The following is a 71,159-nucleotide window of genomic DNA, read 5'->3' as shown; positions in this document are numbered from 1 at the left end:
TCCTACTTACCACCAAGGAAGAGCTGGTCAGGGCTGTAAAAATCAGGGATGAGAAGGTCGAGTTGAGGCTCCTGAGAGAAGAGAAGGCAACAAAGAGCAGGATTTCAGGAGAGCAGGCTCTGGCCTACTGAGGGACCTGCTTGGAAGAATCCAATGGGATAGAGCCCTGCAGTGCAGAGGGGTACAGAGACCTCTTTGATGGTCAAAGATCTCCTCTTCAAGACCAAGAATGGTCCACCTGGACCTGCAGGAAGTCAAACAAAGCTGGCAAGGGACTGGCATGGCTGAGAAAGGAGCTCCTGCCTCAAACCAAGCGTGAAGACGTAGCACAGGGAAGGTGGAAGCTGTCTGCCCTCCAGCCTCAATGGTTCTGTGATTCTGTGCTGGAGGGAGATATTTGTGTGTGTGTGTGTGTGCTTGTGCTTGTCTGTGTGTGTGGGAACTGGGGGTATGAGGGGAACCTGGGGCCAGCTCCCAGGTAGACAGAGGTTCTAAGACCAGCTCCTGGAGGGATCCATATTGTCTGAGAGTCTATATAGGTATACATTTCCACTAACATAGCCTAACCCACAAACAGCCCAATCCTCATTTACCTTTTCTCCCCAAGTCCCAGTTTCACGGCCTTTGTACCCTCCTTTGGTGTTTCAGAGACGGTTGACATGGTAATTCCTACCTGGGTCAGCAACTAAACTCGTATGTCCTTTTACTGTCTGTAGTGCCCTGCAACACCTCATGCTGTCATCTTGTGAGAGACATCCCCATCAGGGTGAGCCATCTGCACCCAAACATGAAGAGCTGACCAAATGGAGCTTGAGCCCAGGGGGACCTTGGGCAACTCTGGGATTTGACCAACAGAAACGCCTTGAAGTTTTGCAAGGAGGAGTGGCAGTCCTGCCCTGGGGGAAAGAATAACCCCATACAGCAGTGCCAGCCGGGAACTGATGTGCTGAGCAGAGACCCTGAGGAGAAGGGCCTGGGCACCATGAGGGACGCCCAGCGAGCCAGTGGCGCATGCTCACTATGACCAAGGCCAGCTGTAGATGGGGCTGCATTAGGAGGAGCGTGGCCACCCAGACAACTTGAGTTACATCCCCGTCTACTCAGCACTGGTGTGTCCCAACACACCCAGGCGTGTCCCAGTGTGCAGCTACCCAGGGGTAGAACTGGAGAGTATGCAGAGGACGTCTGCCAAGATGGAGTTAAGGGCCTAGTGCACATGCACTTTGTGGACAGGCTGAGGGACCTGGACTTCTTTGGCCTGGTGGCAGGGAGGGTCCGGGTGCTCTAGGAATAGCCTGAAACTGGTACAAGAGGGCACCCAGAGGGAGTCTGAACCAGCCCATGGCCTTGTCTGTCAAGGAACAGCCAGGGAGGATGGGGAGATGTCAGGAAGGGTGGTGAGATATTGGGGTGAAATTGGAAAGAGGATTGGGTGTCAACAGTCTTCAAAGGAAGAGGTGCAGGTGTGGGGCATGGCAGGGCAGCCTGTGCTGTAGACGGCTGAGGACAGTGTCAAGGCTGAAAGCCTCCAACAGAGATGACCTCTTTGTCACCATGACTATGGCTATTGTCTCTGCAACCAAGGTCTACCAGAAGACACCTTAACCTTATTCAGGATGACCTCATTACCTCCTTGCCCCAACCAGGAGGGTCATGCCGTAGTCTTGCACTTGGCATTGCACATCCCCACATCGCACTGCCCCAGGAAAAGCCCTGAGCAACGTGTGAGGGACAGGATCTCCTTACACAGAGGCTTCTTTTCAGGGCTTGTCCGTTTGGCTTAATGTAACACATCCAGGTTTACTCATCATCAGAGTCACCTTCACATCGCCTTTACCTACCTGCTATCACTCCCTCCAGTTTTCTGCTTTAACAAGCCCCTGGGGAGGCTTTGTTGGTAACGATCCTCAGTGGGACCCATTAACACTCCAAGAAACTCTGGAGTTTACATCTGACTTTGACTTCTTGAGAGGTTTCTTCATCTTATTCTCAGTGTCTGAGGTTTGTGGACTCGGCCCCAAACCCACCAGAGGGGTCATTAAAATGTCTTGGGCTGGTCCTCTGCTGCTGAGCTGGGCCAGGCTCCTGGGATGGAGGGAGCTCATAGCAAGCAGGCAGCGCTGCAGAGAGACAGCTCTGCCCAGGAGCAGCTCCTCTGCAAAGCACGGCAGTGCTGAGGGCACTGCCTGCAGGCACCGAGAAGAGACGAGCAAGGCAGCGAGAGGATAAAGGCAACTGGGAGTGGGAGGACTCTGAGAGCTCACTGGGGGAGAAATCTTCACAGCCCTTGACACGGTAAGTCTCTGGCTGCAAGGCAATGCAGCTGCAGTTCCTGCAGGGATCTCCTAAAGCTGTCATAGGCCAAAGCCGTTGGGATGTTGCTCCTGTGTAGAGGAGGAGGACATGGTCCAGATCAGGGATTCTCTGCTGTGCCATCAGAGGGACAGGGCATGACGGCTGCCTTCTCCCGGGGATGGTTGCGGGGGTGTGAGTGTGGGTGTGCATCCAGGGGTGCCCAGGGCTGTCCTTCCGAGCAGGGTCCCTGCACCCCAGGCCACTGTGAGCTGGAGCAGGGACTCTTCCACCTGCCAGGGTCAGCACTCAGCCTGCCCAGGGAGCTCCCCACAATGCTGTGGAGAGAAGCTGTGGGTGGAAGGAGTGACCCACGTCAGGGCAGGGCAGGGTTCTTCTGCTGTCGAGAGGGTGTTGCGTGGGTCAGGTTTGCTCACAGCTCCACATCACTTCAACCCATTTCCCAGGGCACTTTTCCAGAGGCACCTCAAGGCAGGGGCTACCTGGGAGTAAAGGTGCTTTCCAGGGTCTTTGCTTTCAGTTTCCTGCTGTGCTGGTGGTGTTGAAAATGGTGATGGAGCTGTAAGGTTTGCCCCAGAGTAGGAGACTTGTACAGCATTACAGTGCTTCATCTACAGCTCTTCAAAGAACCTTGTCAAGCCCCTTCACCCCCCTCAGCCTGCAGAACGCCCAAACATCACCTTTGTGTCCTCTTCAGTATAGATCTGATCTGCACTGTAGGACCTGCCAACACGGAGATGCCCTGGGCAGTGCCCTGCTGCCAGGAGGTGTCTGCAGGGCAGAGCTGAGCACACAGCGGGTGGGATGGGGTCTGTGAGCGCTGGCAGGGAGGAGAGGTGGGGACAGCTTCCAGCAGGGACAGCTGCTGCAGGCAGATGCCTTCCCCAGAGCAATCCCTTGGTCTCCTCTCCTGCCCAGTAGAGCCTCTGCCATCAAGGGAGTGGGATCTCAGGCTTAGCAGCCTGACCCTCGAGGAGGAGAAACTTGCAAGTGCTGTCTTGGTGTCACTGAGGTGAATAAGGTGTCACCCCTTTCCCAGGTCTCCCCTGCTGTGGAGCAGGGATAACTCCTTGGGAGCCCACAGGCAGAGCTCCGCTCCTCACAACACACTTGGCCAGCATAAACCAGAGCTCCAGGCAGGGAGAGGCAAGAAGTTTCTGAAAAAAAGGAGAGAGGACCTGTGTGTTTTCAGGGGTTGGGTTTTGAAGGGCACAAATGGGAAGAGATTTGCTCAGAGCTGTCCTAAATTGTGAGTGTGCTTTCCTCCTTTGGCAGTAAACAAAGGGATCAGATGTCCAACAGCAGCTCCATGACCAAGTTCCTCCTCCTGGCATTCGCAGACACAAGGGAGCTGCAGCTCTTGCACTTCTGGCTCTTCCTGGGCATCTACCTGGCTGTCCTCCTGGGAAATGGCCTCATCATCACCACCGTAGCCTGCAACCACCACCTCCACACCCCCATGTACTTCTTCCTCCTCAACCTCTCACTCCTCGACATGGGCTGCATCTCTACCACTCTCCCTAAAGCCATGGCCAATTCCCTGTGGGACAGGAGGGACATTTCCTTCTCAGGATGTGCTGCCCAGGTCTTTCTGTTTGTGTTCTTGATGTCAGCAGAATTGTATCTCCTCAGCTTCATGGCCTACGACCGCTATGTTGCCATCTGCAAACCCCTGCACTACGAGACCCTCCTGGGCAGCAGAGCTTGTGTCCACATGGCAGCAGCTGCCTGGGGCAGTGGGTTTCTCAATGCTCTGCTGCACACGGCCAATACCTTTTCACTACCCCTCTGCCAAGGCAATGCCCTGGACCAGTTCTTCTGTGAAATCCCCCAAATCCTCAGGCTCTCCTGCTCAGACTCAGACTACCTCAGGGCAGTTGGGCTTCTCATGTTCAGTGCCTCTTTTAGTTTTGCATGTTTTGTTTTCATTGTGCTTTCCTATGTGCAGATCTTCAGGGTTGTGCTGAGGATCCCCTCTGAGCAGGGACAGCACAAAGCCTTTTCCACCTGCCTCCCTCACCTGGTCGTGGTCTCTCTGTTTATCAGCTCTGGCATGGTTGCCTACATGAAGCCTCCCTCCATCTCCTTTTCATTCCTGAATCTAGTGGTCTCATTTCTGTACTCGGTGGTGCCTCCAGCAGTGAACCCCCTTATCTACAGCATGAGGAACCAGGAGCTCAAGGATGCCCTGAGGAAACTATTTCCATATACTATATTTCAGCATCAGTGACGTAGCTGTCTTTCTCCTATGACTCCCACCATAGTCACAGAAAATAGCTGCATGATCTCTTGTTCATAAGCTTTTTCCTTCCTTCCTTCCTTCCTTCTTTCCTTCCTTCCTTCTTTCCTTTCCTCCTTTTTTTTCTTTGCTTCTTTCCTTCTTTGTTAGACCTGTGGTAATATTATTCCTGATCTCATTTCTTACGCATTTTAGTGTTCTTTTTATGCCTAAATACCTGATACACATGAGAAGCCAGACCCCCTCTGTAATTTATAAAAAAAGAAAGGCAGCAGCTGAAAATCAAGTTTCTCAGCTCCCTTTTCTGATAAATTTTCTGGAGCTGAGGGCGAAGCTCCTCTGACTCTGCAGTCCCAGGATGGGCTTTAGCAAGATGAAGGGCAAGGGATGTAACACTGGAGCGTGATTCATGATACCCTGTTGTACTGGCTTTGGATGGGATGGAGTTAAATTTCTTATGGAGCTATGTTTTGGATTTGTGATTAAAGCCGCGTTGATAACACACCGATGCTTTAGTTACTGCTGAGCAGGGCTTACAAAGCATCATGGACTTTTCTGCTTCTCGGGTTGCCCTGCCAGTGAATAGGAACTGCGTGTACCCCAACCGGCCAAAGGGTTAGTCCATACCAGCTGGGGGAAGGAGAAGGAAGTGGGGGTTACTTGGATTTATAGCGTTTGTCTTCCCTGGAGCCCTGCTTTCCTGGAGATGGCTGAACACCTGCCTGCCAATGGGAAGTAGTGAATGAATTCCTTATTTTGCTTTGGTGATACACACGGCTTTTGCTTTTTCTATATTAAACTGTCTTTATCTCAGCCCTCTGTTGTTGTCAATTGCATCCTTCCGATTCTCTGCCCCATCCCACCCAGCTGGGGAGTGAGTGGGCCCCTGTGTGTTTCTTAGCTGCCTACTCGGCTTAAAGAAGACCTGTTTGAAACACCACATGCCAGATCTAGTGGAGCACCCAAATGCAGAGGCATTGGAAATGCCCCATGGCCCTACCAAGCACCTTTCTTGGCCATAGGTCCATCAGGAAGCGCAAGACGGAAAGGGGCTCATCAGCAGCGATCGCTGTCCATCTGAGTCTGCTTCCCACCCTGAGCAGCATGGCCAGTGCAGGTCACCCCATAGCCCTGGCTGGGGAGGGGCTGGGCTGGAAATTGCCCAATGAATGACAACACCAGTGAACAGCTCAGCTGTGTGAGTGTGCAGGCTTGGGGCACTCAGCAGTGTCCTTGCATGGCCAAGCCTCCTGCGAGAGACTTGAAGGACCAGCAGAGCAGGACCTGGTCTCTGCCATGGTCCCTGGACACCCTGAGGAAGCTGCCCGAGGGCAATCGTCACAGACCAGCCCCTTGCAGCTGCCAGTGCCACCACTGGCAATGCACTCCGGCTCAGGGAGGTGGTTTGTCCCTCCAGAGAGGGACACCGAAAGACTGGTTCAAAAGTTTATTCTTGCATTACAGACTCATGCTTGCACATCTCATGCGTGCGATGAGATGAACTTGAGGGAACAGAAGTGCCATCAGCTGTTCCTCGGGGTGCGCTGAAGACATGTGGGGCAGATGGTTTCCCAAGGCCCCTGCAGTTTGCAAGAAACATCCCCCAGGTAACCACCACGGGAATGTGCTTCTTTGCATCTAGGACCCCGTGTCCATTCCTTGTGCCATGGGGTACCTGAGATGCGTGCAGAGCAGGATGATTCACCGCAGGGCTGAGGTGCCTCCCACCCTCTGGGAATGGCAGCAGGAAGCCAGAGAGACACTACAATTGCTGCAGTGTACTGCCTTTGCATGTGCAGGGGAAGGACTCCTGTCTCTGATCACCCCTGGGTGCATGAGGAGTGCACGAGGCCAGCTCAGATGTGCACACTTCACAGAGCCCTGACATTTCTCTCTGTGACTCCAGAAGCAAACCCCACCATCCCAGTCAGATTTATCTCACCGGCCTTGGACAGGTTGCTATCTGCTGTGTGAAGAACCTGATCTAGGTCCCGGTCAGCTAGGTCTTTTTGGGTGGTCCTATGTAACACCTAGAAAAATATTCATCTCAACCCCAGATCAATTAATGATTTTGATTTTGATAAAAATCAAATATGAAAGTATTTGATAAAAAAAGATTCATCAACATGTGATTCCAAGGCCATTTTATCCTCCATGCTGAACTAGCTGAACAAAAAGACACTTCCATTGCAGAAAATCATCTCCTTGTGAAATATCTCCTCTGGAAAGGCTTTTCTATGCTGTTGGCTATAACGTGGTGTAAGGCTACCCTGGTCAGACTCAGTCATCCATTTTTCAGACAGTGGGAACCAATGATTCTTTATAAATATAGCCGTAAGCAGCAGAGTGACATGACACAGTCCTTTTTTACCTTCCCGTGCATACTTCTCAAATGTGAGATTTCACTCCAGGCTCTTTCTCAAAGTGAACCCAAGTGCAGGAAGCATGAACAAACAGACTTGCTCTTTCTGCAAATGAAAAATATTGGCTGTGTGTGACATATCCTTGTATTCCTAGTATTTGAGCTATCTAGCACTTCAGTTGGGTACCTTCAACAGTGGAAATAACCCCTTCCAGGGAAGAGTTATCTCCAAGGACATGATTTTCTCCAATGGAAGTGTCCATTTGTTTCAGAAAAGTCCTAAGGAGCGACGAGTCTAAGAAATTTGCTGCAACATTTTGCTAATCACAGAGTCGTTCTGTCTTCTTTGCTCTTTGAACTTAGATCTGTTTCATCATGCTAGCCCCATGCCGGAGCTCATGTTCATATCTAGCTCTCTCAGACACTAAGCAGGTGTTCACGTTGGGGTTTGAAGTATGAGAAAGACAGCATACTTGACAGAGGATGAAACAGGCCTGAGAGGCTGGATTGTGACTGAACCCCATGAGAGTAGCTAAGGAAGGATTACACTGAGCTCAGGAGAGCAGCTTGTGAAAGTAGGTGATGGCTGATATTCACTGGGTCACCAAGGAAATGTGATTCTGGGATCACTGGGTCCTGAATTTCTGAAGCTTTAATGCACATACCAGAGCCGTCCACATAACTGGACTAATACTGACAAAGCCGGGGAGAGTGAGACCTACCACAAAGGCTGCCTTCCATCATGCTCGCATGTCCCAGAGAAGAATAACTCCCTTTGGATTAATAAGTCACTTGTTTCTTTCTTCACTCTGCTGCTAGGCTTTAGAGGTGTTATTTCCCAATCTCTGAGAAACTAGCAGTCAAAAGAAGACCAGAAAAGTGCTTTGGGAGTGGAACAGCTAATGCATCATCTCTCTTATGTCGATAGTTTAGGACTCAATTCTCTTTTCATGAAGGTTCAAGTCTAAAAAGCTCAGGCAAGTTGTGACGTAGAAATTTGTCGTTCTTAATGGAGTGCTCTTAAAGTGACATTAAACATGGTGCTCAGCCAAAAACCCCATATAAATGAACAAAAGTGAGAAGGGTGTTGTAGAGGGAGAACCACCCAGAGTAACGATGAAATCTCAATATGAGTATAGTCGTTCTCCCCTTTATTCAAGCTTACAGAGTATATATAGACAGATGCCAAGAACACGCGTCCGCAACAGTTGTATAATTGGCTTACAGCCTCTGTTCACGCGCCAGGGCGGCGAGTGTGATTGGTACAGTGCTCTTGTGCATGCACAGGAGCACTTCTCCTCTTCGTGGATGTAGCTCCTTCTTCTTGTTTACCATTCCACTGTCTCTTATCACAACAGGCTTTCAAGGACAGTTAACGGTTTCCTCCGAGCCTTCCCTCTCATCAGAGACTGGGTTGCTCATGGGAATCAGATCGTGTCCCTTGTTACTAAGCCATTCCTCCACAGAAGGGATGTATTTTCCTGCTTCTTCCTAAAAGACGTTTTTTTCCTCTGCCTCTTGCAAGAGAATCCAGAGATCATCCTCCAAGGAAGGAACATAGCTGAAATCCCCCAGTTCCACAGGGAACAGATGCCCGATGTACTCGGTGCTTTTGTTTCCCTTTCCCCTAGGAAATGAGAGGTGTTGGTGAGTAGTTCTTCTCTGCTTTCTTCAACATTTTTCGTAGTGTTTCAGTGCCTGGAAACACAGCAGAAGCCCTCATACTTCATGTGCATGCTTCTAAAAAAGTCAGATGGGAATTATTCAATCCATCCATCTTAGAAGCACAGTTTGAACAGGGTGAGTTGTCCTAGGGAGTTGCCTAGCGCTCTGCTCTCACTAGAGTATCAAAACAAAATGCCTGACAAGGGGATACCAGGATGCTGCTTTGGCCACCCCACTTTGGCTCTGTATCCAAATTTGTTGGTTTGCTGGGTGTTTGTCATGATATTACCATGGGAATCCCAGCCTGATGTGGTGTTAATTTTGTAGTTTTACAGGTGTTGGTATGTCCAGATCAATTAGGGTTAGGTTAGAGTTAGGGTTAGGGCTGGGGTTAGGTTAGGCTTAGGGTTGGCGTCAGGTTTTTCATTAGGGTTTATTGGCCCTGTGGTGGAAGATATTCGTCGTCTCACTGGTCATGCCACTCGAGTGAACCTTGTTCTTGCCTGCGGATTAGGTCTCTGAGCCTCTGCTCGATCCTGTCCTTGCCCCACAAAGGACAAGGGGGAGGGCTGTGATTAGGGTTCAGTGACACTGAGGCACTGAAGGCCAATCTGAGTCCAGTCCTGGGTTATTGTCATTCACAGATCAATACCATGCATGTGGTCAGTTCATGTAACACCCTCATCTACAAGATTTGAGGTAACCGGGCCTTCATTTCTTCCATCAGAGGTTGGCACTACCTGGGTCCACGAACAAATCGTTGTACCTGGGCCACGGATTGAGGCCAAGGCCTGTTGGTTAAGCTAGCCCAGTGCTCTAAAGTTCCTGAGAGGTTCAGCACGCCATGCCTTATGTAGCAAATAATGCATCAGTTTTCTACAATATCCTCATACGAGGATGTCCTCATCCTGATGGACCAGCTGATGAAGTGTAGACTAGACAAGTGCACGGTGAGGTGGACTGAAGACGGTCTGAACTGTTGGGATCACCCGGTTGTGATTAGTGGCATGAAGTTCAGCTGGATGCCAGTCACTAGCAGCCTACCCCAAGGGTCAACAGTGAGCCCAGTCCTGTTCAACACCTCTGTTAGTGATCTGGATGATGGGGCAGAGAGTACCCTCAGCGAGTTTGCTGATGAAACAGAACTGGGAGGAGTGACCAATATGCCACATGGCTGTTCTGCTCTTTGGAGGGACCTGGACAGTCTGGAGAAGTGGGATACGAGGAATCTCAGGAAGTTCAACAAAGGGAAGTACAAAGTCCTGCTCCTGCCCCATGCACCGGTATATGTTTGGGGCTGAGTGGCTGTGGAGAAGGACCTGGGACACCGAGGTGAACATGAGCCGGCAATGTGCTGCTGTGGCAAAGAATGCTAATGGTGTCCTGGGCTCCATTAGGAGGAGCGTGGCCAGCAGGTGGAGGGAGGTGATCCTTCCCCTCTGCTCAGCACTGGTGGGGCCACACCTGGAGCGCTGTGTCCAGCTCTGGTCTCCCTTGTACAAGAGAGATGTGGCCTGCTGCAGAGAGTCCAGCAAAGGGCCACGAAGATGATGAAGGGACTGGAGCATATCTCAATATGAGAAGGTCCTGAGAGAGCTGGGAGCGTTCAGCCTGGAGAAGAGAAGGCTCAGAGGGATGAAATTTAGTCTGAACATAAGAGAACACTTCTCTTTTGTTTAACAGTGAGGGTGGTTAACACCAGAACAGGTTGTCAAGGGAAGTTGTGGATTCTCCATCCTTGGAGATATTCCGAACCTGACTGGAATCCATCCTGGGCAGCCTGCTCTAGCTGCCCCGTTTCATCAGGGGATTGGACAAGACAATCTACAGAGGTTCCTTTCCAACCTCAAGTATCCTGTGATACTGTGAATATTCAATTCTTCATTCATTAAGGGTCTTCTCAGTGCTTCAGAGGATTGCTCTGGAAAGAAAAACACAAAAAACAACCAACCATCCAACAAAAACCCCAAATCCAACAATGCACAAAACCATAAAAAAACCGCAAATGCTCCTAATCCACCCAATAATCCTACAAAAGCATTAGGTCATGGTATTTTTATTTCTTTTCTTTAGAATTTGAGTTTTTGAGCACCTCTCTAAGCATTTCCCACTCCTTTTGCTTTTGCAATAGTGTTAGTACTTGAAGACACAGTGTCTTGGTGGTGAAGTATCTTTACCTATTTATGCTTTTTTTCTCTGCTTGGTGACTGTGCTTTCAGAGCTCCTGTCTGGTTTTCAGCTTTTGCGGATTTGCCTATGCAGCACGACATCCTGCACTATTGATCTTTGTGTTCACAGCTCAGAGTTCTTTCAGTTGTACATTCTCTTTTTCTTACATCTTTAGCACTTTCTCCTTTTTCTGCATTTACTTCCTGAGAATCCCCCATCTCATCTGCCTCAGGTACAGCATGCACTTCCAAGACCAAGCATTATGTTGATGGAGGTGTTAGTTTCCAGCAGAAGAAAGGAGCTTTTTATTTCCCAATCCAATCCTGCATTTAAAATGTACAAGCACAGTATTCCCTCACAAAGTCTTTCAGAAGAAACCCGTAACACAAGGGTCCTGTTGAGATTTTTCCAGGCGTGAATTCCTGCTGGCCAGGAGGATTCTTAATGTTTTCTCACCCACTTAATCATCCCCAGGAGTCTGCAAGAAGCATTTTTCAAGGCCTCTTTCACCTGCTCGTTCCTTAGGCTGAGTACGAAAGGATTTAAAAGAGGTGTGACAATGCTGGAAAGGACAGAGAGTATTCCGTTGAGGTGCCTGGCGTCCCTCTGGTACAGCCTGGTGTAGATAAAGATGCAGATGCCAAAACCCACGGAAACCACAGTGAAATGAGAAGCACAAGTGGCAAATGCTTTCTGTCTGCCCTGGGCTGATGGGATCCGGACCATGGTTGAAATGATCCAAGAATACGACCTTGCACTCAGTGCCAAGGAGCCCAGGAGCAGGACAAAGGACACCACAAAACTGTTCAGCTCAACAAGCCAGGTGTCGGTGCAAGCGAGGTGCAGGAGAGGTGCGTTGTCGCAGAAGTAGTGGTCAATGACATTGGGACCACAGTAGAGCAGCCTGGCTTTGAGGACCACTGACGGCAAGGACCATGACCAAGCCACCCACCCATGTGCCCAGGACAAGTTGGCTACACACCCTTCCCATCATGATGGTGGGATACCTCAAGGGTTTGCTTATTGGCATGTATCGGTCACAGGACATGATGGCAAAGAGAATGAGCTCTGTTGCAGCCAGGGAGAAGTGAAAGTAGAGATGGCTGAAGCAGCCTGCAAAGGAGATGATTTTCTTCCCTGACAAGGCACTTGCCAGCATTTTTGGCACCACAAAGGAAGCCATGGAGATCTCAATGATGGAGAAGTTACAGGGGAAGTAATGCATGGGAGATTGGAGATTGCAGTCTGTATGGACAAGCACAATGATAAGAGCATTTGCCAGGGCAGTCACCACATAAATAAGCAGGAACACCACAAAGATGATCTCTACCTCACAGCTGTAAGGAAATCCCACTGGGATGAACTCTGTCACAGATGTGATATCCCCCCTCTCCAAGCATTTTCTGTCACCGGGAGAGTAACAGCAACACAATCTCCTTGAAAATTCAATTCATTGACTTCAAAGGAAGATCTTTCCTCACTAGACACATCTCCACTCCTCCCCACTCAGCAGTCACCAACTCTTGTTACAGCTCTTCACTTAAGAAAGAAGAGTGAACAGGCAGGTCTTGGCTGCCCGGCTGCTTCAGTCTCTCTGCTGCCGTCAATCAAACTTTCCAACAAATCACAATGTAAGTTTCATTATTTTCATCCTACGTTTCCTACATCTGTATTTCTGAGTCACACATGCTCAAAGGGGCAAAACATTGCATTTGCAAGGGAAATATTTTTGCTCACACATCACTTTGTTCATGCTTACGTTCAGCAGTGAGGACACCCCAGGTATGTATTCTTGGTGCCTTGCTGAAGGCAGTTGTTCCTGAGTTCCTGCTGATAGTTCAGTGCTGGTGACCAAGAGGCAAACTGTGGAGAGACAGACTGAGAGAGAGAGAGAGAGAGAGGATCCCACGCTCCCAGTTTATATCATAACATCAGAAGAACTCACTCTCTCATTGAGTTACTCATTGCACAGCTCCCAGCACAGCGAATGCAACGTGAGCCACAGGGCTCGGACTATCAGAATAAAAAGGGCTTTATGCTCTTGCTGCTGCTATAACCTTGGCTGTCTTGCAGGATCTGACAAGCTGAGCTCCATGCCACGAGAACTGGCCGCTGTTCCCCATGGTCTGCGGAAGCCCTGACTGCTGATTGCCATGGGAATTAGCTAAGTCTTTGCAAAAAAGCCTACAAAATTAGTAAGTTTGAAACTTCCCAGGGAAGGAGATCCGGAAAGCAATAGTCAGCTGATGGCCGGAAACATTCTTTGTTACTATTATTGGGATTTTAATTTCTCCTTTAGTGAAGAGAGTAGATTTCACAGTGGGACAATGATACTTGACAGACCCTCTGAGAAATGCCATAGGGTATGATAGAATAGCTGGCTCCCTCACAGCAACTTGCGGCCTCAAAGCCTGGAGATTTCTGATGCAGGGGATTCTGGCAAAGAAGTTTTATGTAAAATTTATAAAAGTAGAACACTTCCCATGTGGAACTGATTTTCTTCTGCCTCCACCAAGGCTTGATGGCCTCATGAAGCACCAGACAACAAAAGCCTTTTCCAATGAATCAGATCAGGGATGAGCCTTCAAGGCTCCTATCCCTCAGAGAGCCCAACATGCAGATGGGCTCGCAAACAAGGGGTCAGCCGGACCATTGAGGCCATCTCACAGGTCACCCATGAAGTTGAAACGTGCTGCAATCAAGTGAGCCACGTGAGTGAAGTCTCCCCGGAATAGCAGGCAGTGGTTGGGTTTTCGATATGGCAAGGCCTGGCAAATTGACTGTATTGGGCCACTGCCAATGCAAGCACTACGGACTCACCCTGGTGGGAGCGACTACTGGTTGCCTAGAAACATACCCTATAGACCATGCCAGCACCCGAAGCACCATCTTGGACCTTATAAGGCAAGCTCTGTGGCGAAATGGTAAGCTAGCAAGAATTGAGTGAATGGGACTCATTTCCAGAATAACCTCATAGACTCCTGGGCCAAGAGACACAACATTCGCTGGGTGCGTCACATCTCCTATCAGCCACAAGCCTCCAGAAGGATGGAGTGATACAATGGACGGTTAAAGACTATGGTGAGGGTGTTGGGCACTGGGGCAGGGAAGCACTGAGATACAAATTTCGCAGAAGCCACTTGACTGGTTAACACCAGAGGCTCTGCTAGCCCTCCTGGTGGTGCCCAAACCAAGCCCCCCATACCGTGGGAAGAGATAAGGTCCCCGTAGTACACATGGGGAAGTGGCTGGGGAAGGCAGTGTGGGTTGCTCCTCCCTTGGGAAAAGGCAAGGCCGTTCATGGGATTGTCTTCGCTCAAGCAGTTGGATGCACTTGGTGGGTAATGCAAAAGGATGGGGAAATCTGGTGTGTGCCTCAAAGAGATTTAATCCTTGGGGGAAAATAATCCGTGCTGTGAGCTGTATGTTCGAGGAAGTAATGTAGCAGGAACCACCTGAACCGATGAAGAGTGAGCTTTGATGGGAACTGAGCTAGTGCAACGACAACCCAAACCCAGCTGGTGTTGGCACTCAACAATCCAACATGCAGCTTATCCTGTCCTGAGTGACCACCTTGATAGAGGGGGCCCAGGTCATTACCTGTTCTTATGGACATTTTTGGGAGTGGCAGAGGCCCATGGAATGGGGAAATGACATTTATCTCTCTGACAAGGAACTGATAGTGGTTAATGAGGATGTATAAATCCTTATGTTGGATGTAAAGATGGTTTACATATGCAGTATAAGTTTTAAGTGTTGGTGAGGGGGATTTCAGGAATGAGAAATAGATACAATGGGATGGTCAGGAGATATGAAAACATATCAAGTTACGTGGGACCTGAGCATGATGCAAACGGTATGGAATAAGAGGTATAGATTGTACTGGCTCTGGCTGGGAAGGAGTAAACTTTCCTCACAGCAGCCCATGCAGTGCTGTGCTTTGCACTGGTTGCTAGAACAATGTAGATAATGAGCCAGTGTTTTGTTTATCACTGGGCAGTACTCGCACAGCATGAAGGCTGGCTCGCCTACTCTACCCCTCACCCTCCAAAGGCCAGTAGGCTGGGGGTAGGCAAGAGGTTGGGAGGGGGCACAGCCAAGAGAGCAAACCCAAACTGATCAAAGGGGTATTCCATGTCTTATGATGTCATGATCAGTAATAAAAGATGAGAGAAAGGGGTTGGGCAGGGGCATTCATAAATATGGCATTTTTCTTCCAAACCAATCGCTAGGAGTGCTGAGGCCATGCTTCCCAGGAATTGGCTGGACACATGCCTGACAATGGGAAGGAGAGAATGAATCTTGTTTTCCTTTGCTTCTGCCAGAGGCCTTTGGTTTTCTCATTAAACTATCTTTGTCTCTAGCCACAAGCTTGTCCATCTTATTTTCTCCCCCTGTCTTGCTGCGGAGGGGGAGTGAGAGAGTGACTGCATGGAGGCTTAGCTGCCAGCCAGGTCTGCCCATCACTCCGTGGTATATTTCCATACATACCTGGAGATCTTAGTCTAGCTTTCCTACTACTGCAATAGTGTATGCTGGTGTTTGTGGTCTTTCCCTGTGCTTGAGTGGTATGTGATGGCGGACGGGACATCACCAACCTCCAACAGCTGTTATTTGGATTACTTTATATGGAGAAAACTCCCCAGAGTAGTGGCTTGGAAAATCACACAGCTGGATCTGGATTTCTTCTGGGATTTTCTGTCCACACCAACCTGCAGAGCTTGCGCTTCACAATTTTCCTTTTCACCTACCTCGTGGTCCTCATAGGGAATGGCCTCGTCATGCTCAGGCCGCCACAGCACCATGTACTTCTTCCTGAGGAATTTGTCCTTCCTGGAGATCGGTTCTACATCAATCACTCTGCCAAAAATGCTGGTGGGCTTCCTGAGAGAAGACAGCAGGACCTCCTTCGATGGATGTACTGCCCAGCTGTATCTCCCTGTTCCCTGGAGGCACCAAAAGCCTTCCCCTGGCTGCCGTGGCCTGTGACCCTTACGTAGCCATCTGTGACCCCCTGCACTATAACCTCATCATGAACGGGGGGGTTCTGCGTCACACTGGTAGTGGGGTCACAGCTGGCTGTCATACCAGTACAAGTAGGGCAGACCTATCAGGCATTCACTTTGCCCTTCTGGGCATCCCTTGACCTTCATCACTGCTTCTGTGACACCTCCTCTGCTAGAACTAGTCTCTGCAGACACTTTCTGGAAGCAAGTGGCACTACACACCATCGTCGTGGTATTCGCAGTCCTTCCCTTTGCCTTTCTAGTTATTCCTTACAGTACAATTATCAGGGCTATTCTGAAAATGCCTTCAGTTCTGAGCAGACATAGAGCCTTTTCTACTTGCGCCTCACACCTCGGGGTAGTGACTCTCTTCTTTGGCTTAGTCATGGCTGCGTGGTTTAAACACTAGTCAAGGCACTCTGCAGGCACTGGCAAATAATAGATTCATAGAATCACAGAATGGTTTGAGTTGGAAGGGAAGATCATCGAGTCCACCCGCCCTGTCCCAGGTAGGGACATCTTTCACTAGGTCAGGTTGCTCAATGTCCCATCCAGCCTGACTTTCAACACTTCCAGGGATGGGACATCTACAACTTCTCTGGGCAACCTGTTCCAGTGTCTTGCAAACCTCATTGTACAACATTTCTTCCCTACGTCCGATTTAAACCTACTCTCTTTCAGATTAAAACCATTGCCCCTTGTCCTGACACTACAGACCTTGGTAAAAAGTCTCTCTCCATCTTTCTCATAAGTCCTCTTCATATATATATACATATATATATATATAGGGTTGACTGGACACCTCCAAAGGCCCATTCCTATTTGAATGCTTTCCTGAATGTAGGACAACTTTTGTTCTAAACTGACTTGCTGGTCATTTGGAGAAAGAAGGTCAAGACCGAGTCACTCAGCTTTTCTCAGTGTCTCCCTTAGAATGAGATGAATCATCTTCCAGCTTCTCCCTGTGTCTCTGATGGTGGCAAAGTGGGCCTAGACCATGATCTGAGGTGTTTTATGTCTTGCATGATGTGACAGCAGTTCCACTCTCTGGAGGATCACCTTCACTTTCCAAAATTGCAGCACACTGGAGAGGATCCGGAACAACCTCCAGATGACTGGATGCATCGAAGAAGTCCATAGGCATCCTACAGGTGATGTACCCTTAAACACCTTAGGATGTCTTTAATTGCCTGCTGCTTGTTCATTGTGGTTTAAGCTTTGATAGAGAGTTATCACTGGCCTGGCTTCAGTTCTGTCTCTAATTCCTTTTCAGTCTTGGAGCTTGGCTGTATGACACAGCCTTTGAGGGCGGAAACACAGCAACATAGGCAGACCACAATGAAGAGGACTTACCGGGTCATCCAGACAGATGGATGTTATGGTCCTTATCATGTGTGGTCAGTGCTAGTAAATGCCTCATGTAATGAGGACCTGGTCACGGACAGGCGGGAGGCAAATAGTTTGCTCTGTTTCACACATGCCCCATGTATGCATTTTGATCTGAGCAAATGCCCCGCACTTCCATAAACATAAAGAATTGCCATTTCTAGGGCGTGAATCACCCTGTTTTCAGAGAAACAAGTAAAAACCCAAATGGAAAACCTTTCTTTCACAGACGGGGCCAAGATATTTGGGTGTAAGACTCAGCAGGTGGATCAATGGGAGAGCCTCCCAGGTTGACCTTGCACAGTGAGGGTGGGGGTTTCTGCCTCTGGGTGTCTGAGACTCATGATGGGCTGCAAGAAAGAGCATTTGGGGATTGTGCAAGACTTCTTGGGGAATGTCTAGGAAAGGACCAAAGGCAGCAAGAGAGAGGGATCATGATGGTTTGGGGAGGAACAAGCGTGGGAAAACTGAGGGAAAAGGGGATAAAAGGAGATGGTCACGTGTAAACAGGTGGCCGGTCAGTACACTTGTCTGGCCATGCCCTGCAACTAGTCAGCCCAGTCTGTCTCATGTTCTTATTCAACTCCAATTTCCCACAAGTTTCTGGGGTGTGGATAATCTCTGGGTTTGTGTATGGATGGAGGTCCAATTGCCAGCCACTGGAGTGGGAACCATAAGTCATATGGGCTCATGTTCTTTGGGAGCCCAGAAACTGGAGACATTGGAGACTGTGCATATAATGTTGTGGTGGATGTCAGTGGGTGTAAGCACTAGCAAACATCAAAACAGGGCAGCCGGTGAGTACAAGCAGCAGCCTGGGAGCCCAGCATTTAGAGACCCTAAGTCTGGACTGGACACTGGAGAACCCAGAGGGTCTGCAAGTTGGCTACTGGAAGGAGAAGGTGGCCCAAACCACCTCCTGGGAAAACTGTGCGGTATTAAGGGTCTGGTACTGATAAGGCCACAGGTCTGGACCTGGAGGGGAAGTTGCTCTTGATGGGAGAGAGCAGCAGGAAAGCGTGGAGCTCTGCCTGGGCACAAATCATGAGTCAGCTGAGAGCTGAAGGGTCAGCATGAGAGGGTAGAAAAACATGGGCAACACTGTGGTGGGTGGATGTTTGCTCCAGACCTCCTGATCAGGAAGAGGAAGTAAATGAGGCCTTCTTCAGACAACTGGAAGAAGCCTCATGTTTGCAGGCCCTGGTCCTCATGGGGGGACTTCAACTGTCCCAAGTGCCTCTGCTGAAGAGGCAACATAGCGAGGTGAAAGCCATCCAGGAGGTTTTTGGAGCTCGTTGATGACATCTTCCTGACTAGGGTGACAGAGGAGGCAATGAGGTGAGGTGCCCTGCAGAACTTCATACGTTCAAAATGGAAGAACTGGTACGGGATGTAAAAGGCAGGAGTGAGAAGGTAGAGTTGAGGATCTGGAGAGAAGGGAACAAGGCAGAGAGCCTTGATGTTCAAGGATCTCCTTTTGAAGCTCCAAAATGGTCCACCCAGACGTGCAGGAAGTCAAGGAAAGGTGGCAGGAGGAAGGCATGGATGAGAAAGGAGGTCCTGACAAAAAAACCAGCATGAAGAGGAAGCACAGCGAAGGTGGAAGCTGGCTGCCTTCCAGCCTCAATGGTTCTGTGATTCTGTGCTGGAGAGAGCTATTTGTGTTTGTGTGTTTGTCTGTGTGTGGGGGAACTGGGGAGATGAGGGCGTCCCAGGGCCAGGTCCCAGATAGATGGAGGGTCTAAGATCAACTCCTGGAGGCATCCATATTGTCTGAGTGTCTATATAGGTATACATTTTCCACTAACATAGCCTGACCCACAAACAGCCCAATCCTCTTTTATCCTTTCTCTTCTGACCCAGGTTTTGCTGGCTTTGTGCCCTCCTTTGGTGTTTTGGAGACTGTGTTCATGGCAATTCCTACCTGGGTCTGTAGTGCCCTGCAACACCTCATGCTGTCATCTCGTGAGACTCCACCATCAGGGTGAGGCATCCGCACACAACCCTTAACAGCTGACCAAATGGAGCTTCAATCCAGAAGGACCTTAAGAAACTCAGGGATTTGGCCAACAGAAACCTCTTGAAATTTGTAGGATAATTGGCCAGTCTGGCCTCAGGGTGAATAACAAACCTATACATCAGGGCCAGATGGAACCTGATGTGCTGAGGAGTGACTGTGAGGAGAAGGGCCTGGGAACTACAAGGGACACCATGAGAGCCAGTGGTTTACGCTCACTGTGAACAAGGGCAGTTGCATACAGGGCTGCATTAGGAGGAGCATGGTCACCCAGACCAGGGTCATCATTATCCCCCTTGACACAGCACTGGTAGGGACCCCCACACAGGGGTTTGTCCCAGTTATTGGCTCCCTGTTTTGATGGAGTTGGGAGGAGCTGGAGAGTGCCCAGAGGAGATCTGGCAAGGTAGAGTTTGGGGCCTTAAGCAGACGCCCAGTGTGGAGGGGCTGAGAGACCTGGGCTTCTTTGGCCCTTTTGCCCAGTGGCCGAGAGGCTCAGCACAGTTTGGGAGTAGCCTGAGACTGCTTGAAAGGTGATTTCAGAGATGGTGGAGCTTTCTGAAAATTGGGAAACACCATGAGAAAGAAAAACTGCTACAAAGTGCAGCTTGGGAAGTTGACACTGGAAACGAGGAGAAAGAAATACCACTCCAAGTGTAGTTCCGTGGTGCAGTAGGCCACCCAGAAAGAGTCTGGATTAGTCAAGGCTTTGTATTTCAATGAACAATCTGCGGGGATGGAGAGATATCAGGAAGGGTAGGAAGACGCTCAGGTGAGACCAAGGTTGGTAAGCAGGGTGGATGTCAACAGCCTTCAGGGAAAGAGATGCAGGTGTAGGACACCATAAGACATCCTGTGGTGGAGACAGCTGTGGGCACTGGCAAGGCTGAAAGCCCCAACACAGCCGAGGTCTTTGTCTGCTGGGCTGTGGCTGTTCTCTCTGCTCATGATGCCTGTCAGGAGACATCTTAGCATTATAACACCAGGACTTCATTGCCTCCTCGTCACAACGTGTGAGCCTGAGAAAGATTGTATCATAGTCCTGCTCTAGGCATTGCACATCCTCACATCACACTGCCCCAGGAAGAGCCCTGAGCAATGCGTGAGGGACAAGATCTCTCCTCCCAGGGGCTGGGGGTCAGGGCTTGGCCCATTGACTTACTATAACACATCCAGGGTTACTCAACATCAGAGCCACCTTTTCTTTCCTTTGCCTACCTGTCATGAGTACCTCCAGTTTTCTGTTCTAACCAGCCCCCGGGGAGGCTTTATCAGTAATGTCCCTCTGTGGGACCCATTAATGCTCCAAGAAACTTTGGAGTTTGAATCTGACTTTGACTTCCTGAGAGGTTTCTTCGACTTCCTCTCAGTGTCTGAGGTTCATGGACTCAGCATCAAACCCACCAGAGGGGTCATTAAAATGTCTTGGGCTGGTCCTCTGCTGCTGAGCTGCTGGGACAAGGGGAGCTCACAGCAAGCAGGCAGCGCTGCAGAGATACAGCTCCGCCCAGGAGCAGCTTTTCTTCAAAGCACAGTAGGGCTGAGGGCACTGCCCGCAGGCACCGAGGGGAGAGGAGTGAGGCAGAGAGAGCTTAAAGGCAGTCGGGAGTGGGAGGATGGCTAAGAGCTCTCTGGGAGACAAAGCATCAGAGCCCTTGACAGGGTAAGTCTCTGGGAGCAGGGCAATGCAGATGCAGTTCCTGGAGGCAAGTCCTAAAGCTGGCACAGTCCAGAGCTCATGGGATCTGTAAGGAGGACTCCCTGTCCAGAGGCTCTTGTTAGGTGAGTTTGAATGGCTGTGAAGCCAGGGGTGCAGCCAGGCGTGCCCAGGGCTGTCCTTCAGAACAAGGTCCCTGTGCCCCAGGGGCTGCGTACCAGGGCAGGGACTCTGCCACCTGCCAGGGCCAGCACTCAGCCTGCCCAGGGAGCTCACTGAGGGGAGAAGCTGTGGGTGGAAGGAGCGACCCACTGGAAGGGCAGGACAGGGCAGGGTCCTTCTGCTGTTGAGAAGGTGCTGTATGGGTCAGGGGGGTTCACAGCTCCAGATCACCCCCAGGACATTTCCCAGGGCACTTTTCAGGAAGCACAGCAAGGCAGGGGTACATGGAAACAAAGGCGCTTTCCAGGGTCGGTGCTTTCAATTTCCTGCTGTGCTGGTAGGAGGAAAGGGTAATGGAGCTGTCAGGTTTGCACGGGAGACTGAGACCCCTACAGCATTATAGTGAGTTATGAACAGGTTTTTCAAGGCACCTGATAAAGTAACTTCACACTTTCCTCTGCCTACAGAAAGCATGGACATCACCTTTTTTGTCTCTTCAGGGTTTATCTGATCTTCTCTTTAGGACTTGCCAACACGGAGATGCCCTGGGCAGTGCCCTGTTGCCAGGAGCTGTCTGCAGGGCAGAGCTGAGCGCACAGCGGGTGGGATGGGGTCTGTGAGCGCTGGCAGGGAGGAGACGTGGGGACAGAGAAAGAGCTGCTGGCAGGGAGAGCTCCAGGCAGCAGAGACATGGGCAGGGAGTGGGAGGAAACTGCAGACAAGCCCTGGGGTAGGCTGCCTTCAGCCAGCTCTCTTTTGTCCCTCACTGTAGATGTCTTCTGGGCGTTGTCTGCTGTTCTGACCAATGGTCTGACTCTCCCTGTAGGCCATCCCATCACCAGGACATCTGACTGTCTGCTTTGCCTGTCCTGCTGGGCTTGTGAGCTGGCCGCAGAAAAGCACAGCTCTCCTGTAGGATCCTAGGGAGTGCTGAGCTTTCCCTTGGAGGTCAGTACTCTCCCCTCAGAGTCCTTTGCTTCTCTCTGTGAGGTGTCATGTCCTGCTCTCTCCATCACAACTCCACCTCTGGGCTGGGATAGAAGAGTTTGCAGATCTGCCCTTTGAAACAGGGCTCCCCTGCTCTCATCAGAGTCTGGTTTTGGGGTTTTTTTTAAAGGGTAATTTGTGTGTGAAGTTGTCTTCAAGGCAGCACAAGTGAAAGAACAGAGCAGCTGGGTAACAGACTAACAGACACTGCAGTTCTCCTGACTGCACTAAGCTACAAAGACATGAGCCCTTTTGCCTGTCCTGTCTCAAGACTCCACATTTTCAGACATAAAATAAGTATTTCTACCCCTAAAAAGAAAACTGATCAGATGAGATAGTGGAAAATAGAAAACAAAGACAAAATTCCTATAAGGACATGCTGAGCCTCTCTTCTGCAGCCCACACCCTTCCGAGTCATGAGTGAGGCTATGGATCTTTTCCGTTAAAGGTGGATTACATCTGGCATTGGTTGTGGACATCGGAGCTGTCACAAACCAGCTCCATGTACCCACTGCAGCAGAGAAAAGATGACTCCTCAGCTCCTCACAACACACTCAGCCACTCACAAAACTGAGAAATGAAATGTCTTTCAAATGGGGAGGATTTCTATGAAAATGGAATGGCTTTGCTCAGAGGAGTCTGTCCTAATTTTTCCTTGTCCCTTCCTTTTTTGTACAGGCCCGCATGCCAAGAAACAGCAGATGTCCAACAGCAGCTCCATGACTGAGTTCCTCCTCCTGGCATTCGCAGACACACGGGAGCTGCAGCTCTTGCAGTTCTGGCTCTTCCTGGGCATCTACCTGGCTGCCCTCCTGGGCAATGGCCTCATCATCACCGTCGTAGCCTGCAACCACCACCTCCACACCCCCATGCACTTCTTCCTCCCCAACCTCTCCCTCCTTGACCTGGGCTGCATCTCCACCACTGTGCCCAAATCCATGGCCAATTCCCTGTGGGGCACCAGGGCCATCTCCTATGGGGGATGTGTTGCCCAGGCCTTTCTGTTTGTCTTCTTGATCGCAGCAGAGTATTCTCTCCTCACTGTCATGGCCTATGACCGCTACGTTGCCATCTGCAAACCCCTGCACTACGGGACCCTCCTGGGCAGCAGAGCTTGTGTCCACATGGCAGCAGCTGCCTGGGGCAGTGGGTTTCTCTATGCTCTGCTCCACACAGCCAACACATTTTCACTACCAGTCTGCCAGGGTAATGTCCTGGACCAGTTCTTCTGTGAACTTCCCCAGATCCTCAAGCTCTCCTGCTCAGAATCCTACCTCAGGGAAGCTGGGCTTCTTATATTAAGTTGTTTTTTAGCTTTTGGCTGTTTTGTTTTCATCGTGCTGTCCTATGTGCAGATCTTCAGGGCTGTGCTGAGGATCCCCTCTGAGCAGGGTTGGCACAAAGCTGTTTCCACGTGCCTCCCTCACCTGGTTGTGGTCTCCCTGTTTGTCAGCACAGGCATATTTGCTCACCTGAAGCCCCCCTCCATCTCCTCCCTGTCCCTGAATGTGGTAGTTACAGTTCTGTACTCGGTGGTGCCTCCAGCAGTGAACCCCCTCATCTACAGCGTGAGGAACAAGGAAATCATAGAAGCCCTGTGGAAAGTATTTGAATACGCTCGACTTCAGATTAATATAGTGCCTATTATCCCACTAGGGCTCGCACTGTACCTCAGGAAAAGTGAGGGCTAACTTTTCTTCGTATGTGTCTTTATTTTTAATTTGTGGTTGGGGTTTTTTCTTTTTGCCCTTTTTTTTTTTGTTTTGTTTTGTTTTGTTTTGTACCTGTGATATTATTGTTCTTGGCCTCCTACTTGTTTTTTCTTGACTGTGCTGGGCCCTGGCCAGTATCTACCAAACACTGCTCGATACTATGCAGCACCCACAGGAAGAAGAGACGGGAAATAAACCAACAGACACTGTGGCTAAACCAGGCACTGTATCAGTTGCCCCTATAACTAAAAAGAAACAGTGGAAGCAGAAGTCAGCTCGTTCAGTAAGGGATGAAGAAGCTTCTCCTAAGAGGGAGCAGGAGAAAGAATCAGAAGAGGCAGCCTGTTCTGCAGCAGAGCAGCCACAAGAACAGGAGGAGGAAGAGACTGAGATAATCAGTGAGACAGAAACCACCCACTCCCTATCCCTGAGTGAGCTGCGAGATATCCGAAAAGATTTTAGTCATCAACCAGGTGAGCTAATTCTCAGCTGGTTGCTTCAATGCTGGGATATTGGGGCCATTAGTCAGGAATTAGAGGGTAAGGAAGCCCGGGAGCTGGGATCCCTTGCTAAGGATAAGGCCATTGACAAAGGGATTGGAAAAAAGGCAGGAGTCCTCAGTCTTTGGCGGTGACTCCTGTCAAGTGTGAAGGAGAGGTATCCCTTCAAGGAAGAACTTGCAAATTCTCAAAGGAAATGGACCAACATTCTGGGGGGCATCCAGTAACTGAGGGAATTAGCCATGTTGGAGGTGATCTATAATGACCAGGCATCCAAAGACCCGGATGAAATCCAGTGCACACGGTCCATGTGGCGAAAGTTTGTACGAAATGCAGTGACGTCTTACACCCACACCCTGGCGATAATGAGCTGGATAGACACTGAGGCACCAACTAGAGATGAACTGGCCAGACAACTCCAAGAATACGAAGATAACCTTGCTCCCTCCATGTGTGCCTGTGTCTCGGCTGTGGAGAGACACAGACTGACCCAAAACCTGTTTGAGCAAGCTGAGAAGGGTAGGTTTTCCTCATGCACTCCAACCAAAGCCTCAGCTATTAAGAGTCAGCTTTTTCCTGTTCAAGCGAAAGGGTACTGGTGGTGCACACCACGTGCAACCCTGTGGTTCTTCCTGTGTGACCAGGGGGAGGACATGAGGAAGTGGGATGGTCAACCTACCTGGAGACTAAAAGCTCAGGTGCAGGAACTGCAAGGGAAAACAACAGCCAAAAAGCATCCACCCAGGACAATTACTGCTCCAGTGTCTGTTGGGCAGAGTAGAAGGGCTGACTGTACCTTTGATCCTGAGGAAGGAACTTCGGTTTTTCACTTACAAAAACCAAGTAATGAAGACTCAGACCAGGAGTAGAGGGGCCCTGCCTTCGGTCAGGCGGAGGAAAGGGACAATCGGGTTTACTGGACTGTGTGGATTCGGTGGCCTGGCACATCAGCCCCACGGGAGTAGAAAGCTCTAGTGGACACCGGTGCACAGTGTACTCTAATTCCATCAGATTACAAGGGGGCAGAATCCATCTGTATTTCTGGAGTGACAGGGGGATCCCAAGAACTGTCTGTGTTGGAGGCTGAAGTAAGCCTAACTGGGAATGAGTGGCAAAAGCACCCTATTGTGACTGGTCCAGAGGCTCCATGCATCCTTGGCATAGACTATCTCAGGAGAGGGTACTTCAGAGACCCAAAAGGGTACTGGTGGGCTTTTGGTATAGCTGCTTTGAGTACGGAGGAAATTAAAGAGCTGTCTAGCTTGCCTGGTCTCTCAGAGGATCCTTCTGTGGTGGGGTTGCTGCAAGTTAAAGAACAGCAGGTGCCAATTGCTACCATGACAATATTGCACCAATCGAGACTCCCTGGTTCCCATCCATAAGTTGATCTGTCGACTGGAAAGTCAAGGAGTGATCAGCAAGACACATTCGCCCTTTAGTAATCCCATATGGCCCGTGCAAAAATCTAATGGAGAGTGGCGGTTAACAGTGGACTATCGAGGCCTGAACGAAGTCATACCGCCACTGAGTGCTGCCGTACCAGACGTGCGAGAACTTCAATATGAACTGGAATCAAAGGCTGCCTAATGGTATGCAACAATAGATATCGGCACTGTGTTTTTCTCCATCCCTCTGGCAGCAGAGTGCAGGCCACAATTTGCTTTCACATGGAGGGGTATCCAGTACACCTGGAATCGACTGCCCCAGGGGTGGAAACATAGTCCTACCATTTGTCATGGATTGATACAGAGTGCACTGGAACAAGGTGAAGCTCCCGAACATCTGCAGTATATTGATGACATCATTGTGTGGGGCAACACAGCGGAGGAAGTGTTTGAGAAGGGGAGAAGAATAATCCAGATTCTCCTGAAAGCTGGTTTTGCTATAAAACAAAGTAAGGTCAAAGGGCCTGCACAGGAAATCCAGTTTTTAGGAATAAAATGGCAGGATGGGAGTCGTCATATCCCAATGGATGTGATCAATAAAATAACAGCCATGTCTCCACCAACTAACAAAAAGGAAATACGAGCTTTCTTAGGTGTTGTGGGTTTCTGGAGAATGCATATTCCAGGTTATAGTCTGATTGTAAGCCCTCTCTATTGAGTGACCTGGAAGAAGAATGGCTTTGAATGGGGCCCTGAGCAGCAGCAAGCCTTTGAACAAATTAAACGGGAGATAGTTCGTGCAGTAGCGCTTGGGCCGGTCCGGACAGGACAAGATGTGAAAAATGTGCTTTACACCTCAGCCGGGGATAACGGACCCACCTGAAGCCTCTGGCAGAAAGCGCCTGGAGAGACTCGAGGTCGACCTCTAGGGTTTTGGAGCCGGGGATATAGGGGATCTGAAGCCCGTTACACTCCAACTGAAAAAGAAATATTAGCAGCATATGAAGGAATTCAAGCTGCTTCAGAAGTAGTTGGTACTGAAGCACGGCTCCTTTTGGCCCCTCGATTGCCTGTGCTGGGCTGGATGTTCAAAGGGAAGATCCCCTCTACGCATCACGCAACTGATGCTACATGGAGTAAGTATAACGCAACTGATAACGCAACAGGCTCGGATGGGAAACCCCAACTGCCTGGGAATCCTGGAAGTGATCATGGACTGGCCAGAGGGCCGAAACTTCAGAGTGTCGCCAGAGGAGGTGACTCGTGCTGAAGAGGCCCCTCTGTATAATGAATTATCAGAGACTGAGAAGCAATATGCCCTGTTTACAGATGGATCCTGTTGTATTGTGGGAAAACATCGAAGGTGGAAAGCTGCTGTGTGGAGTCCTACGGGACAAGTTGCAGAAACTGCTGAAGGACAAGGTGAATCAAGTCAGTTTGCAGAGGTGAAAGCCGTTCAGCTGGCTTTAGATATTGCTGAACGAGAAAAACGGCCAGTACTTTATCTCTATACGGATTCATGGATGGTGGCAAATGCCCTGTGGGGGTGGCTACAGCAATGGAAGCAGAGCAACTGGCAGCGCAGAGGTAAACCCATCTGGGCTGCTGAGTTATGGCAAGATGCTGGATGATTGGAATCATACCCTGTGACCCACGCCACTGCCTGGAACGCTATCTTGGGCCTTGAAAAGCAGGTTTTATGGCGACACGGCACCCCTGAAAGAGTTGACTCAGACAACGGGACTCACTTCCGAAACAATCTCATTAACACCTGGGCCAAGGAGCACGGCATTGACTGGGTGTACCACATCCCCTACCATGCACCAGCCTCCGGGAAAATTGAACGATACAACGCACTGGTAAAAACTACACGGAAAGCAATGGGTGCTGGGACATTCAAGCATTGGGATACACATTTAGCAGAAGCCACTTGGCCAGTTAACACTAGAGGCTCTGCCAGTCGACCTGGCCCTGCCCAATCAAAACCCCTGTGCACTGTGGAAGGAGATAAGATCCCCATAGTACATATAAGGAACTTGCTGGGAAAAACAGTCTGGGTTATTCCGTCCTCAGGAAAAGGTAAACCTATTTGTGGGGTTGTTTTTGGTCAAGGACCTGGGTGCACTTGGTGGGTAACGCAGAAGGATGGGGGAGTCCAGTGCGTACCTCAAGGTGATTTAATTCTGGGTGAAACTAATCCGTGATTTGAGTTACATGTTACAGGAATTACTATAGCAGGAATCTCCTGAACCAATGGAGGACAAGCCTTACAAGAAGAAGTGCAAGTGCAGCAGTGACCTGACCTGAGCTGGCTGTGGTGCCCAATTACTCCATACAATACAACATCTCTCCTGTCCTGAGTGACCACCATAACAGATGGAGCCCAAAGTCATGGACTAAATGAACTCAATGGACATTTTGTGAACATTTGTGGATATTTATGGACCCTTTACATACATTTCATAGGGGTGATCCACAGACTAAGGGAATGATATCTGTGTACTATATCAAAGGATGGGAAAGGTGATGGTAGGTAGAGAATGTATTGGATGGTGTGCTACCTGAGTATGATATAAATGGTATGGAATAAGGGGTGGAGAATGTGCTGGTTTTGGCTGGGATGGGGTTAACTTTCTTCATAGCAGCTAGTATGGGGCTGTCTTTTGGATTTGTGCTGAAAACACTGTGATAAAGCAGGGATGTTTCAGTAACTGCTGAGCAGGGCTTACACAGAGTTAAGGCCTTTTCTGCTCCTCACACCACCCCACCAGTGAGTGGGCTGGGGGTGCACAAGAAGTTGGGAGGGGACACAGCCAGGACTGCTGACCCCAACCGACCAAAGGGATATTCCATACCATATGATGTCATGCTCAGTATATAAATTAGCGAAAAGCTGGCCAGGGGACCGCTGCTTGGGATGGGCATCAGTTGGAGAGTGGTGAGCAATTGTTTTCATTTGCATCACTTGCCTTTCTTGTTTGTTGTTATTTTCCTTTTCATTACAATTTTTTTTATTATTATCATTATTATTATTATTTTATTTTATTTCATTTCACTTATTAAACTGTTCTTATCTCAATCCACGAGCTTTCTTGCTTTTAGTTTTCCTATTCTCTCCCCCATCCTGCTGGGGCAGGGGGTGGAGTGAGTGAGCGGCTGTGTGGTGCTTAGTTGCCAGCTGGGCTTAAACCATGACATACTCCCAATTGCCTTTAAGCTCTCTCTGCCTTGCTAATCTCCCCTCAGTGCCTGCAGGCAGTGCCCTCAGCCCTCTGTGCTTGGCAAAGGAGCTGCTCCTTGGCAGAGCTGTCCCTCTTTAGCACTGCCCAGTTGCCAGGAGCTCCCTCTGTCCCAGGAGCCCAGCCCAGCTCAGCAGCAGAGGACCAGACCAAGGCGGCACTTTCTCTGCTCCCTCTGGGCTCCAGGAGAACTTGCTGTGAAACAGGCTCAAGGAATCACTGATGATCCCTCCCTCATCTGGGGAGAGACGCTTCTTTCTAGCAGTGCCATTGCTCCTATTATAAAAAGAGTTGAGCATAAGAATTCCTTATTTTGTCCCATATTTAGGCAGGACACCAGGAAGGTGACAGAGAAGGATCTAATTTCTCCCAGATGGGGGGATGTCTTCACTTGAGTGAATTTAGTCATTTCATTTTGCATTTGTAGTCCTAGGGCTAGAAAGACATACAGCTCTCTCCTGTCCATGCCATGTCTCTGCTCTGAAGCAAAACCTTTGACCGTAGGGGTCTGGGACACGGTACCACGTTTCTTTGTGGCAAGTGTGAGCTTGCCTCATTCCACAGCTGAGATGCTTCAGCCCAAACATGCAGCAATGCCCTCAGCCAGGGGCACGGACTGGATGAGCTGGATGGATCCATTAATGTCGGCAACAGAGCTGTGACACTGATGGAATAAACTGCCAGGGCGCGGTGGCAGAGCTCAGTACAGCTTGTCTTCAAGGACAGCATCCTCCAAGCACAGCAACAGTCCAGGCTGAAGGTCAGTCTAAACTTGAAAAGCAATTCAAGGGCACCATAACTTCAGGAACAGTTAAGGAAGCGACATTGCGGCCACTGCTGAATTTAGTAAGAGCGAGTGTAGGTAGATCTGAGAAGCTCCATGCCCTCTTTGCCTCGGTCTTCCCCAGAAAGGTCTCCCAGAGCTCTGTGACTCAAGGCAGAACTCCAGAGGAGAACAACCAGCGGTGGATGGGGATCAAGTCAGGGGTTCCTTGAGCAAACACAATCCTTTACAGCCTATGGGACAGGGGGTGCAACATCCTAGGGAGCTGAGAGAGAGGGCCAATGTCACAGTGAAGCCACTCTCCATCATCTTTGAAAGGTGATGGAGATTGGGAGAACTCCTGGACGACTGGCAGCACCCAGATGTTCAAGGTTGTTTCAAAATTGGCCAACAGATGAGCAGGGGAAGGAAAGTCTGTGCTCCACAGCATTTCCACTGGGATGCAATTTCTGGGTGTCTGAAAGAGAAAGTGGTTGGATTTACCCAGGGGACATTGTGTCTGGCCATCCTTTTTGCTTTCTGGGATGGACACAGGAAAGCAGCAGTGGTCTTTTACCTGGAAGTCATCAAGGCTTTCAACATCGTCCCCCACAATTTTCTTGTGTCCAAGATAGGATATTATGGTCTGCATGGGTGGATGGGTAAAAAACAGCTGGACACTCAGCCTCGGAGTGACGTGGTTAGTTCATGGTACTCTGGCTGGAGGCATCTAGCTAGTAGCGCCCTGGAGGGGTCTATCCTGTAACTTGCACTGTCTAACGTGTCTTTAATGACCCAGAGAAGACGAGAGAGTGCTTTTTCATAACATTTGTGGATGACATGACATTGAGGAGAGCAGACACTGCACTGGAGGGCAGGGTTGCCATCCCAAGGGACCTACCCAGGCTGGAGGGATGGACCAATAGGCACCTCAGGAGAACCGATGAGTCCTGACCTTGAGGTGGACTAGGCTCACGCAATGATAGAGACTGCGGGAAAGGCTGTGGTGGTCCTTGGTTACATTAGGTAAAACCTGAGCCAGCAGCAAATAAGGCCAACAGCATCCTGGGCTGTATGAGCAGGAGCACAGTCAGTCTGCTCAGCCCATTTTGCACCATATCCAGAATACTTCCCTAGGTTTTGACACCCTACAATGCCAGAGAGACCTTGACAAACTGGAGCCACTTCAGTGGAAGGCCACCAAGCCCAGTGGGAGAACTTGTGCTGTGAGAAGAGGCTTAGAGAGCTGGGCTTGTTCGGACAGGAGTAGAGAAGATCTTGGGGGGAACATGTAACAGCATTGCACGGTTCCCAAGAGGGTCAAGTGATGCTTACGTCCATGGTGGAAGGCACAAGGACAAGAGGCAATGGGCTGAAGCAAGAGATCGTCAGCCTAGATATAGGGAGAAACTTGTCCAGCTTAAGGATAGTCAAGCACTGGAAGCTGTTTCCCAGGGAGTGTGCACCGTGTCTATCCTGGAATGTGATCGAGGCTTGTTTGAATGGAGCCCTGAGTATTCAGGTCTGACCCTGCTTTGAGCAGGTGGTTGGTGAAGACACCTACTGAGGTCCCTTCCAGCCTGAATGCCTTTAATCCAGGAATCGGTATGCCATGTCTCCTGAGATTCCTGGGAGAATCTTAGGGAGACCTAATCTTTCTGTCCAGAGAAGTGTGATTCCTCTTTAGGTGCCTGGGTCTATGTCTCCTGGCCCATGCGATGCTTTAGGCTGTGAAGATAGTGAAACGAACCTTTTGACTAGGTTAGTTTCATTTTCCATGCTAAATGCAGGGCAGATAAAGGGAGCTCAGAGCTTCCAGGCTCTCTGCTGCAGCACTACCACTTCAGAGAGTGGAAATGCAGGTAATGGTGTGCACCATATGAACCACTGGGTACACCACACAGAAATTCTGGCTTCCTTTGTGCCTTTGCACTCACTTGGGATCGGTCCTTTGGTCATCTTTGGCTAAAAAAGAAACATTTCTTGTATTCCACCTCCCCCTCCTCCCAAAAATAGGGAGAAAAGACAGAACAGGGATCATGTAGGGGCCAATCTGTCTAAGAGGTGTAATCTTGAAATGATAACAAAGAGGTAGCAGTGAAAGGAAAACCACTGTTCTAAGAACTTCATGCCAGAGGCTAGCTACTGAGAACTTGTAGCTATTTTGTCAATGTAGAATAATAACTGTTGGGAAGGAAATGAAAGAGTTTTAGTTCGTCATCATCATCAACATCAAGAAAAAGAAGGCGTTCCCTTACAACACTCTCCTGTTACTGCTATTGGTGATAGTACCACTAATTCCAAAACATCCTTGAGAGTTTCTTTACTTCATCTTGGTTCCAAAGCTCAGCCCGGTCAGACCTTGAAAGCACTGCCTCAAAAGTCTCTGCAACCCAAATCTCTCCACCCTTCTGTCATCCACGCTCTTTTAACCCAGGAGACTTCTCCCCATCCCTTCAGCACACTGCCCGGTCTGCTTTTAGCTGTGTGAAGTCAGGGTACTCCCTTGCACAACCTCCCCTACAAAAGTCTTGTCTATGTGCTGATCCCACTTGTATCACCTCATCTGCTCCTTCTGCAGAGCTCCACGGGATGGGCAGTTTTCCTGTTTCTTTCACGCCCATTCACCTTCACAACCTTTTTGTGTTGTATGCATACCAAATACTGTCTGAAGCGACACAGCTTCACCCATTTCCAATTGCAGGCTGTGTTATTTCCCCTCTTGGAGCACACATTCTGAAAAGCTGCTCCATATCTGGAAACACACTTCAATACTGCCAACACAGTTGGGTTAAAAAAGAAAAAAGCCATGCTGGGCTAGTTTTTCAAAGAGACAGTTTCAGAGCGGCAAAGCAGATTCAATTCATTAATTCTGAGGGCCGAGTTACAAAGAGAGAGGAAAAAATGGTGAAGCTGTATTGTCCAAACTCACAAGTTCTCTGTCTTTAAAGAGAACGTCCCACAGCCTCTGTTATGTTTTCATTAGTTGGCCCTATAGTAAGTTGGGTTTATTGGACATCTTGGCTTGAACCTGCTGCATTCACGTTTCTAGCAAGGGGAAAACCTCCAGTTCAGTAGTTAAACATTTTTCTTGCCCATCCCGCCTGGAGATCCAGGGCAGTTGTGTCACATAATAGCCAGTGTCAGGGGGAAGATGGAGGTACTGTGAACTTAATTCATTTGGCCTCAAATGGAAGCTCAAATCCTGAGCTGGCAGGACAACATTGGCTGCAGTTAGACATAACTTTCTTGACATGACTGTGAGTTCAGACCTAGTTGATGGTTTTTCTCGCACATATCAATGAGGAGGGCAGTGTGTCAGGAGACAGGGAGAAGAGTGCACGCTTCAGCTTCCCCAATCCCATGACAGTGCCCAAACCATCCTTCCCTCAGCCTCTGGCATCTCATTTCTTGAGATGCAAACCTCGTGGGTCTTCTGTCGATAAGGCATCCATAATCCTTCAGGTGTTTCTGTGATTTTCCTAAGAATGGCAGTATCTATGGAAAAAAAGAAAAAGTAGCAGTCTGCTTCTGTAGTAGCAACTCTGGGCAATGCCAATTAAATCAGTATTTGCCATATAAAGCATGATAGCCCATCCTGAAGATCACAGCTAAAGCAGTTCAGATGAAGGGTGGTCTTGCAAATGTCACCCTCCTTGTCCCCACGGTGGCATGGATACTGCTGGTTTCCCTCTCCAGAGAGTGGCAGAGGCTGGATCCCCTGCTCAGGACAGAGTCCTTGCCAGGAAGACACAGCTGTGGGTGTAGCTCATCAGGTTCTTACAACATTCCACTGGGCATCAGTTTTGATTTATTTGGTGCTTTACTGTGACTACTCTTTCTGCCCAGAAGATCATCAAAAGACAACCGTTTCCTAAGAGATGGTCATAAAGGCCCTGTTATGGCCATGAAAGCTCACCATGAGCTCTGGAGCGAAGAGGAGGAGGAGGACAAAGAGGTTTGTCCCTGGAATAAGGCCAGAAGAAGAGCCCGTTTTGTTCAAATCATCGATGGTACAACTGTTTCCATCTTGTGTGCATGACTCAGCCTGGCAGACGGGGAATGCCCACTGCTGGGGGTGGCTGTGCTTGGTCATACCCCATGAGCTGATGTTGCTCTCTTCCCCTCCTTCACCCCCACACTTGGATGGACCTCAGGAAACATCCCTGAGCCTGGAGGATGCACAAACCTCCTGAGTGAGGTACCATCATGTGAGAGCTTTGGCATCTCATGTAGCACTACAGGCCTGTATTTCACCAAGAAATTGAGTAGCTTCTATGAATTAGAGTAGGCAATGTGGGGATGTTCATGAAATCACCATTATTATAATCAATGGCGAACTAGTAAACCTGACTGATGAAAAAGAGAGAAACTTTGATCTCCTTAGGGAACATGACTCCATTAAATCAATGAATCCCTGCGTAGGCTGCCCAGAACATAAAAAAATAGGTACAGGTTCAGTCATCCTAAATGTGGGCATCTGCTGTCATTTCAGTCAGCCAAAGGGATTCCCCACCAGCCTCCAAGACAGTGCCCCCAGATGCTGCCCTGTCTCTCAGCACTGCTCCACTAGAGCTTGAAGATAGCTACACATATCTTGGACCACCTCTGGCATTTCAAATGTCACCAGGTGTTTGTGTCTGAACAGCTCACGGCTGCCATCCATCACCATTAATTCCCAGGGGAGCTGAGACAAGGAGCTCACATGCAGGTGCCTGTTTTGTGCACACCTGAAGTGAAGCGAGAGGAATCTCACCTCCTGTGGGTTTGTGGTGTGCATGGGAAGGAGCTGAGTCCCCTTCTAGCCCCAGGACTGCAAACCTGGGATGTGATGCCGCGAATGAGACAGACGAATCCTTTCCCTCAGCAAGAGTAAAGGAGATCCCTGCCCGTCACTGTCTGGGTGTCCTGCCTAATGGTGGGTTGAGGAAAGGTGATTATTAGACCTGACTGTTTTTCTGATATGAGAAGTTACATTGCTGGAATGAAGTGTCTCTCCCCAGCTGAGGAAGGGAACAGCAGTGATTCCTTCAGCCTGTTTCACAGCAGGTTCCCCTGGAGCCCCAGGGACACCTGGAGGGAGCCCAGAGGGGACAGAGAGAGTCACAACTTGGGCTGGTCCTCTGCTGCTGAGCTGGGCTGGGCTCTTGGGATGGAGGGAGGGAGCTGATGGCAAGCAGGCAGCTCTGCAGAGAGACAGTTCTGCCCAAGAGCAGCTCCTCTGTAAAGCACAGCAGGGCTGAAGGCACTGCCTGCAGGCAGCAAGGGGAGAGGAGCGAGGCGGAGAGGGCTTAAAGGCAGTGTGGAGTGGGAGGATGCTGAGAGTTGACTGGAAGAGAAATCTTCACAGCCCTCTACATGGTAAGTCTCTGGACGTAGGGCAAGCAGATGAGTGCACAGAGGGGTCTTCCAATGTTGGTAAATGTCACAGCTTATAGGACCTTTCAGAACTGCTCTCCCGATTTTTCTGGTGTGGAGAAGGATGACATGCTTCCTAGCCAGGCTTCCTTGCTGGACCGTCAGAGGGACAGGGCATGACTGCTGCCTTCTCCCGGGGATGGCTGCAGGGGTTTGAAGCTGGCTGTGCACCCACGGGGCTGTGTGCCGGGGCAGGGACTCTGCCGCCAGCCAGGGTCGGTGCTCAGCCTCCCTGGGGAGCTCCCCACGGCGCTGTGGGGAGAAGTTGAGTGGAAGGAGCAACCCCTGACCGAGCAGGGCAGAGCAGGGTCTTTTTGCTGTCAAGAGGGTGCTGCGTGGGTCAGGGCTGCTCACTGCTCCAGATCACTGCCAGGACATTTCCGAGGGGACTTTTCAAGAGGAAAGTCAAGACTTGGGCTGCCTGCATCAGCGTGTGCATTCCTGAGTCTGAGCTTTCATTTTTATGGTCTTTGGAGAGGAGGGAGTGGTGATGGATCTGTCATGCTTGGAACAAGGCTCTGGGGAGCCGTCCTTCTGCGCTGTGAGATCCTCGCTCCAGCTGACCCAGCTTATGTTTCCAGAGGAGACCTTCCTAAAGGAAGGTCAATGAAGTTGCTGCTTGAGAAAAAACCTTCCTTTCGGAACCTCTGTTTTTAATTTTCTGCTGTTTGATTGGGAAGGGGGAAGTGAAAATGATTGAGACTCCTAAACCATCTCTGTAAGAGATCTATAGGTCTGCAGGGAACCTCAGCAAGTCCCTCCCCTCCCTCACATGTAGACAAACCAACCTGACCGTTCAAGCTTCAACAAGGCTGTTTCCACACACCCCACAGATTTATCAAATGCCGAGGTGCCTCTGGGCAGTGCCCTGCTGCTGTGGGGTTTCTGCAGGGCAGAGCTGGTCACACAGGGGCTGGGATGGGGTTTGTGAGCTCTGGCATGGAGGAGACGTGGGGACAGAGAAACAGCTCCTGGCAGGGAGAGCTCCAGGCAGCAGAGACATGGGCAGGAAGGGATGAAACTGCTGAGGGAAACCCTGTTACAGGGGAAATACGAACACCTCCTCGCCACTCCCTGCAGTACGGATACGTTCCCTGAGCAATCCCCCTCATTTGTCCTCTCCCACCCAGTACAGCCCTTGGCCCACACCTCTGCAAAATCCTGGGCATGAGCTGCCTCCTGGGCAGCCAGACCCCCAGAAGAAGAAATGTGTGCTTCTGCTGCACGTGCCCGTTTCCCTCTGCCCAGCAAAGGGCTGAGAGCAACCGCTCGGCGATGTCGCTGCCTGGGAGGCAATGTGCACAGCTGGGCAAGGTGAAATCTCTTCTGTTTGCCTGTCTGCCTCACCTCTACCCTCACCTGGCAATACAATCATGGTATTTTTACTTTTCATTCCACCTCACCGTGTTGCTCTGACTCTGAGGCTCTTGGGTATGTCAGTGTGGGGGGGTGGAGGGGATGGGGTTCAGCTGAAGTTCAGACACTGACCCTGAGGGTCCTGCAGAGGTGCCCAAGACCCCTCCAAACGTGTGGGGCTCTGGGCAGCGCAGTCAGTGGTGCTGGGAAATGATCTGTCTCTCCCTTCCTCAGTCCTGATCTTTAGGGCACTTCACTATCTCCCAGAGGTGTCCTTACAGGCATGATGCTGCTGACCAGAGGGGAACATAGGATCTGTCTCACAGGATCTTTGAGATACCCAAGAACCATTTTGAGAAGCCGCAGAGATGCTAAGGCTGTGAACAGCCTGCTGGGAAGCTTCATATGTATGCAGCTGATAGGAACCCTGGCACATCGTGAAGTCCTTGGTCTGCTCACTGGAATGAGAAGCCAGTTCCTGCCCCACCAGGAAAGGTTCATTTTCCCGTCTACAGGGTGTTGCATGGGTGATGGCTGCTCCCAGCTCCAGCTCACCCATGTCCTGAGGGGATCTTTCAAGAGGATGGAGAAGGCAGGGATTACATTAGCAGAAGGATCCTTCCAGAGGCTGTGCTTTCAGTTTCCTAATTGCTGCAGGGGAAAAAGAGAAATACATTTTTGTCTGTGAAGGAGGTGGAGACTGCAGACAGCTCCAACTTCACCTCTCCAGCCTCTCCAGGGTGGGTCTGAGCAGCTCCTGCGGTGCTGCAACCCCCGAGATGCCCTGGGACAGTGCTATTCAACCAGGAGGTGTCTGCAGGGCAGAGCTGAGTGCTCAGTGTGTGGGATGGGGTCTGTGAGCACTGACAGGGAAGAGACGTGGGGGTAGAGGAACAGCTCCCAGGTGTGACTCCAGGCAGCAGGGATGTGGTCAGAGGGAAGGGGAACTGCTATGGTATGCTGGGGCAGGTGGGAGCATCACTTTGTCCTCTCCATTGCAGATGCCTTCCACTGAGAAAACCCCCCTTATCTCTCCTCTCCCACCCAGCAACGCTCTCTACCCCCATGGCCATGGGATCCAGGGCAGCCAGACCCCAGTGTTGCAGAGGTGCTTTTCTCCTGCCACGTGCCCATTTCCTGCTGCCCGACAAAGGGGCTGAGTGTAACAGCCCTGCGTTGTCACCACCTGGGAGGTGGGGGGCACAGCTGGGGAAGGTGAACACTTTCCTGAGTCCCTGGCTGTCTCTCTTCCCTTCCCTCCCTTAGGAAAAAGGGTCTTGGTATTGCTCCATGTTTCCCCACCCATCCATCCTTGTCCTTGTGTCATAGTTGTTCTTCAGAGGGATTCCAGACACCACCCCTGAGGGTCCTGCCGTGCGGGGATCTGTGTGGGAGCAAGGAGTCCAAGTCCCCTTCTAGCCTGTGAGGCTCCGAGCACGCACTGTGTGAGGGGTGGGGAACGAGATGGTTCTCCCTGGGCTATCCAGTCCAGGGACCAGCTACCCTCCCGAAGGCCACAGCACTCCCTTGTGATATTTACTTGTAGCTGAATGTTGCAAAGATATGATGCAGAGGTGTAAAGGTCATGGAGATGCTGCCAGGCAGCTGTACGTAGGCAGCCTGAAGAAGTGCCGTGGCTCCTTGCAAGAATGTGAGTGCTGAGACCTCCCTCAGCTGTCAGCACCCACATCACAGAGCCTCCTTGGTCTAGTCGTTGGAGCCAGGAGGTGTGTCACCCTCTCTCCATCACCCTCTGCACGCGAGGGGCGAGAAAGAGGAAGGAGCCTGGGGATCTCCCTTGGAAACCACAACCTCCCACCCTCCCAAACATCCAGACAAGTCATCTCTCCAGACTCTGCAGTGAGGCGCAGAGCATCCTTCCATCTCTTGGGACTCACTAGTGTATTCACCAGCGTTTATTCTGAGAGCAGTGGAAAAGCCAAGGCTTTCTACCCCTTCAAAAAACATGCTCCCGGTGTGATGGGAACATCTGAAACCTACGTAATTGCACCAGTATGCAATGACTGACCCGGTGTTGCAGCCCATCTTCTGAAGAATGGGGTATGAAGCTGCGGAGCAGCCCTTCTGTGTGATGGGTGCACTTCACCTAGGCGAGGAGGTGTTCATAGTGACAGTGCTGTTTCCTCACCCTTCACCCCCCTCACTCATACTACTATGCCTGGAGATGCAGTACAGGTGACAGACTGAGGTGAGAAAGGGTCTTTCTCAGTCGTTACTGACTCTTGGCTGTGCGAGAGGGTGAAGGTGAAGGAGATGAATCCCTCACGGGGATCTTGTCTCTCAGGGGCAGATGAGCACAGGTCCTAATGTCATTTTTCACTATAGGGCTTGGAGAGTATTCCCAGATAGTCACTGCTACAAATCCTCTTCTCTCGCCTCAGAGCGTCCATCTGCAGGAGCCATCCCCAAACCATGAGCAGTTTGCAGCCTCCAGGTGTCCACTTCTGTAGAGCAGGGCTGAGTCCTCAGAGTTAGTGCGCTCACCCAGCACAGAGCAGAGCTCAAGGCAGGGAGCTGCAAGTGTGTCGTCCTGAGAAGGAGACACTCAATGCGTGTGCAGGCTGTCTATGAGAAATGGAGAGGGCTTTGCTCAGAGACCCTGTCCTGACTTCTCTGTGTCTTTTCCTTCTTGGACAGGCCTCCATGCACCTGTCCAACGGCAGCTCCATCACCGAATTCCTCCTCCTGGCATTGGCGGACACACGGGAGCTGCAGCTCTTGCACTTCTGGCTCTTCCTGGGCATCTACCTGGCTGCCCTCCTGGGCAATGGGATCATCATCACCACCATTGCCTGTGACCACCACCTCCACACCCCCATGTACTTCTTCCTCCTCAACCTCTCCCTCCTCGACCTGGGCTCCATCTCCACCACTCTCCCCAAATCCATGGCCAATTCCCTGTGGGACACCAGGGCCATCTCCTATGGGGGATGTGCTGCTCAGATCTTTTTCTTTCTCTTCTTCATTGTAGGGGAGTACTGCCTTCTTACAGTCATGTCCTACGACCGCTACGTTGCCATCTGCAAACCCCTGCACTACGGGACCCTCCTGGGCAGCAGAGCTTGTGTCCACATGGCAGCAGCTGCCTGGGGCAGTGGGTTTCTCAATGCTATGCTGCATGTGGCCAACACATTTTCCCTACTGCTCTGCCAAGGCAATGCAGTGGACCAGTTCTTCTGTGAAATTCCCCAGATCCTCAAGCTCTCCTGCTCAGAATCCTACCTCAGGGAAGTTGGGGCTACTGTCGTTAGTGTCTTTTTTGGTTTTGGATGTTTTGTTTTCATTGTGCTGTCCTATGTGCAGATCTTCAGGGCTGTGCTGAGGATCCCCTCTGAGCAGGGACGGCACAAAGCCTTTTCCACCTGCCTCCCTCACCTGGTCGTGGTCTCCCTCCTTACCAGCACCGGCATATTTGCCTATGTGAAGCCGCCCTCCATCTCCTCCCCATCTTTGGACCTGGTGCTGGCAGTTCTCTACTCATTGCTGCCTCCAGCAGTGAACCCCCTCATCTACAGCATGAGGAACCAGGAGTTCAAGAATGCCATTAGGAAAGTGGTTGCATGGATGTTTTTCAATACTGATAAACTTCCAAACTCTCTTCACAAATGAATCCCAAAGTATCACATACCAGGCCCATGCTTTTGTGGTTTTTTTGGCTGTTTTTTCTTTGTATTTTTTGGTTTTTCTTGTCAATAGTGATAATGTTATTTGTGAATTTAATAATCCTAGAGAAATATTTGGATTTCCTTCACTTCACCTGAAGCATGAACCTACAATATCTCACCTAGAACCCATATAAAAATGTGTCTAACACTGAGTCAGAGCTGAGACCCCCCCTAGCATCTGTGGAATTATTGCTGGAGGTGACTTTGAAATTAAATTTATATTTGCATTTTAAGGAAAGGTACAGCATTGAAGGAACTTTGGGGTGGAGTATGGCAGTTACAGAAGGGTTCCATCCCAGAGAAGCTCCCCAAGCAACCTTAGGTGTTGGCAACACCAGGGGAGCTTGGTGTGCTGACTCTAAGAGAAACTGCACGGAGGGTGGAGCGGAGTGAAGACACCGCGGCCAGGCTCTGTGATAAGATGGGAACTGGAAGGTACTATGGAACATGGAGGTGGAGACTCATCCTGATAATTAGGATACGTACCTGGTCAAAGACAATGCTACTGTACAAGGACCTTTCGAGTATACAATAACCTATTTAGTGTGTGTAATGGTGTGTAGTGAACTATATTAGAATTTGATAAATGTGCATTGATTTTCCTGGAAATGGGCCAACAGTCTGTCATTTTTTGACAAAATACTATTCTTTGGGTGAATTTGGCTCATTATAATCTTATTATAATACTGAAACACACCTCCATCCCAAAAGCTACCCGCCTCCAAGGTGCGACCACCCCTCACTGAGCCTGTGCTCTAAAAGTTTCTTAGTCAATACCTTTAAAAGCAAAGCAAGAAACTTTTACACCAATTACAACAAAGATACGTATGACTAGCGTCACTCAAACTCCACCTGAAATGTGAAAATAGTATAAAATGGCTTAAGAGAGGAGGGATGACCGGGACACAGACCACCTTTGACACTTGGGATCAGTCGACAGGCTGAGCCTCTCTTAACCCGTAACAGGGACACCTTTGGGTAAGATCTGAACACTTGGTTATACCGAGTGCTTCCCCGGCAGACAGAAATCTCTATAGAGTTGTTCTGTAACTTAATGCATTTGTAGCCAGGCTATATTACTCATCTTCTTGGTATGTGCACATGCTTTGCGGGCAGTAATTCTATCACCGGCAATCCAAAAGAACTTGGGCATCTGTTGCTTCAATAAACTGCACTATTCATTAATCTAGCCGAGTGACTTCTCATTGAATGCAACCAAATTCCTTAAGTGTGGCTGCGCTAGTTCATGGAGTGCAACTAGACTGAAAGTGTATGGTGTTACGAGTGCATCTGTAATCGTGAGAGTTCAATATATTGAACACGACCGGGTTTGTAACACTGAATTGGGCATCACTCAGAATCTAAGCCCAGCTGCCCCCAGCCCCTCTGATACCTGAGGACAAGCTGGAACGCAGCGGGGTTTATTTTCTGCCAAATTGCTTTGCCCTTTAACGCAACAGCATCTCGGTAATAAAAAGGGATCTCCCCATGTACTGCCTGATGGCTGGGCTCCTCCTCAAAACTTGGTGTCAGGAACAGATCCAAGGAATTGCGTCCCAGAAAGGGCCCTTTACTCTCTGGGTTCAGGGGCAAGAAGCTCATTGTCATGTTGTGACCTCTTAGAGATGGAGGTTGGATTTAACATTCAGCTATTGGTGTCTAGTGGTGATAGAGCTGGTGACTGCTCACTGAAGTACATACCCAGGTCTCTCCCACATGGGACATGGCAGCCGATGTCCTTCAAGAGAGGAATCCCGAGCCACCTGGAGAGCCTGGGGGATCTCCATGGACAGCCTGTGCCTAGCGTGGGAAGAGAATGGAGCTCCCCAAAGTGAGAGCGTGTCCAGGATAGTGTCACCCAAAGGTAAAGTGTAAAGTGCTCAGAGCACTGCAGCACTCTGCGGTCAGCACTGCCATGGGGCTAGGGGAGATGGGGGAGAGCTGGGGAAGGATTGGGCTGGGCTGGAGTGTGCTCAGGAGAGGACAATGCCGGTGTAGAGCTAAGCTCTGTGAGTGTGCAGGGTGGGGCACAGAGCAGGGTGCTCATGGTGCAGAGCAAGGTGACACGGTGAAGGAAGCAAGGCACCATAGGTGCAAAAGAGAGGGTCCCCATCGGTGTCAAGTTCCCTGGACACCCCAGGGAAGCTGCCCCAGGGAAATTGTCCCAGACCAGACCCACACACTGGTCATTTCCATCATTTCCATCTCTGGCCATACACGCTAGCCCTGAGGAGGGGACCTTTGCTGCATGGTCACCTCTGTCCTCCTTCGGGGCTCAGTGATACCCAACTCAACCACCATTATTAGGAAAAAAAAACTGGTTTCCTACTGACTCTCATTACACGCCAAGTCCCAGAGCTCGTGCCACAGCTGGTCTCTCAGCCAAGCCCATTCCCAGAGAGCTCCAGCTAGATCAGGTGCTCATGCCTTGTCTCTACGAATTTTGAAAAACTCCATTGACTGAGATCCCACCAATCGTCCTCGGTCTTTGCTCCAGTGTTTGGCTCTGAGGGATTTCTCAAAACCCCAGCTCTCTCAGCCTCTCCTTGCACATAATGTGCTCCAGGCCCCAATCACCCTTCTGGCCCCTGCAGGACTCTCCCCAGTCTGTCAGGGTCTTTTTTGTGCCAGAGAGCTCCCTACTTGATACAGCAGTCCCAATCCTGTCCTGTAGTGGGTTAACGTTGGCCAGCAGCCAGACACCCACCTGGCTGCTCACCCACTCTTCGTACTCAAAGGGACAAGGGGAGCAAATAAGACAGAAAACCTCACGGGCCAAGGTCAAAAAGGGAGTTCACTTAGTCATTACTATCATGGGCAAGGAAGAGTTGACTTGGGGAAGGTCAATTTAATTTATTGCCAATTAAAAAAGATTTAGTGAGTTAGAGCTATGACAAAAATCTTAAAGACCATTCCTCCAGTCCACTCCTTTTTCCCAGGCTCAAATTATTCCATTATTCCCAATTCTTCTACCCACCCCAACCCAAAGAGGAGCAGTGGGGATGGTGAATGGGGGGTTACGGTCAGTACATAACATCTTTGCCATTCCATCCTTCTCACAATTCTCCTCTGCTCCAGCGTGGGTCCTCTCCATGGGATCCCATGGTATTTGTGTTCAGGGCTATGTGTTGTTCATTTCTTTCAGTCTTACTTTTCTCCTCCATACTCAAAGAGTCACAGAATCATTGTGGTTGGAAGGGACCTCTGGAGATCACCTAGTCATCCCCGCCTTCTGAGGCAGGGTCAGTGATGGCAAATTGCTCGGGACCTTGTCCAGGTGGTTTTGGAATATCTCCATGGATGGAGACTCCACCACCTCTCTGGACAACCTGTTCCAGTGTTTGACCACCCTCGCAGTCAAAAAGTGTTTTCTTGCATTCAGATGGAATTTCATGTATTTTTAGCTGTGCCCGTTCCCCCTTGTCTTGCCACTGGGATCTACTGAGAAGACTTTGGCTCCCTCATCTTCATGCCCTCCCGGGTATTTATACACATTAATAACCCCTCCCCTTAGCTTTTTCTTCTCCAGACTGAATAGTCCCAGATCTCTCAGCCTTTCCTCCTGTGAAGGATGCTAGAGTCCCTTAAACCAGCTTTGGGGTCCTTTGATGGACTTGCTTTATCAGGTCAAACGACTTTCTTGTACTGGGGGGCCCAGCACTGGACACAGCACTCCAGATATGGCCTCACCAGTGCTGAGGAGAAGGCAAGGGTCACTCCCTCAATATGTCAGCAATGCTTTTCCTGATGCAGCCCAGGAGGCTGTTGGCCTTTGCCTGGGGGTGCATTGATGGCTCATGCTCAGATTGTTGTCCTCTGGGACCCCAGGTTTCTTCTCTGCAGAGCTGCTGTCTAACAAGTCAGCCCCCAGCATGACGTCCTCCCCAGTGACTTTCTCAGCAGCAGCCGCTTGTCATTGAGGGTTGGGGTTTTTTGTGTTTTGCTGCGCCTAACATCATAGGTATGGAATATCCCTTTGGTCATTTTGTGTCAGCTGTCCCAGCTGTGCCCCTGACAACTTCTTGCATACCCCCAACCTACTTTCTGTGGGGGCAGAGTGTGAGAGAGAGAACGCCTTCACGCTCTGCAAGGACTGTTCAGCAATAGCAAAAACACTGGTGTGTTATCAGCACTGTTTTAGTAACAAACCCAAAGCACAGCACCATATGTGCTGCGATGAAGTAAATTAACTCCCTCCCAGCCAGATCCAGGACCGAGTCACAGCTCATAGAGTCAGGGTGAGGAATGAACAATGTCTTATTTAAATGACCTGAGGAAATCTGTGGATCACAGAACCTGGCTTTTATGGGGGACTCCCATTGGTAGTCACTGGTCAAGTGAGACGGCAGGATGCAAACCATCCAGGAGGTTTCTTGAGGTGTTTGCAGAAATGTTCTTAGCACAGCTGCCAAATGGTCCTTTCAGTCTTCTGCTCACCGGGACCTGGTAGTCCCAAAAGAGGAAGAGATGGTCAGGGCTGTGAAGACCAGTATTCACCTTGACTGTGGTGACCATGAAATTGTGATCTCCCACATCCCCGGGGATGTGGGAAGAAGAGTAACAGAGCAGAGACCCTGGACATCAGGGGATGAGACCTTGGCCTATGGGGGGCACTGGCAGGTGGGATCCCGTGGGGGCAGTGCCAAGGCCCTGAGAGCATCCATAAGGCTTCATGACCCTGACCAGCCTCACCTGTGGCCTCGACCCACAACTCCGTCCATGGGCCCAGCAGACCATTTAAACCCAGGCCCGAGTTTCAGCCCCAGCTTGATCTATGCTGTAGGTGTACAGACACAGCCATAGACACAGCCTTGCCAGTCCATGCACCTTGCTGTTTCGGGCTTAGAGACTCACTTCCCAGCTTGGTTCTTTATGGGATGTTCAATGACATGACACCGTGGCCCTCCAAGTGCCAGACTCCAGCTGATTCACAGAGGCCTCGGGCCTTTCTGCTTCCTTTCTGCCCATCCCTTGGTCAGGTTTGGGGAGGAGAGGAAGGAAAAGCAGGTGAGGTTCCTGGGTGCCAATGATTGAAAGGGGGAGCAGAGCCCCCACATGTGAAATGATCTAAAGGCTATGCTAGTTCAAAACTGTTATCTTCAGCTCCTTTCTCAGAGGCCTTAAGTCTTCATCAGGAACCTGGAAGTGCTGAGGTCGCTCCAGCTCCCTCTCTTTTAGCTAGTAAGTTGGCAGTACCCAAGCCAGAGGCTTTGTTTCAATTCTGTTTGCAGCCTAGAGCGCCCCACGGTCTGCAGATATGCCAGGAAACTTGCATAAGGAACCCGCTTCTCTGGACAAGAAGGTGGCTGTTCCCAGGAATCTCAGGCGGCATGGCATACCCATAGCTGTGTTCAGGGAGCTGGTCAAATGCCTCATCTCCATGTTTGCAGCAGTGGCTTAGCTGCCCGGTTCATGTGTCAACTCTCTCTGTGGATGCTGACGTTTACTCAGCTACCTGGTCTGACCTCAGAGCTGGCCCTGCTTGGAGCTGGGCGTTGGACTAGAGACCACCTGAGCTCCCTTCCACCCTGAATTGTCCTGTGATGTGGTGTGAGAGACTGAACTGTGAAACATGTGTCTCACAGATTGCTTGCTTAAGGTGAATGAAGATTGGTTGTTTAAGCTGGCCGCAGAATGCGGGAAGGACAGCTGCAGCGACACCGAGGCCTCTGGTTTGTGAAACATCATCCTGCCCAGTCAAGCAATAGTGTGAGATGTGTGTGCATGTGCAGGAACGCGAAGACTTGCAAGTACCTACAATTGTCGTGGAAACCGCAGCCCCTGAATGGGGGGATAAAAGGAACTGTGGAAGTTAACTTTGTGCGGTTGCCCACTGCGAAACCACGGAGAGGCTCAGACCCCCGGGATGCCGTGGATTCATGGTGGTGACTATTCTCGCAACTCTATCCTGACTGCTTGTTTGATTTCTACCTTTTCCTTCAACTCTACCCTATTGATACTATTTTCCACTTTTGATAATAAAAAGCTGTTTTAGGCGAACCACAGAAGGAGAGAGGAGAGAGATAATGATTCTGACAGTTCCAGCGAGGAGGATTTTAGTCCGGTGGCAGGGAGAACTAGGAGAGGAAATGCTCGGAATGTGCAGGCTAATGGACAAGCCCCCCTCAGGCAAGTCGTAGGACTGGATGAGCCACCAGTTTGGGTAAAAGTGCCATTTTCAGTGTCAGATTTGAAGGCGTTGAAAGAAATGGCAGGTGTATATAGGGAGGATCCCGAGCGGGTGGCAAAGGTTATGGAGACTATAATCAAAAATCAGGATCCGGATTGGAAAGATCTGCAAGTCATTTTGAATAATTTAGTGTCCTATGATGAGAAAAGATTGATTCTGGCTAAAGCTAAGGAAGAAGCAGAATGGGTGCATGTCCAAGCTGTAATAGCAGGATGGATAGAGGATCATTTCCCTTCTAATAATCCCAGTTGGGATCCTAACATCCAGGCTCAAAGATTATTATTATCTGAATACCAGCGACTGATTTTGTATGGTGTCCGGAATGCAATTCCAAAACCAAAGAATTGGTCTAAATTGTATCAGGTCATTCAAGGAAAGAATGAGGACTCCTCTTCTTTCTTTGAAAGATTCATGGAGGCTGCGAGAAAATATACTGATTTGAATGCAGACAATGAAGCAGATGCTGTCTCGTTGATCCGCATCTTTATGGAACAGTCTAATGCGGACATAAAATGGAAATTACAGAAACTAGAGGGAGCAGACGCTCGTTCATTGGATAAAATGTTAGAGCATGCCTGGAAAGTGTATAACAACAGGGAAAACGTGGAGGAAGTGAAGCAGAGAAAAGAAAGGCTTAAAGATAATAAGATGCTGGCAGTAGCCATAGCCCAAGAAACTAGCAAATTCACAGTCCCCGTAAAGGGAAAAAGATTTCCTGATGGATTGCGGAGGGTTGAAGTACTGCTGGAGGTGGATCAGTGTGCTTACTGCAGGCAAAAAGGATGCTGGAAAAGGGAGTGCCCGCAGCTGAAAAGACAGAGTCATAAGGAGATGCCAAATCAGGCTGCTAAAATGATGACAATAGATTCAGACTGAGGGAGACTGTGGGAAAAATTGGAACCCACCCCAAAAGAACACCTGGTTATAGCAAAGTTGGGGAATGAAAACGTAAAATTTTTAATAGATACGGGTGCCACTTATTCGGTATTAAATACATGTGAAGCTAATTTGAGTAATCAGAGTACTTCTATTATTGGTGCCACACGGCGGAGAGAAAATCAGCCATTTTTCTAGCTTTTAAATTTTAAAATTGGGAAAAGGGTGTTAACCCATCAATTTCTTTATATCCCACATTGCCTTGTGCCGCTATTAGGATGAGATTTATTAAGCAAATTAAATGCACAAATTATTACTTTCAAAGGAGGAAAAATCCAAGTTCATATTCCTGAAAGTAAAGGTTTGGATGCTCCAGTTTTTATGTTACAGAAGGAAGTTGAGATTGTGCACATACCAGAAGAAGTTGAACAGGCTGTAACACCTCTAGTATGGGCTTCAGGAGTACCAGGACGATCCCTAATGGCGGAACCAGTTATCATTCAGTTGAAACCAGACGCCAGACCGGTAAGACGAAAACAGTATCCAGTTAAATTAGAGGCAAGAAAGGTATTAGAAACTTTAATAGAATGATTTATAAATTTTGGATAGTTAAAGGAGTGTCAGTCTGAATACAACACCCCGATCGTGCCAATTAAAAAACCGCATTCAGAAGAATAAAGACTGGTCCAGGACCTAAGGGCTATAAACCAAATTGTACAGGATGTTCACCCAGTAGTGGCAAATCCATACACTCTCTTGACCACTTTGAAGGAAACAGACAAATGGTTCACTGTACTGGACTTAAAAGATGCTTTCTTTTGCCGTCCACTAGCAACCAAAAGTCAAGAACTGTTCGCTTTTGAGTGGGAGAGCCCTAAGGCAGGTAGAAAGACCCAATTGTGTTGGACAGTATTACCACAACGATGTAAGAACAGTCCTACAATCTTTGGAAATCAATTAGCCAAGGAATTAGAGGATTGGCAAAAGATGAATAAAAACATCAGCCCAGAAAGCAGAAGTCATAGCCTTGCTGAGAGCTTTAGAACTGTCAAGAGGCAAAAGTGTTAATGACTGGACAGACTCAAAATTTGACTTTGGAGTGGTCCATGCTCATGGAGCCATTTGGAAAGAAAGGGGACTTCTAACATCTCAGGGATCCCCAGTCAAATACGGGCCAACAATCCAACAAGTACTACAGGCAATTAATTTACCCGGATTTGTGGCAATTATGCATTGCAAGGCACATCAAACTGGAAATAGCCCAATGCATATAGGGAAACGTATGGCAGATAAAGCTGCCAAAGAAGCTAATTTTGCCAGAAAAAGTTCAGAACTTGGGACCTAAAAGTCCACAATATGCAGCAGAAGGTAATCAATTAGCTAACCTACTGAAGGCAACCAAAACCCAAGAAGGATGGTGGGTAACCCCTTCACACCAAGTAATAGTTACCCAAGAGACCATGCGTGAAATAGCCAATAGAAAACACCAAGAAACTCACTGGGGAATTGAAACAATGGTCAAGGCATTAAAACCACAAGTGCTAAGTGTTCGAATGTCTGGAATAATTAAGAGCATTGTAAAGAAATGTGAGTTATGCTTAAGGAATAATCCTCACTTACCCCGAAGGCCTTTACCAGGGGTGACTAAAAGAGGAAACAGTCCAGGAGACTTCTGGCAAATAGACTTTTCTGAATTACCGCGGCAGAATGGGTAGCCGTATCTTTTAGTAATGCTAGATACTTTTTCATGTTGGCCAGAAGCTTTCCCTTGTCACACCAACAAGGCAAAAGAGGTAGCAAAAGTGCTACTTAAGGAAATAATACCAAGATTTGGGGTACCCATAGGACTGTCTTCAGATAGGGGCCCACACTTCGTAGCAGAAGCTGGTCAAAGTCTAACTAAGGCATTGGGGATAAAATGGGATCTCCATACCCCATGGAGACCTCAATCAAGTGGAAAGGTAGGAAGAATGAACCAAAGTTTAAAAAGACAAATCAGTAAAATTTGTCAAGAGGCTCAGATAAAATGGCTCGAGGCTTTACCCTTAGCTTTGCTACGGATACACATCCAGCCTAGATCTAAAGAAAAGGTCAGTCCTTTTGAGATCGTGTATGGTAAACCTTATCAAATGACTGAAACAGGAGTTAATCCTGACATTGCAGAGAGACATTATTTAAAAGGATATGTTATCTCTCTGGAAAAGGTTTTGTCCTCTCTTCACAGATACGTCTCTGTGAGGGCACCGCTATCTTTGGACGTGCCTGTGCATCACTACCAACCAGGGGACTGGGTGTAGCTGAAGACATGGTCAGACGAGCTGTTAAAAGAGAAGTGGAAAGGACCTCTTCAAGTTTTACTCACCACCTACACTGCTGTCAAGCTTGAAGGAGTCGCTCCGTGGATACATCACAGCAGGATAAAGCCAGCTGCATCACCACAATGGACAGTTACACAAAAGGGACCTTTACGTTTAAAATTAACATGGGAATCCTGAAGTTCTGGGTTATATCTCTTGCAGCGATGTCAGGAAATGCAGAAATCGATATAGATGAAGAGGTCAATACAGATTTGGATGAAAACCTCGTTCTAACTTTAATACAAGGGTTTGGCAAAATGCATAATCTTGCCAGTGTTACAGCATGCATTCCGATCCCTCACTCGGCCAGTCAGCCTATTCCACGGGGCACTATACCAGTGAATTTATCTTTACTAGAAGGCTATGACAATATCACAGGAGCCTTTAAACAGGCCAATGTTTCTTATTATTTGGACAAAGACAATAAATGTAGACAAAGAGGAAACGATGTTTTACAAGATGCTACTTCTTGGAGATCAGGGGACAGCAGAACAGTATTTGGGAGAGGCTCAGAAAAACAGTGTCCCAAGGGATCACATCCCTTAGATGCCCAGTTTCTCCAAATAGCATTGGCAGCCTCTGGTGGGCAGGCTGCAGGATTACTGAAACTTTGTGTCACTAATAAGACGGTACCCAATGTAACCACTGCTCCGGAATGCAACAACCTTAGAACAAAACTCAAAACTTGGACTAGACCTTTGGAGGGATACTGGAACTATACAGGGAGTGTGGATTGGTGCTTTAATTGGGGAACGAAAGTCACTTATGTTAGCCGAACCAATTGGATGTGCTCCAATGTTTTAAATTCTAGTAAAATATCAATCCTAAGTTCTACCTTAACAATGATGAAACATTGCAAAAGTCAAAATTTTTTGATTAATGATTGCAAACATGATATGCCTTCCCCAGGCTACACAACCTGGATTACATCAGATGGATATTGGACTACCTAATTACGACTTAGTACAACAACTAGACAAATAACTTTAGGATTACTGACCCTATGTCCCATATGGAAAGAGTCCAATCAAAGCTCAATATTGGGGATGAGTTAAAAGAAATACTGAGACAGAAGAAGATTCCGATACTTGGACGCAGCCTTCCGCAGCAGTGCAATGTGAATGGGGACTTCAAAGTTTCCTGTTACCAGGGCTGATGGCTTTAGAAAATCGAATGTTAATAGAAAATCTAACTTGGCAGGTGGAAGCCTTATCGAGAGCCACTCAAAAAGGATTCCAAATTGTAAACAAGCAAATTCAAACTAACGCTAAAATGATACTCCAGAATAGACTGGTCTTGGATTTACTATTAGTCAAGGAACAAGGAGTATGTGGATATCTTAAGTTAGACCAAGGACACTGCTGTATCCACATCCCTAATATCACTGGAAATCTGCAAGAACAATTAGACAAAATGAGAAAGGTAGCAAGAGATAGTAGCGCAACAAGAGAAGTAGCTGAAAATAATTGGTTCAACAAAATTCTCCAAGAATTAAGTGGGTGGTCTTTGAAAGGATGGTTAGCTACATTGTTAGAAGGAGTAATATAGGTGATCGTGATTGCGATTATTATAGGGATCTGCATAGGCTGTACTAAAAGGGCCATTGAAAGAAACATATGGAAATAGTGAAAATTTGACTGCTTCAAAAGAGAGACTGAAATCTAAGAAAATTTGACTAACCCAAAACATGACTACTACAAACAATCACTTTGACTGCATCTCAAAACTGATATAATAATACCAGAACTTCAGACTGAGCTAGTATCTGAATCACTGAAAATTTCCATACTATGTATAAGATAACTGATTTTTCCATAAAATTACTTCCATAAGGCTCTTTAATCAGATAAGAATATTGATAAGTAATAGTATTTGACAAGTGTTATTAAGAATATCGATAGTGATAGTATCAATGGTATTATTGCATGTTTAATGAGTTAGGTTAAGAATGAAAGTATTTCATATTCTATTAGATTATAAGAAAATGAGATAGATCTAAGACTGTGTGGTAAGATTAATCATCTTCTAATTGATGAAATCTAAGTAAAAAGTGAGACTTATGGAGATTATAGAATATATCCACAAGTCTCAAAGGAGGAAATGTTACAGGACATCTTGAAAAATGAGTGTTAAAAGCAAGCAAGAACATCTTGGGAGAGAGTGTGAGAACGCCTTGGGAAACAAGTGTCGAAAACAAGTAAGAAGAATGTAGAGAAGATGCTTCGTAACAACTGCACCTGACATTAGAGATAAAGACTGCCTTCACTGACTCTCTGCTAATAAGCAATAACGATTAACACAAGGACAAATCTTAGAAAAATAGAATGGACTGCCAAAAAAGTGCCTAGAGTAAACGTGGTTCATTATAATCTCATTATAATGCTAAAGAACACGCCTCCTAGCTAGAAAAGCCCCCAACCCAGTTAAGCCCCCTACTCTCTGAGCATGCGTGGTGAATTAAAATGTGGCACTTGTGAGATGGCACGCGGGGCTCCAGCTCCTCCTGTCTGTGCCCCAGGCTGAGGGCATTGGTGCACATGTGGGCTGCAGCATCTCAGCTGCTGCCCGCTGGGGCCCACCTCAGACTTGTCACAAACTAAACTGGAACTGAGTCCCAAGACCCCATATATGTAAAGGCTTTACTACATGGCACAGATGTGCTCGGAATGGATCGCAGATGGCAACGTAAAAGATGATATGAGATGTAGACGTAGATGTAGATGTAGATGCAGATGCAGATGCAGATGTAGTTGTAGATGATGAGAAAGATGCCATGAGGGGTCCACAGAGTGAGCAAACCCTGCTCTCACTGACTCCAGATGGAAGAGGGCCTGGGCTGCACAGCCCTGGCAGGAGACCATGAGACACCATAGTCAATGCTGATCTAATACATATAGGTGATGGAGAAGCGAAAGAGAGGAACTTAGCTCTCCTGGTGCAAAATAACTCCACTGGGGCAGACAAATACCTTGATAGGCTGCCCTGTCCATACCAAGTGGGGACAAGTTTCATTCTCCTAAATGTGGCCATCTGCTGTCATTTCAGTTGGCCAAAGGAATTTCCCAATGGCCTCCAAGATGGACACTGCCCTGTGCATGAGAAATGCTCCACTAGAGCCTGCAGTTTCCTGCACATATCTTGGGCCACCTCTGGCACCTCAGGTGCCACCAGGTATTTGCATCTGAAGTACTCACTCCTGCCCTCCATCTCCATTAATTAGCAGGGGAGCTGAGACTAAAAGCTCCCATGCAAATGTCCATTTTTGCACACCTGAAGAGAGGCAAGAGAAATCCCACCTCCTGTGGGTTTGTGGCAGTCATGGAAGGGAGCTGAGAGCCCTTCCAGCCCCAGGACTACAAACCCAGGATGAGATGCCTCGATTGCCTCGGCTGAATCTCTTCCCTCAGAAGTGGTAAAGGAGATCCCTCACACTCACTGGGTATTCTGCCTACTGATGGGACAAGGAAAGGTGGTATTTAGACTGAACTCTCTCTCTGAGCAGGAAAATGACAGTGCTGGAGAGAAGCATCTCTCCCCAGCTGAGGAAGGGAACAGCAGTGATTCCTTCAGCCTGTTTCACATCAGGTTCCCCTCGAGCCCCAGGGACACCTGGAGGGAGCCCAGAGGGGGCAGAGAAAGTGCTGCCTTGGGCTGGTCCTCTGCTGCTGAGCTGGGCTGGGCTCCTGGGGTGGAGGGAGGGAGCTGAGGGCAAGTGGGCAGTGCTGCAGAGATACAGCTCTGCCCAGGAGCAGCTTTTCTTCAAAGCGCAGCCTGGCTGAGGGCACTGCCTGCAGGCACCGAGGGGAGAGGAGCGAGGCAGAGAGAGCTTAAAGGCAGTGTGGAGTGGGAGGACAGCTGAGAGTTGACTGGAAGAGAAATCTTCACAGCCCTCTATATGGTATGTCTCTTAGCTGCAGGGCAATAATACTGAGTATTCTGCAGGACTCTCCTAGACCTGGTTCATCCCATAGCCTGTGCGAACTCTCAGGAGGACTCTCACAGATTCCCTAGTATAGAGGAGAAGGATGTGCTCCACAGCAGGGATTCCTCCCTGCACTGTCAGAGGGACAGGACACGAAGGCTGCCTTCTCCCGGGGACAGCTGCAGGGGTGTGAAGGTGGGTGTGCATCCAGGGGTGCCCAGGGCTGTCCTTCAGAGCAGGGTCCCTGCACCCCAGGGGACTGTGAGCCGGGGCAGGGACTCTGCTGCCTGCCAGGGTCAGCACTCAGCCTGCCCAGGGAGCTCCCCAGGGCACTGTGGGGAGAAGCTCAGGATGGAAGAAGTGACCGCTAGCCAGGCAGGGTCCTTCTGCTGTTGAGAGGGTGCTGTGTGTGTCAGGGCTGCTCACAGCTCCACATCACCCCCAGCACATTTCTGGAGAGGATCTTTCAAAGATGACAGTCAAGGCAAGGCTTTCCTGCTTCAGCTTCCTGAATCTTTGCAATAAAGTTTATACTAGTTGGATGGGTGGGAATGGAAATGGATCTGTCAGGTGTGGACAACCCTCTGAGACACCTTAACTGTTACACTGAGAGATCCCAGGTCGAGCTCACCAAGTGACCCTTTCCAGAGGAGACTTTGCCATAGGAAGGTCAATGAAGTTGCTCTTTGAGACAAAGTTGCTTTCCCGACCCTCAGTTCATGTCCTGCACTGAGGGAGAGGAGAGAGGGCAGGGAAAGAGTGATGGAGGTGTTGAATTTGGACAAGGCACTGAGACTCCAGGAGCATTGCCCTGAGAGATGGGTAGGTCTGCAAGGAACCTCATCTAGTCCCCTAAGGCACTGCTCAGCCTACAGACAGCACGAGAGCATCACCTCGGTGGTCTCTGTGGGACTTGTTTGAGCTGCTCCTTAGCTTCTGCGCAGACAGAGATGCCCCTGGGCAGTGCCCTGCTGCCAGGAGGTGTCTGCAGGGCAGAGCTGAGCACACAGCGGGTGCGTTGGGGTCTCTGAGCACTGGCAGGGAGCAGACATGTGGGGACAGGGAAATAGCTCCTGGCAGGGAGAGCTCCAGGCAGCAGAGACATGGGCAGGGAGGGAGAGGGAGCTGCTCTCAGAAACACTGTGGGAGGGGGAACTGGGTACCTCCCTGCCATCCCCTGCAGTGCAGAAACCTCCCCTGGAGCACACACCACCCCCCATCAGGTCTCCTCTCCCATGTAGGTGAAGCACAGCCTGTGGCCCCAAGGCCATGGGATTTCAGGCTGAGTCACTCCTTCGCAGCAGGGCCCCTCATGAGGAGAAATTCCCAGGTACCCATTTGTCTATCGTGACGCTCTTGACAGGAGCGTTGGGGCATTTATCCATGTTTCCTCTCCTGTCCATGCTGCCTTTGTTCCCACCTCAGTTGGAAGGTCTGGGCAATGAATTTTGTGGGGCTGGGAGTGAGCCAACGCTGCTTTTGATCGCCACATCTTTAGGACGTTTGACTCTTTCCCTGGGGGTCCTGCTGGGCTGCAGGGTGCCCTCCAGAAGGGCACAGCTCACCCATGGCATCTCTGTGTTATACAGGAGCCCCATGGAGAAGACAAGTCAGCACTAAGGCCACAGAAATGCTGCTGGGTGGCTCCACGCAGGCAGCGGCAGTGAGCCCTCTGTGCCCCTGGCTGGGAGGGGAGAGCTGAGATCTTCCTTGGGTATGCTGAGGCAGGGTGAGGGGTTTGGAGGTCTGCACTTGGAAACTGGAGTTCTTTTGCTCTTTGCAGTGTCCAGTTTCTTTTGGGGAGAACACTTGAGTGGTATTGTCCTCCAGCTCAAAGAGGTGCCAGCACAAGGCAGCTGAGACCAGGGCTGATGGACAGACTGGCTGTCCTCACTCTGCACTAAGGGACGGCCCCTTTGCTTCTCAGGACCCACAAGGTTTCACCTGGAGGGCAATACTAATGCCAAGGATTTCTGCCTTAAAAACACTCCTCGGGGTTGGTGGGGCCACTAGAGCAGAATAAACAAAACAAAATCCTCCCAGCTCTGCTCCAGGGTTGGGTGACTTGGGAGAGACAGTGGGGAAAAGCTCTTTGATATCACGAGCGGATTTAACCATAGACCCCACGTTCCTATTTCCCTATCGCTGTAGGGCAGCGCTGGCTCCCTCAGAGCCCACCTCAGAGTGCACTGCTGCCAGGGACACCCTCAGCCAGCACCAACCAGAGCTCACAAAAGGGACCTGCCAAACGTCTTCTTGATTAGGGACAGGTGGTTTGGGGGTTTCTATAAGAAATGGAATAGATTTTGCTCAGAGAAATCTGTCCTAATGCTTTGATGCCTTTTCCTCCATGAATAGGCTCCCATGCCATGAGGGACCAAAAGTCCAATGGAAGCTCCATGACTGAGTTCCTCCTCCTGGCATTCGCAGACACCCGGGAGCTGCAGCTCTTGCACTTCTGGCTCTTCCTGGGCATCTACCTGGCTGCCCTCCTGGGCAATGGCCTCATCATCACCGCCATCGCCTGTGACCACCACCTCCACACCCCCATGTACTTCTTCCTCCTCAACCTCTCTTTTCTTGACTTGGGGTCCGTCTCCACCACTCTCCCCAAATCCATGGCCAATTCCCTGTGGGACACCAGGGCCATCTCCTATAAGGGATGTGCTGCTCAAGTGTTTGGTTTTTTCTTTCTGTTGTCAGCAGAGTATTTTCTTCTCACAGTCATGTCCTATGACCGCTACGTGGCCATCTGCAAACCCCTGCACTACGGGACCCTCCTGGGCAGCAGAGCTTGTGTCCACATGGCAGCAGCTGCCTGGGGCAGTGGGTTTCTCAATGCTCTGCTGCACACGGCCAATACCTTTTCACTACCACTCTGCCAAGGCAATGCCCTGGACCAGTTCTTCTGTGAAATCCCCCAGATCCTCAGGCTCTCCTGCTCAGACTCAGACTACCACAGGGAAGTTTGGCTTATTGCTTTTAGTTCTTTTCTACTTTTGGGGTGTTTTGTTTTCATTGTGCTGTCTTATGTGCAGATCTTCAGGGCTGTGCTAAGCTTCCCCTCTGAGCAGGGACGGCACAAAGCCTTTTCCACCTGCCTCCCTCACCTGGTCGTGGTCTCCCTCTTTATCAGTACTGCCATGGTTGCCTACCTGAAGCCGCCCTCCATCTCCTCCCCACTTCTCAATCTGATGGTGTCACTTCTGTACTCAGTGGTGCCTCCAGCAGTGAACCCCCTCATCTACAGCATGAGGAACCAGGAGCTCAAGGATGCCCTGAGGAAACCGGTAACTGGGTGTCTTTCAGCAGCCATAGGCTGCCTACCTTCCTCTGCAGCTGACTCCCAGCGTCTGTCGTGACAGGCCAAGTCTGCCTTTCCTGTATTTTTTTTTTCCTTTTTCCACTTTGGAAGTTGCTTTTTTCAAGTAAATATAATTATCCCTCCCCTTAATGATCCACCCATCTTGTGTGAGCCAGAGACTTTGTCTAAATGGGAAACCATTTCATTTAAGAAAATAAATGAAACTGCAGCAACTTTTTGGTCTATGATCCATCCTCATCATAGCAGAAATTAATTGGAAACAGAAACACCTTTCTGGCTGCACCAGCTTGGGGCAGGCTGCTTTGTGATGGAGGGATTGGGAGCTCTTGAGGTCCGCAGGGACATGGGCTCTTGTGCCAGCCTGGGGAGATGGGATGGCACGGAGGGGATGCGGACCTCTCAGCGTATGCTGGCGAGGAGAACAGGGGACACTGATCTCCTTGTCCTTGTGGCCCCCCATCTCTGGGTCTGACTCCTCTCTGCCCCCCCAGGGTCTGCTGTGCCCTTCAGAGGGGCTGGGGCTCTGGGGTGAGTGCCCAGAGCTCTGCAGCACACTGTGGCAAGTAGTGCTGTGGGGCCAGACCAGAGTGGGCTGGGCTGGAGAGAGGGCAGGGGAGGTAGGAGGTCTTGGAGGGAGCTGGGCTGAGCTGGAAAGTTCCTGCGAGAGAAAAACATCAGTGTACAGCTTGTACTGCATGACCGTGCAGGGTGAGGGCTCGCATCAGGGGGCTTGTGTGCAGAGACAAGGCTCCTGCATGGACCCACACTTGGATGGACCACAGGAAACATCCATGATGCTGGAAAATGCATGACCCTCCCAGAGGGAGGTCCCATAACTGAAGGGGAAGCGGGAAGGGTTTGTGAGACCCATGGGAGTGCAGGGAGAGAGCGGAGTGTGCCCAGAAATGAGTGTGTTAAAGGCAGAAAGAAGACCTGAAGTAGTGGCGGGGGTGAGGGGCTGTCATGCTGAAGTGAAATAGGTTGAATTTTGATGCTGAGGCAGCAGAACAAGGAGGACATGCATTTCAGTGCTAGGATACGGAGGGAAGTACAGGAGTCAAGCAAGTTGGGGACTGGGACATTTTCGGTGCTAGAGGAGCACTAGCAGGACATTGGAAGAAGCCAGACGGGTTGTGGGGAACTCACAGGCATTGGCAAATCCTCAGGCAACCACAGCTTTGTGTTGGAAGGAACAGCCAGTGAGGACAAAGTGGCATATAAAAGTCACTTATTTGCTGGCTGAGGAGGGAGACAAGGATGCTTAGCATAGAATTACCAAGGTAAATTATTCTCTTATTTTAGCTGTGCATACAGTGGCGACTCAGCCTAATGCATGGAGGACCCCAGTACAGAGGAAAGCAGGGTTTATATGCGCTACAATACAGTTGTGTAGACGGATCAAATCACTCATGTTAGGGGGTGGGCTAATCAGTTACCATTACTTGAGTAATGGGTATGCACGTGTCCCATGCAGGATCAGCACGTGCTTGTCCCGTGGAGGTGGTACAGACAAATGGTCAGTGGTGTGTTAATTCTCATTATTCTAAACCAATGTTCCGTGCAGGTGGAAGGATTTATCCTGGGTACTGGTTGATTGCTGTTCTGGCCATGGTTATATGCCTGGTTTCTTCAAAGGTAAACTTTCCATGGTTTAGTTGTCGGTATGTGGTGTTGTCAACCACTAAGAGCTGGTTTAGTTTGGGTCTTCAGGTTGCATCGGCCCTGAGGTGAAAGCTCATAGTCTCAGTTAGTGTTCATTGTGCTACGCAAGGTGTACTGCAGTTAGCATCTTGCCTTTCACAGGCATCAGTAAAGCTTGGGACGTCCCAAGGTCAGAGTGAGATGAGGAAGCAGGGGGAGGTAGTGACAGTCTGCAGGGAAACTGGCACAGGCATTGGACAGTGTAGGACTGTCTGCGGTGGGATGATGGAGAGGCTGGACTGAGGTCAACAGAACTGAAGTCTTTGTCCTCCCTTTTATTGCAGCTGTCTCTTCCCGTGACAGCTGTGAGAAGACACTGGTTCCATACAGCCCAGAGCCTCATTGCTTCCTCACCCACACTCCACAGAGCCTAGGAAATGGCCTACCTCTCTCCTGCACTTGGCATCACACACCGCCATATCCCACTACTCCCAGGAATAGCCATTCGCATCCCATGAGGGGAAGGATCCCCCTCCTCAGGGGATGAGGGTCAGGGCTTGGCCATCCTGATGGGTGAAAGACATTTAGGGCTTTCACAGCCACCTCCACAGCTGATTTTCCATCTGTAACCAGTGCCTCTGATGTTCTGTTTCACCAGCCCCCAGGGACCATCTCCTTTTCTTGTTGTTTCATCCATGCTCTCTTCAGTGATGGTGAAGGGGACCACTAAAGGTCTCCGAAACTTGGGCGTTTGCTGCTGACTTGCAAAACTCCCTAACGAGCCAAGGCTCTGTGCATCATTTTCCTTTACATCTTCAATTCTTAGGTGGTTAATAGGAGAGGTTTCAGGAGTGCAGTCAAAGTCAAAAGATGTCACTACTAAACGGTAAGAAAGGATTCATTTTTCCCCCACTTTTCTTCATTTTTCTGCTTACACATTCTGTGAGATCAGAAATCCTCAATCCATATTGAACCTGAGCGTCTTCAGTGGAATTTGAATGTATACAAAAATCAGGACCCTTTATGTTGACAACCTGTGGCCATTCTTCAGCCCTACCCCCAGCCCCACCTTTTCTCTCATCAACCACCTGGCACTTAGAGCAGCCTCGTTCAAATCAGAGCTTTCTGCACTAACGTCTGCAGCTGCATGTTTCAGCCCGTGAGCACCAACTCCTGCCTGCTTTGCTTGGAGAACGACTGCACACAGACACGGAGGGTTGTGATACACTTATCAGCTGTATATTAAGTCCACGTTATCTCCTCTGAAGTCCACTTCCCACAGTGGATAACCTTGGACCAATAGAAAACATGACAAGGAAGTCATCAGGAGTAGTAAAGGCCCAGGGACTTCAGTATGTCCAGTTTGCCTAAGTATACCCTCATCTGATCCTCTTCTACCAAGGCACATCTCCATGCTCCAGACTTGCCCCCTGCTCTCTGGCAGCTGGGATTCCTGAAGGCTGGTCTTGCTGGCAGCTACTGGGACTTCCTAGGGAGATGGGTTAGTGGTGGATTTCACGGTGTTAGGTTAACAGTTGGACCTGATGATCTTAAAGGTCTTTTCCAACCTAAACATTTCTGTGATTCTATAGTGAGGCAGTGAAGGCATTCAGTGCCTCAGCCCTTCCCATGTCCAGTGTCACCATGTCCCCAGTCTCCTTGAGCAATTCGTCCACATTTTCCCCAGTTGCCCTTTTGTTACCCGCCTATTTACAGAAGCCCTTCTTCTTTTCTTTGACATCCCTCACCAAATCCCATTCATTTGGGCTTTAGCTTTCCTACCTTTGTCTCTGCATGCTCAGACAACATCTCTGTGTTCCTCCCATGCGTCCCTGTCTTTCTTCCCACCCTCTCTATGCTTCCTTTTTGTGTTTGAGATTGCTTTTTACCTTCCTCCCTCCCCTCAGGATCCTGAACTCCACCATCTCGTGGTCACTACAGACCCATCTCATGGTCACAAGGACGCCTTTGACCTTCAAATCCCTAGCAAGTCTATCCTTGTTGGTGAGGAGGAGGTCCGGCAAAGCACCTCTCCTCATTGGCTCCTCTGTCACTTGGGTGAGGCATTTATCATCAGTGCACTCCACAAACCCCCTGGACTGCTTATGCCCTGCTGTGTTGTCCTTCGAGCAGATATCAGAGGGGTTGACGTCTCCTGTGAGGACAATGTGAATGTGAGGCCTCTCCTACCTGTCCATTGAGGACCTCATATAATTTTTATTCCTGGTTGTGTGGCCGATAGCAGACCTCCACTGTAATGCCCCCCTTTCCTGTCCTCTCTTTAATCCTCACCTGTAAGCTCTCCCTTCGCTCTCTATCCATCCCCAGACAGAGCTCCATGTACTCCAGCTGTTCTCTCACGTAAAGGGCAACTCTCCGTCCTTGTCTTCCCATCCTCTCCTTCCTCAAGAGCCTCCCTTCTCCAAGCGCAACACTCCAGTCATGGGAGCCATCCCATCACGTCTCCAGGATTGCAACAAGGTTGTTGCCCTGCAGCTGCACACAGATCTCTAAATCCTCGTGGTTCTGCCCTGTACTGCACGCATTAGAGTACAGACACTTTAGAGAGGTACCCCAGTGTGTGGAGTTCTTGCAGACGGTGTGAGAGATTTCTCCCTCACAGTGCTTTGTAGGCATTTTCTTGCTTACCTGAAAGTGCTGGAGGGGACCCCACTTGAGGCCCATTTTGTTCATTTTGTGATCCCTTCCCATCACATCACTCCACGCCCTTTGCTCATTGATCCTCTCTGTCACTCCCTTAGAGGACTGCTCGTTGCTCCCTCCCTCCCGCGTCATTCATAGTTTCAAGCCCTCCTTGTAAGGTCAGCCAGGCTGTTGGCAAAACCATCTTTGCCCTGCTTAGTGAGGTGGATCCCATCTCTCCCAAGCAGGTGCTGGTCTGCAGACAGGGTCCCATGGTCATAGAAGCCAAAACCATGTCCCCTACGCCAGATGCACAGTTAATTATTAGCTTGTCCTACTAGTGCTTTTCTCCTCACACCCCTTCCCCTCACCAACAGGATTGAGAACACCACCATCTGGGCCCCCAGGCCCTTCACTACCACCCCCAGAGCTCTGTAGCCACTTCTGATCCTGTCCAGGTTTTCCCTGGCAGCGTCATTTGTGCCCACTTGGAATAAGAGCAGGGGGTAGTAGTCAGAGGGAGAGACAAGATTTGAATGTACCACTACAACATCCTCGATCCTGGTCCCCAGCAAGCAGCAAACCTCTCTAGATGGTTGGTAGGGCCGACAGATGGGTGCCTTTGTCTCCTGCATGAGGTAGTCACCCATTACGATCCAAAAACCCCTGTGGCACTACATCTAGTTGAGGCTTGACAATATCTCCACTGTGGAGATTGCACGGCCTTTCTGAGGGCCTCTTCCCAGTGCCTGATAGACCTTATAGTGCAGATCCTTTTCTCTTAAGTCTAGTCAGAATTTCCTGTGTCCCAAATTTTTCCCATGGCTTCTCATCCATCAGCTGTGCACACCTGGGAAGAGTCTGCCTCATTCTCCTCTACATCATCCCATAAGATAGCTGTAGACAGGGATGGTATCTCCCCTGGGACGGCCTTCCCTTCTCCAGGCTGAGCAGAGGAGAGCATGCAGGGCGGTTCTTTAGCAGAGAGAACTGATGATGCTTCCTGAGATGTTTTCAGTGGCTTGCTTGCCAGTAGTCTCCTATGTACTGTAAGAATCGTAACAACCTAGTCAGCATTTGGTGATAGAGAATGTGCAACACAATCAGAAATCAGCCATTTTGCCATGCTCTGGCATTCAAATATCCTGTGTGTCCACTCTCAGGGATCTGGTTCCTTGTGACTTATGGCACAATCCAGAGCCCAACAAAGACTGCCTTGTACAAAGAGCTCTTCTGACAGCACTGAGCAAGAGAAGTCTGTCTCTGGGTATCAGTTAGTCCACTGGACTTCCTGTAAACTTTGTTATTGCAGTGAAAACACTGCCTGCCCAGGACTGGCAAGAGCTGGAATTTCTGATGTCCTTCTCTTTGGCCCAGTGCTATCTGATGGTCTTTAGCAGACTCCCTCTTTCCAGCAGTTGGAGGTTGTTGGACTTCTGGGCCTAAAACTGTGTCTGTAACCACTGTGTTGATCACCACCAGCTCCCACTCAAGCCTCGAGAGATAACTAGGGATGTGAAGTCAGGGGCGTCCCACCCCATTCTAGGCGTCGTTGTTCCAATGAGACAAACTCTGTCCTCCCGCCAGTGTACGATCTGATCTCTTTCTGCAGTCACTCTACGGAGAATGGAGGTGACCAGTTTGGATGTCCATGTTCATCCCCAGAGGAAGTTCCTCCCATGCTGGTCTCTACAGCATGAGGTGTGGCAGAGGTGCTTAGTTCTACCTTAATTACTTCTTAAATGCCCCTATCCCCCTGGGAAGGTGTTCTCTACAGGGGTAGAAAGCATTTCCATTGCTATCAGTGAAAGTCGTGAGCCTTGGAGGTGTGGCTTCCTGCAGTCAGGAGAGTTGATCTGCCCATAAGTCTTGTTCTGTGCTGCCATATCCACTCAGCTAAAAGGCCGTCATACTCGTGAGTTCCCCCAAAAAAGAGAAACTCTAGTGTGCTAGAAAAGGAGGAATGCGGTTTCAAAGTGCACATCTCCCAACTCCTCTGCCTTTCTTAGCCCATCCATGGAGAAAGTGACCAAGAAGGAGTGATGCATAAATCCCCTGACTCAGATGACCAAACCAAGGACTCTCCGATATCACAAACATGTCACAAAGGGAGAGCTGTGCCTTTCTGGAGGGCAACAGACAGCCTGGAAGAACTCCAACAAGAAGACAATAACATCGTGTTGCTTTAAAGGAGACGTAGGCCTCATAGCCGTATGGTGTAGGCTATAGACATAGACCTCATGGACTGCAATGCCTGGAGCCCCACAGGTTAGAAGGGGGCTTGGGCATCTCCACGCAGACACTTCCATGGCAGGACCCACAGGGTCAAGTGTCTGAAAGGCAACTGAACGCCCCATGCCACAGAGCCCGGGAGCTAGAACAAGAGCAGCAGACACAGGTGGGGAAAACAAGGAGCAACAGTGTCATTCTCCTTCCAAGGGAGAGACAGACGGGCACTCAGGAGGGCCTTCAACTTACCCAGCTCTGCACACCACCTTCCACAGCCACTTTCAGCCCCTTTGTCAGGCAGAGGAGAAGGGGCAAAATGTGGGAGAGGTGCAGGAGATACACTCCTCTGCTTGAGGTCCTGCTGCAGAGGAGGCAGCTCTGGGCTGTGCTTGACCCCAGTATCCCTTACTGGGCCTCATCCTGACCCCAACCTGTGGATCAACTTCCTGGCTTCACCTTGGACCTGCTCCCTCATCAGAACCTTGCCAGATGATCTGGACTCTGAACTGCCTCCAGCTGTGAGGCCCCTTGCCTGTCCTGCTCCCTTGTTGGGAGCTCAGGCTGGTGAGCCCCCTCCCTGCTCACCTGGGGATACCCCTGGGTTCCCAACTACCTGTGCCTTCCAGAGCAGTTGTCCCTTGCTGCCCCCTGACAAACCTGAGCTCCCAGTCATGTCACCACGACCGGCATCTCCACTGCCCTCCCCCATGCTCTGGTTCACTCGATGGCCGCGTGATGCTGATGTACCTGATGGACTCTCACTTTGCTACAACTGACAGGGCCTCACAAGGAACAACCCACCGCTATCCCCTCTACTGGACTTTTCCTTCACCCTGTCTCCACACTGTTGTCTCTAATTGGCAGGCGTAGTGATGAACCTGCTAAAAAAAAAGAAAAAACAAATCTAAAGAAAGAGGAAAATAAACCCCAAGAAGAACAAGTGATGCAAAAGAAAACAATTGCTCACCACCAACCAATCAATGCCCAGACAATCCCCGAGCAATGACAGCTGCCTCTGGCCTCTACCCCACCCAGTTTTATTTCTGAGCATGACATCATATGGTATGGACTATCCCTTTGGTCAGATGGGGTCAGCTGTCCTAGGTGTGTCCCCTCCCAACTTCTGGTGCACCTCCAGCCTGCCTGCTGGTGGGGCAGTCTGAGGAGCAGAAAAAGCCTTGATGCTGTGCAAACACTGCTCAGCAACAACTAAATCATCAGCCAAAACCAGTACATACAGGTTGGAAGGAGGTCTCCAGCCCAGCAGGGTCAGCTCTGGGGTCAGAGCTTGTTGCTCAGGGCTTGATCCCCGTTGCTCCTTGAAATCCTCCAAGAATGGAACCTGGATGATTTCTCTGGGTAGCCACTCCCTGTGCTTGACTGTCCTCACGAGGAGAAAGATTTCCCTTGTCCTTGGTGTGAACTTTTCTTGTGTCAATCTCTTGTCCTCCTCCATGCACCACTGTGACGCTGACTGCAGGAGATGGGGAAAGGAAAAAATTCCTCATCTCCATACCCCTACACCCAAAAGGAGCTCCAGCAAAGCTCAGTCAGTGCAACAGACAATAACTGTGCCTCACGATTGAGCTGGTGGCCATTCATGAAATTTTTTAAGAAAGAAGAGTGAAAAGGCAGGTCTTTGCTGCCCCACTGCTTCAATCTCTCTGCTGACATCAATCCAAATTTCCTTAACACTGGAAAACTGAAAAAGTTTGATTTTTTTAACTTAAAAACTGGAAACTTAAAAATTTCCTTAAAACTGGAAGCTTCCTGGAAGCTCCAGCGTTTTGGACCAGGTAATTTTCTTCTCAGTTTCATGTCTGACTCTCTCCTCTTATGAAATACATTGACATTCTTCTTAATTTGTTCAAAGAGGTGAAGAAATCCCAGCAGGGCACAAGGATCAAGGAGAGAACTTGACCCGTAAAAATCTGTGTGTCTTGATCCCCAGCCACTGAAAGAGGACAGGGGATCATACTGAACAGGTAACACACTGCCTGGAGGCCAGGAGTAAGTGAAGTACTGCAAGGGTCTGTCCTGGGACATGCAAGACATTGATCAGCTGGAGCAAGCTCAGCGGAGGGCTATGAGATGGTTGGGTTGGGGGCAGGCTGGAGCACTTGCCATCTAAGGCAAGAGTGAGGGAGCAAAGCTTGTTCAGCCTGGAGCAAAGAAGGCACCAGGGGATAAGGAGAAATGTTTTCCCCATGAGGTCAGTTGCCAAGAGAGGTTGTGCCATCCCTATTCGTGGATGTATTCAAGTCTTCTTCCACCCTGCCTGTCATCTCCTCCCATTGACCAAAACAGTCTTGCTCCTGCAGGAGTCAAGCAAGAGAGCCATGGCACCAGCACAGACTCTGCATCCCCTGAGACCTCTCTTCCCTACGGGGAAGGAGAGAGGTCTTTCATCAGCCCCACGCTTCTTTCTCCACCCTCAGCCTTTGCAGTTCCCTCTATCTTGTCTTTGCTCTGATCACATTTGAACTGGAAGCCCACAAGACTCCTGGAACTCCTAACGTGGATCTGGCGTTCACCACAAACCTGGATCCCAACCGGTCATGGAGGCATCAGTCATGCAGTGCTCCAGCTGTGCCACCCAGGGCAGATTTTGTCATTCCGCTGCCAGCACCGCTGATGCGGTGCCCATGTCCTGTCCTTCTGCCACAGAGTGCCCAGGAGCCCCAGACAGCCCCAGCTGCCTCACAGGCTCTGATGAAAACTTTCAGCAGCAGGCTGAGGTGGGGTGGCAGGAGATGGGCCCTTGGCACTGCCTGGGCAGGGAGAAGCCAGCTCCCCTCTCTTGGGGCTGGCCACAGATTGTTCCCGGGAACCTTCCTGAGGAGCAAACATCTTCTGTATCTCTCTGTGCCCTTGCACAGGTGGCATGGGGACTGGGGCTCCTGGGGCAGAGTGGAAGAAGCTCAGCTGGGAGAGTGTTAGAGGGAAGAGCTAAAGGTCCCTGCCTCAAGCCCAGGGTCTGGCAACGTCTTCCCTTGGGCTTTTACAGAGCATCTTGCTCTTCTTCCAGCCTGCCCCTACCTTCCCTGTGCTCAGGGCAGAGTTTGCCCAGGGCTGTGCACAGCTTTTCCCTGGGAGCTCCCTCAGGAGCTGCTCCTGGTGATCCTCCACCTCTGCCCTGTGAGGAGCAGCCAAGCTCAGGCTGCTGGGTGGATGTGCACAGGCAGTGAAAGAGGGACAGGCTGCCCACGGGGAACACCGAGACTGTGTCTGAGCATGCAGGGGTAGAGTTAGGGCAACTCGAGTTAGAGCTCAGCTGGAGCTGGAACCAGCAAGGGCTGGGTAACCAGAACAGCTTCTCTAAAGCAATACCAAAAGCTATCAACAGCAGCTAAGGAAAATATGTAGCTGTTGCTGAGTGGGGCAGGGGACCTTGTAAGCAAAGGCCTGTAAAGATTTGAGATATTCAGCACCTTTTTCCCCTCAGCTTTCACTGACAAGCTCTGCCTGGGCAGAGCTGTCTCTGTGCACTGCTGCCCGCTTGCCATGAGCTTCCTCCGTCCCAGGAGCCCAGCCCAGCTCAGCAGCAGAGGACCAGACCAAGGCAGCACCTTCTCTGCCCCCTCTGGGCTCACTGGAGATGTCCCTGCAGCTCTGGGACTGTCAGCTCCTGAAAGGCAGCAGGGTCACCCCTGGGGAACGGGCTGCAACATCACCTCAAGTAATCACCAACAGTGGAGAGAGACTGATTCCAGCAGCATGGTTTCTCCTACCCGAGTGTGGTTCTCTATGACAGGTGTCAATGTTCCCCTCTGGACACCGACATTCTTAACCCATAACAAAAAGGAGTCACAGACAGGGACAGGGAGGGGTTGGTTTCCCTTGTGCAGGGCAGGGATTCAGCTGAGGCGGTGCAGGCATCTCCTCCTGACTAGGAAGCCCTCAGGCTGAAGCACGGTTCGGCTCCCCCCATGCACCCCACAGACCCAGAGGAGCTGGGAATCCTCCTGCTTCACTTTGGGTGTGCACAAAAGAGTTGCCAGCGTGTGAGCCCCTGCTCTGAGCCCCTTGCCCTTATTCAGCGGGGACTCAGGTGCTCACATACAGATACTCTGTGATGATCAAGGTGCCAGAGGTGGCCCAAGACATGTGCAAGTGTTCGCAAGCTCTGATGGAAAATCTCTGAGCATACCCAGGTCCTTCCTGAGGTTCAGCTGAGGGCCAGAGGGGGAAGGGGGATATCCCTGGACACCCGCAATCACACCAGACATTCAGGGCACCTGAATGTGCCTTGTCAAGTGTCCCCCTGAGCTGATCAAACCAAGGAGTGCCCCAGGAGGAGACCCTGGTCTCTCTCTTGCCAATGTACTCTCTAAAGCTCCAGTCACTCTAGAGCTAAGACACATCCACATCCCTGCACTGAAGACTTTTATTTCAGGGCTCTCATTTTAATGCCATTAAAAGAAAAAAAGCCTCTAGTGCCAAGCTAGGTGCCTGGGTGCCAAACACAACTCCACTCAGTAGGCAAACACAGCAGCGAACCTCCAGGAGAGCCATGCCCTGCTAGAGCTGGTGTGGGGCAGAGACCCCAGGGCCTCCCAAAGGGGCCCAGTGACCATGTGCCACAACCTGAATGACAACACCACAGCATTGCTGCAAGGTCCTCACCACAGTGCCCTCCCCTGTACCTGTCTTCTCAGCCCTTGACTATTCTCCTCTCTCTGCACCTCTACTCACTTGCCTGATGCTAACAAGAGGGAAGCTGATAAGTATAGAGCCATAGAATCATAGACTGATAGAAGCATAGAATGGTTTTGGTTGGAAAGGAACCTTTAAAGATCATCTAGTCCAACCCCGCTGCCACTAGACCAGGTTCCTCAAATCCCCATCCAACCTGACCTTGAACACTCCCAGGGATGGAGAATCCACAATTTCTCTGGGCAATATGTTCCAGTGTGTCGTGGTTTAAGCCCAGCTGGCAACTAAGCACCACACAGCCGCTCACTCACTCCCCCCAGGTGGGGTGGGGGAGAGAACCAGAAGAGTAAAAGTGAGAAAACTCGTGGGCTGAGATAAAAACAGTTTAATAGGTAGAGCAAAAGAACACTGCGCGGAGAAGCAAAGCGAAAGAAGGAATTAATTCACCACTTCCCGTCGGCAGGCAGGTGTTCAGCTATCTGCAGGGAAGCAGGGCTCTATCACGCGTAGCGGTTGCTCGGGAAGACAAACGCCATTACTCCGAATGTCCCCACCTTCCTTCTTCCTCCCCCGGCTTTATATACTGAGCATGATGTCATATGGTATGGAATATCCCTTTGGTCAGTTGGGGTCAGCTGTCCCGGCTGTGTCCCCTCCCAACTTCCCGTGCACCCCCAGCCCCCTCACTGGTGGGGTGGGGTGAGGAGCAGAAAAGGCCTTGGTGCTGTGTGAGCCCTGCTCAGCAGTAACTAAAACATTCCTGCTTTATCAACATTGTTTCCAGCCCAAATCCAAAACACAGCCCCATACTAGCTGCTATGAAGAAAGTTAACCCCATCCCAGCCAAAACCAGCACACAGTGTCTCACCACTATCACCATAAAACATTTCTTCTTATGTCCAACCTAAATCTACCCTCTTTTACTTTAAGACCATTGCCCCTTGTCCTATCACTGCAGGCCCTGGAACAATGTCTCTCTCCATTTTCTCATAAGCCTCCCTTATATATTGCATGGCTGCAATAAGGTCTCCTGTCGCGGATCCTCATTCAGAATCCTGCTGACTACACCAATTTGTCGTGGATGGGCAATTTAGACCACTTAAAGAACCACTGCCAAAGGTATTGGCAAAAGTAGTTTTCTTGAAACGTAACATGTTTGATGGCCAGGCTCACTCTATTGCTTACTGCACAAAGGATATAACAATGATTCAAAGCTACCAAAACCAAATCTTAGTGCACTAAGGTTTTGCGCGATATCAGTCACTTACCAAAGATCTGAATTTGCTAAGAGGTCTCTCAACCTCGAGGAGTAACCGTGAGAGGTGTCCCAGCTCAAGGGGAGATCACTGCCATGCCGCCACACTGCCTAGTTATTCCCCATCGGGAGCTGGAGCCTGCAGGTGCACAAACCACAGCCCACGTGGCCTCGCAGCGCTCGCCGTGCTCCCCCCGCAGCGCCCGGGGAAGGCAGTCTGTGGTTTCCTGCTGGCACCGTGCCCAGGCACATCCCCGCGGTGCCCCCGAGCCACCCCCACCCCGACTGCTCCAGCCAGGGCTGCGGGGGCTGCTCCTTTGGCCTCGCAGACACGGGGCCGGGCAGCTCCTGTCCCCCGTGATGCCCCTCTGATGCACACGGACGTTCTGCACCGAGACCCACAGCCATGGGGTGCCATCAGTGACGTGACATCACATCGCTCCTACTGCCACCGCTGTGTACTGAGCAGTTATGGTGACGGTGATGTCACACCCTCCTACTTCTGCTGCTGTGAGCTCATGAGTTAGAGTCACACGTGTGTGTGCTGCGTTCGGGCTTCTGCTGATGACGGTTCTTCCCAAAAGCCATATTTGGGTGGGATCTAAGTATTATTTTGATGCCATCAGAAGCACCCACACAAGCCATACGCCTGCTCTTGGCCTAAAAGCTTCTCCGGCACCAGTGAAATCACAAGCTCCTACACAAGCCATGTGCATACTCCTGGCCTATCCGCCACTCAGCTGCAGGTGATGACACAGCATCTCAACCCGCCCTGTGCCTGCTCCTGGCCTGTCAGATAATAGGGCAGCACTGACTTCACAAGTACCTACACAACCCTTAGGCCTCGTCCTGGCCTATCAGCTAATCAGTCACAGATGACCTTGCAAACACCTACACAAGACAAGTTCTTACTCCTGGCCTACCACCTTCTCAGGCACCTGTGACCTCATAATATCCAACACAAGACATGTTTCTCCTGGCCTACCAGCTACTCAGGAACCACTGACATCACAAAGACATTCCCAAGCCATGTGCCACCTCCCAGCCTATCATCTACTCAGGCCCCAGTGACCTCATAAGAACCTACACAATCCATAGGCCTGTTCCTGGCCTATCAGATACTCAACTGATAGTGACATCACAAGTACGTATCTCTCCATTTGCCATGTACTTGCCATGGAGGTACTCGGGCTCCAATGACCTCGCCATGGCCTATACAAGCCATGTACCTGGTCCTGGCCTATCAGCTGCTCAGCCATGAGTGACATCACAAGTACATACCCAGGACATGTGTCTCCCCTTGCCTAACAGCTACTCGGGCACCAGTGACCTGACCACCACATATCTGCCTATTGACTATCTGCTCGCCTATGAAATATGAGGGAACAAGTGACCTCACCCAGCCACTCACTCACTCCCTGGCAGGATGGTGGAGACAAATGGAAGGGCAAAAGTGAGAGAAAACCTCATGGGTCAAAATAATGACACCTTAATAAATGGTGAAAAATAAAAAGGGAAGGACACAGGGGATGGAGAAGCACTCCCTCACACCAGCAGACCAATGCCCAGGCAGTCTCTGAGCACGGGCTACTTCTGAGAAACTCCCCTCCCACTTTTAGTGCTGAACAAGATGCCATATGGCATGGAATATCTCTTTGGCCCGTTCGGGTCAGCTGTCCTGACTTTGTCCCCTCCCAACCTCTTGTCCACCCTCAGCCTCCTAACTGTGGGGTCAGAATGAGAAACAGAGGCGACCTTGACACTATGCCAGCACTGATCAGCCATAGGTACAACATCAGGGTGTTATCAACGCTGTTTTAGCCACCGGCAGCTGCCTGGAGCAGTGGGTTTCTCCATGCTCTGCTGCACACTGCCTATACCTTTTCACTACCACTCTGCCATAGCAATGCCCTGGACCAGTTCTTCTGTGAAATCCCCCAGATCCTCAAGCTCTCCTGCTCAGATTCAAACTGTCTCCGGGAAGTTGGGGTCCTTGTGGGTGGTACATGCTTAGTTTCTGGGTATTCTGTTTTCATTGTGCTG

General features: G+C 49.9%; 2 protein-coding genes across 2 annotated transcripts; both read left to right on the top strand.

Annotated features, from left to right (window-relative positions):
- The first annotated feature begins 39,012 nt into the window (after nt 1-39,012).
- Nucleotides 39,013-39,966, top strand: LOC132320292 (olfactory receptor 14C36-like). The gene has a single exon (XM_059832570.1). The coding sequence runs from the start codon at nt 39,175-39,177 to the stop codon at nt 39,964-39,966; it is 792 nt and encodes a 263-aa protein (XP_059688553.1). The 5' UTR covers nt 39,013-39,174.
- A 15,950-nt stretch (nt 39,967-55,916) lies between these two features.
- On the top strand, nt 55,917-56,729 carry LOC132320200 (olfactory receptor 14C36-like). The gene has a single exon (XM_059832471.1). The coding sequence runs from the start codon at nt 55,917-55,919 to the stop codon at nt 56,727-56,729; it is 813 nt and encodes a 270-aa protein (XP_059688454.1).
- Nucleotides 56,730-71,159: the final 14,430 nt, after the last annotated feature.

This window comes from Gavia stellata, chromosome 34, assembly GCF_030936135.1.
Source record: "Gavia stellata isolate bGavSte3 chromosome 34, bGavSte3.hap2, whole genome shotgun sequence".
NCBI lineage: Eukaryota > Metazoa > Chordata > Aves > Gaviiformes > Gaviidae > Gavia > Gavia stellata.
Note: the sequence above shows the minus strand (reverse complement) of the source record. Positions and strands in the feature narration are given on the sequence as shown.

Excerpts from the sequence above, each read along its gene's own strand:
- LOC132320292 (XM_059832570.1), top strand. The coding sequence starts at position 39,175 with ATGTACTTCTTCCTCCTCAACCTCTCCCTCCTCGACCTGGGCTCCATC.
- LOC132320200 (XM_059832471.1), top strand. The coding sequence starts at position 55,917 with ATGTACTTCTTCCTCCTCAACCTCTCTTTTCTTGACTTGGGGTCCGTC.